Source organism: Apodemus sylvaticus, chromosome 6 (genome assembly GCF_947179515.1).
Source record: "Apodemus sylvaticus chromosome 6, mApoSyl1.1, whole genome shotgun sequence".
In the NCBI taxonomy this organism is placed as follows: Eukaryota; Metazoa; Chordata; class Mammalia; order Rodentia; family Muridae; genus Apodemus; species Apodemus sylvaticus.
The window spans coordinates 101,249,957-101,321,731 of record NC_067477.1 but is presented as its reverse complement, the minus strand read 5'-3'; the positions used below and the strand labels follow the sequence as shown (position 1 = coordinate 101,321,731).

General features: G+C 45.7%; 1 protein-coding gene and 1 long non-coding RNA gene across 5 annotated transcripts; one reads left to right on the top strand and one right to left on the bottom strand.

Moving 5' to 3' along the window:
• The first annotated feature begins 16,522 nt into the window (after positions 1-16,522).
• On the top strand, positions 16,523-31,785 carry E2f6 (E2F transcription factor 6). Of its 4 annotated transcripts, XM_052186082.1 has the most exons (9): positions 16,803-16,901; positions 19,277-19,375; positions 22,019-22,073; positions 22,154-22,207; positions 23,998-24,214; positions 25,376-25,532; positions 27,219-27,332; positions 29,643-29,790; positions 30,404-31,785. In XM_052186082.1, the coding sequence occupies exons 2-9, from the start codon at positions 19,373-19,375 to the stop codon at positions 30,448-30,450; spliced, it is 795 nt and encodes a 264-aa protein (XP_052042042.1). In that variant the 5' UTR covers positions 16,803-16,901; positions 19,277-19,372; the 3' UTR covers positions 30,451-31,785. The 4 variants fall into 4 exon arrangements, with proteins under 4 accessions (XP_052042040.1, XP_052042041.1, XP_052042042.1 ...); XM_052186080.1 differs by lacking the exon at positions 19,277-19,375 and having other exon boundaries at positions 16,523-16,901; XM_052186084.1 differs by lacking the exon at positions 22,154-22,207.
• A 19,365-nt stretch (positions 31,786-51,150) lies between these two features.
• Positions 51,151-56,597, bottom strand: LOC127686716 (uncharacterized). The gene is made up of 2 exons (XR_007978232.1): positions 56,501-56,597; positions 51,151-51,343 (listed from the first exon to the last, which is right to left on the bottom strand). It is a non-coding gene; the product is annotated as an uncharacterized LOC127686716 (long non-coding RNA).
• Positions 56,598-71,775: the final 15,178 nt, after the last annotated feature.

Below are 71,775 nucleotides of genomic sequence, written 5' to 3'. Positions count from 1 at the left end.
TTTTGAAACAACTTTTATTCCATGTTTACTCTATACAGTTTATAACCAAGTAGAGAATCAGATGGAGGATTGGGGTGACCCTTCAAGCTGCCTTGGTAGACAGGTCTATGTGATCAGAATCTCTGGAGCACCCCCCCATCCTACCCCCTGCCCTAGGCCACCACCTGGCACCAGTCCTTCTGGTGACACTGAGGTCTGCTTCGCTAAGGTGCCCTCAGCAGCTGCCTCCACTCTCCAGCCTGGGTTTCCCTCACCCGTGTGGTATATCTGCTCAAACTGATCCCCACCCCTAGAGACATCTGTTTCCTAGCTACTACTGCCCCCTCCCTGAGAGGCCACTCATTGGGACAGCCCTGGAGAGTCCAGATACTTCTGGAGTCACTTTCTCTCTGTAGTTGCCTTCCCAGGACAGGGACAGAAGTCACAAAGGCTGGACAGTGGCAATCTCCCATAGCAAACCATGATTTATTTATTTCTATTTTGTTTCTATTGCCTGTGTGTATGAGAGGGTTGAATTCCATGGAGCTGGAGTTGGAGTTGCAAACAGTTTTGAACCACCATGTGGATGCTGGGACCTGAACCCAAGAGCTCTGGAAGAGGAACCAGTGGTCTTGACTGTTGATCCATCTCCCTATCCTTGGAAACCATTTTTATCCAATCAAACTTCCCTTCCTTTTGCCTCTCTTATACTGACTCCAGGAAATACTTTCTTGAAAGCCGACCTGTTACCCCTGCCTTCACAAAGAACCCTCCTAAGACACTTCAGAGAGCCCAGCTCAGGATGGACTCTATCCTCTCAGTCAGAGTAAGCCTTTTTCTCACCCAGTCAGTTATCTAAAGACTCCCAATTTAGTAACAGAGGCTCACACAGAGGTGCAAGGCTGGGGCTTAGAAGAGGCACCTAGTTACTGCTGATGGGTGCTGGGTTCCTTTAAGGGTTATAAAAATGTTTTGGAAACAGAGAACAGAAAGTTGCACATCTCTGAATGCATTTTTCTTTTAAATTGAATTATGTACATTACATTATGAGGTGTGAAATATGATTTAAACTTTTTAAAAGCATTTACTGTGGAGCCAGCAATATGGTTCAGCGGGTACAGGTGCTTGCTGCCAAGTCTCATAACCAGGACCCACATGGCGGAAGGAGAGAACCGACTCCTCAAGTCGTACTCTGACCTCCACACATGTGCCAGATCAAGGGAGTTCATGCAAATAAATAAGTGTGAAATAAAATATTCAGGCCATACAAAAAGGAGCTGAATAATATAGCTGGCATATAAACATCTTGATACTGGTGGTCTTGGGATGAAGAACTAGCTTCTTCTCCTTGAAAGTTCCTTTATTGAGATACTATTTATCCCTAACAAGCCACCTAAGCTTGCTCACCTATAAAATACAAATAGCAATCCCAACTTTGCCGGGTGGTAAGGCCAATGGTGAGTCACCAAAACAGCCTTTCATACGGCCGGTGCTCAAGAAGAGGCGACTCATCAGCTTTGCGTCAGAAGGCCACACAGTGAAGCAGCCATGAGTAATTGAACTATTCTCGCAGAATAATGATCCTCTAACGATCTTCTCCTGCCATCCTATACTTCCTCTCAGGGTCCACAAAATTACAAAATACACACGAGATGCTTTCAGGTCTGGAGAGATGGCTCAGAAGAGTACTTACTGCTCTTTTTAAAGAACCCAGATTCATCTCCCAGAATCCACACTAGGCGGCTCCACTCACCTGTGACTCCAGCCGGGAAACCCACCATCCTCTTCTTGCCTCCATGGTACAAATCCCCGCACATGATACTAAACTGGGTGATATTTTTGGTTCATGTATAGGCAGGACCTCAGAGGTAAACCTTTCATTTCTAATTGTTGCCCCCAGTCTTCCAGAAGTTCCGATAAGAACAAACACCCATTCATTCAGCAAACATTTACTGAGCACCTACTAAGGGCCAGCCATTTTATAGGGTAATGGGTTTTCACAGTGAGCAAGAGAGACTCAATCTTCCAACTGTTCTCAACCTTTGGGTCACAACTCCTTTGGGAGCTAAATGGCCCTTTCACAGGAGTGGCAAAACACCACTGGAAATATCAGATATTTACACTGCAATTCATAACAGTAGCACAGTTACAGTTATGAAGTAGCAATGAAATAATGTATGGCTGTGGGTTATCATACCATGAGGAACTGTATTAAAGGGGTGCAGCATTAGGAAGGTTAAGGACCACTGTGTTAGAGGAAGTGGAATCCAAACAAACACCATTGCAGATAGAGGTGTCACTGCAGACTTTTAATTTGGAGTCAAATTCCCTGCATAGACTCCAGTCCTGTACCTCAGAGATTGCTTTCTCAAGTCCTTACAGTAAAGAATATGTCAATTTTCAGAGTTCCTGAATGATGACCTCACTGTCCCATCATTCCCAGTCAATAGTACTGGATGCACTCCCCTCATAGCCCACCATGCATGGAAGGGAGGAAAACACACACTGTTCAGGAGGGTCCAGGGATCGAACCCAGGTCCTCATGCTTGCAAGGCAAGCACTCTCCCAATGGAGCTATCTTCCCAGCCCTGATTTTATTATTTCAAGCTTATAGCTACCTTGGCTACAGTCATGGTTCTTAAACTGGACTGCCCATCAGAGACACTTGAAGTCACATTAAACCACAGAGTTTCAGGGTAGGTCTAGGTGGGGAGACCCAAGAACCCACATTTTTTAAATGCTGGCCTAAGCACTACAGTTCATCAGTTATCACAATAGTTCAAAAGGCGACGTTTACAAAAAGTTGTTAACAAAGTTAAAGTTGGAAGGAAGCTTGTAGGTGACCTAGGTCAGCTTCCTTAAGTGACAAATAGGAACAAGTGTCTTGAGAGGAGAACCGGGTCCTTCAAGGTCAAAGTGAACAGTAAAGCAAGTTTCCTGACTCTAGGACCTGGGTCATTCTTTTACACAGCCTCAAGCCCAGTTTGCCTCTGCCCATTCATCACGGCACACTGATCTAGCTTTGTCCACGTTTGTAATTTTCCACAATGAAGAGTCATGAGACTCAACGGTATCAAGATTTACACTGAGGAGCAAGGATATGGCCCAGAGGTTAGTAGGATGACTCTCTTGAAAAATTCCTGAGCTTTGTTCCCAGCATCCAGGCCAGACAGCTCACAACAGCCAGCTCACTCCAGATCCATGGAATACAGTGCCCCCCCATGGCCTCCACGGGTAACTGCACTTACAGTCACAGACACACAAGCATACCTCCTACATTTTTTTAAGTTTTAAAACATTTTACACTGTATGTTTCCAAGAGAGCTGTTTTCCCATACAAGCACTGAAATATATCTCTTTAACTCAAGAGAAAACAAGAAAAACATTGCACACATCTATGTCAGTCCAAATTTAGTAGATAAAATTAAAAGCACAAATTTCTGTCCCCAAAAACCCCTAATTAGACAATATAAATAAAATACAAATTGTATCCCACATGTCCTAGGGATGGATAAGTGACTACTGTGTCCTAGGAATAGATAAATAACCTAAAAGTTGGTTTAAAACCAATATTATTTCTACAGAGACCAAGAGCTGAAACTAGACTTCATCTATTTGACCTCTTGTCCCAGAAATCAAGTATCTTTTGCCACTCCTAAGAGAAGGCAAGTTTGAGACACATTTATTGCTATCAGTCAGGGGTGTTTTTTCATTGTAGAAAAAAATGGCAGAAGTATACATAGGAAAGATATTAGAAATTTCTATGAAAATGGTTACATTATAATTTGTCTTCATAACAAAATATACAATCATTATTTAAAACAGTAATATAAAAATAAGATAGGCAATACTCCTAATCATTATATAAAGAATTCAGATATAAAATGGCATAAATTTTCTATCTTATAATTTGACCTTCTGGGAGTGGTGGCATAGACCTTTAATTCCAGCACTCTGGGGCAGAGGCTGAAAGCTTAAAGCCAGCCTGGTCTACATCGTAGTTCCAAGGCAGTTAAGGATGCAGAGTGAGACCCTATTCCAAAAAAGAAATTTTTTTGTCCAACTTTTTAGTAGGACCAGAAGTTTATTTTTATGCCAAGAAAACGAGTTCAAAATGAGTTCAAGTAATTAAATGTGAATCATAATTCTAATTCTTGTTTGCTTTTTTAATTCCTTTGCATTTGGGGAGGACATTAATTTCCTTTTAATTTGGGGAGGACAGGTTTGAGACATGGTTTATCTGTGTAACCTTTAACGTCCTGGAACTCACTCTAGACCAGGCTGGCCTCCAACTCAGAGATTTGTCTGTCTCTTCCTCCAGAGTGCTGAGATTAATGGCATGTGCCACCATGCCCAGCCCCCATGCACAGTTAACGTTTTGGTCACAAATGTGTATTACTTCTGCCGTATTTTTGGAATAATTAGCTTTAAAGCATTACAGCTTAGCACTGTATCTAGACACTGAGCCCAAACCCAAAATTACCCATTAGTGACTGTACAAGTGACAGGATTGACTGCCTGGGACCGTTATGGCAGAATCATAAGTCCACAGACCCTCTAGAAGAGCTTGCAACTCCATCAAGCCCACAAAAGCTCTAAAGGCATCCTCATCACATCTGCTGAGAGAAGTTGGGAGGGAGAATGTGGGGCTTTTCAAAGCAAGCCCCCTTCTGCAGATGTGCGGGCACTGAGAAGGAGGCTTGCAGTCAGCCCCTGGTCCAGGTGGTTCGGATTATCCCATGGGCAAGGGACAGGGGGCTTACTTTCACCTTTGTCACACTCTCCTTTCTTCCCCTTTGGGTTTTCTGACCGTTATTGGCTCTGCTTGGAGGTTGCCTGAGAATCTGTAAGTAAACTGAAGCCGCAAACTGTATACAGTAAAAGGAACGGTAGGATCCAAGGTCGCGGCGCTCAGTGAGTGGTTTCCTGAACCAAGGGGCAATCAGTGCTGTATTAAGCACAGAAAGCTTAGCTGGGCTAGAAGATTACAACATCTGGTTAAAATTATTAAACAAAAGTACAACTACTAAGCCACACGAAGGATCATTTCAAATTGCCTACCAGTCAAAGACTGCAACTGCTGTCCCCACATTTGAAACATTTTAAGCTACAAACTGCTTTAGCCACCTTCAATAACAAGAAGGGCCAAGGTGGGGTGCCAGTTTCAAACCAAAATGACTTCTAACTCCATGAAGAATAATACTCTTATCAGAACGAGGAGGAACCGAAATCCTCAAGCAAATGTTGCGGGGTAACCAAATGTCACAGATCCTATTGTAAACTTTAAATGTGCCACAGTTCAGCATGGGGTGGGATGGGAAGAGGCAGATACCCATCCCCTCACACAGAAGGTGGTTCACACTTAAATCTAGTTTGCTTGCTGGCAAGCATCAGAACTGGCGCTTTGCAGAGCTCTGCAAAGCTGCCCTGCTGAGACTGAAGAAACTCCAAGAAAGCTGAGATGGATTCTAAATTAAAAATCCCAGCAACATCAGCCCACCAAGCAATGCAAACTTAGACCTGTGCACATCTTTTCGAGACTAAGTTCAGAATCCTCTTGGATGACACCCACTGTTAGAAGGCAAAAGATTGTCCTTTATGGGAATACACGGGTGTTTATTTGGTTAAATTTACACATCCATCCGTTTTAAAGGGCTAATAAAACAGCATTTCAAGCCCCGGGGCAACATTTGACTCTATAATAAAAGTAGATTCAAGAAAAACTTCAGTCTATAAAGTAGGTAATTTCTTTTGGTTGCTCCTCAGGACCAAGGATTAATGAAGTTTGACAGCAAAATGGCCTAGTGTCTCTCTGTGGAGCTTCTCCTAGCCTTCCCTCACAACCCCAACCCTGATCACTGGTGACCTGGCAGACATGCATGTGTACACACACACACACACATTTCTTGGACTTCAGCCAGTAGTCTTTGTTTGAGGCTCCCAACTGAGATTTAGTGACCAAAATTCAACCAATGATCACCACCACCGCCACCAGCCTTTCACAGTCTTTCCCTGGCCACTCTTGGGAAGAAGTCCCATTTCTCCCTTTTTCCCACGTGCTGCAGAAGACACGACTGCCACCCCCACCCCACCCCCGAGGAGGGGGAGGCAAACAGCCTCCCCAAAACGGGGCTGTGGTATACACAACCCGGAGCAGCGCTGTCTTTTTCCTAAAGTTCTTACCAACGCAGCCGGAGCCCTCACCATGTGCCAGGCGCGCTCTGGCTTTGGCTCTCCCTCTCGTTCTGGCTGTGGCTCTGGCTGGCTGTCTCACTCACACACTCGCAAGCACACACACGGACATGGACACCTCCCATAGCCCTTGGCGCGCGACCCCCCGCCCTGCGGCCACCCTCACCTCTCGCCCTTTGTCCTTGCCCCGCGTCCTCGGAGCCCGCGCTACCGGAGCCCCGGCGCTGCGCAAAGCCCGGAGCCGCGGAGCCTGAGAGTCCGTCCGTCCGGGTCTTGCGGACTGCCGTGCTTGGGGGGCGGAGGGGGGGACCTGAGATGGGGCTGCAGCTCTGTCCAGGTGTAGGCACTGGAGGGGACTGGCCAGCCCCGCGGGTGCTGAGCTCGCCCAGTCCCGCCCCCCGCGTGCAGGCACCCACCACCTCGCCGGGCTCTCACAGGGTTCCCAGCCTGGGAGGGGTCCGCGCGGAAGTCGGAAGCCTCTGGGGACAGAGGTCATTTGTTGCTTGGCCACAAATGCTCGAAGAGGAGGTGGGGTTGGGAGGACGTACCAGTGAGCGAGACCCCCCTCTCCGATTTCTCCACCCGGCGCAGGGCGTGTCCGTGGACCGCAGGACAACACCCTTGCTGTTCAAGCAGACAGAGAAGGGACTCGAGCCCTCAACAGTGGAGGTTAATGAACCCCACACAAACACACAATAATAAAGTTACCTAAGACCAGCAGAGGAAGAGCCTGGAACCCGGAATATTTGTGGAACTTTCCCCGGTGCGAGTGTGGGTCGCACCGGGGAAAGGGTGAGCACTGGAGGGAAGGAACGAACCTGCACTTGCCGGTGCAGTCCTTTCTGGCCCCTGAAACACAGAGGTGACCTCGAGCAGCCGGCAGAGAAAGTGGGGGAAATTAAAGCCAGACCACAGAAGAGAGCCATGGTCATCAATACCTCCTCCTTGCTTTTCTGGAAAGCCCTGTGTCTTTAGAACTTGCCAGAGACTGAACCCCTGTGTTAGATCCCAGTTACTCACGTGAGGAAAGGTAAGAAGCAACTGCTGCAAGCTGTCCTCTGTCCCCCAAACTGCAACACACAGCAATAAATAATAATAATAATAATAATAATAATAATAACAGCAGAAAGCTTGAGCCAGCCTCACAGCCAAAGGTCCTAGAAAAAGAGAGATTTTTTTACTAGGGGAAGGAGGCAATAGGAGAATAAGGGCCAATCTCCCACAAAAGTGGGCAAGTTGAGGAATGCTCCCCATCCCCATTTTCCTAATGGCAGAGGCATCAGCTTCCTATTCTAATTAGGAAATATTCCAAGCACAGGCAGAGACTAGGGACAGTAACATGATGATGAGCCTTGTCGTAAGACCCTGCCAAGCCTGACTGGCTGCAGAAATGATTTCAAGAAATTGTAGTCCTGTTGATAGCCGGACTGCCTAGGATAGGGAGCCCAGCACTGCCAACATATAAGCCAGGCATGGTGGCCCCTGCCTATAAAATCACTGTCACCACCACCACCACCACCCCAGGAAATGGGAACTGGAGGATCAGAAGTTCAAGGTCACCTTTGGCTATATCAAGTTTGAGACTAGCCTGTGCTACGTAAAAGTGCAGCTCAAGAAAACAAAACAAAACAAGTCTCATACAGTTAGTTGGAGCTCTCAACATGGCTGCAGCAGTTTCCTCCCAAGCTAACCTTCCATACTGTTCCAGAAGGTAGGTACTCACTTACTACGCACTTACTGCTGTTAGGTAGACACAGCTTGTGTCAGCACTGTAGCCCTCACTGTTCCATTTTGTAACCTGGTCCCTTTGTTCTGTTTTGCTCATGAGAATATTTGCAAGCTTTGCTCGATCTCACAGGCAGAGTCAGTTCCTTCATTGGAGCTGCTGACTAATACTCCCTGACGTGAGCCTGGGACAACTGATGTTTCTGTTAGACAGAAGAGTATGAAGAAGACTGAAGCCAACATTCTCAAATTACAGACGTACTGCTGCATTAATAGTAACCAACATATTTACTTCATGGTTTGGGTCAGAAACTGCAGCTACTTTTAATTTTTCATATATATGTATATATTAATTGTACTATATATATATAGCTTCATATGTATATGCATATATAATATACTTTAATCATATTCCCCCACCCCAATATTGTCTCATCTTCCTCCTATTGAAATCCTTTTTCCTAAGTTCTTCATGTCTGTGTGTTTGTGTGTCTATGTATGTGTATGTATGTATGTTTGTGTGTGTGTGTGTGTGTGTGTAGGTGTGAGTGTCTGTGGGGGTGTGTTCCTGGATTTAATCATCATTTCCTGCATGGTCTGTGTGTGGGAGAGTTACTCGCTTGAAGGCACCCTTACATTTTGACAGCTTATCTGGCAAATAAAATACAGAGGGAAAGTGAGCAAACTTTTTATAAAGGCAAGGAGCAGTTTAACTTTCCCCCTGGCAAGATTGAGGCAAAGTCCTTTTATAAGTATTTAAAATGTTACCTTTTAGACTTGAAAAGAGGCTGGGGTGCAACTCAGTGGGCAAATGCTTGCCTGGCGAGCACAGAGCCCCTGTGTTTACCCCCAGTGCACGCTAAATAAACGGATGAATCAATACATAGCACCAGACTTAGCTCATGGCTGCAAGAAACCAAGCCTAACAAAGCTGATCAGGCCCACCCACAGCAGTCAGCTTGCAGCAGAAGAAAGAGACTTCAAATGGCTCTCTCTCGTCACAAGGCCATCCGCAACACTTCCAACCAGCATTAAACTTAATATGACCACGGTGCTGCACCTAAGAGGAAAAAAGCCACTCCCTCACACATATGCCCCCCCCCCACTCATCCACATCCTCCTGTATGTGTCTTCCTCACGTGTCTCTGTCTAAATCCAACAGTCTCCTGAGCAGGTAAACAACGCTGCCTGCAAACCTTCACTGGTTATTATGATGACTTTGGGGAAAACACTGAATCCTAACTTTGAAAGTCTGTAATGAGTCTTAGAAAGGCACAGGCTCCTGCCAATTAAGAGTTAATTAGAAAACAAAGTGGGCCCACTAGAAAGGGCGTTGATTGTCTCCCAGCCTAATGAATCATTCCTAGTTCCTAGTTCATTACCTTGAAACACCAACACAGAGGGAGTGCTTTGTTTTCTCTTTCCTGGGGCTGAACCTGACCCAGTGATTTTATGTCTTTATTGAACTTGAACCAAAACTTGAAAATTTAAAAAAAAAAAAAGATTAATTTTAAAATATATCATTAAGTGAATGAAACTGACTTTTTTATTTCAAACGTTATTGACAAGAATGGGGCCAAATCCAAACTTGTGGTGGTCAGCCTCAAACTTACCGCAGACCTGTCAGTCTCCGAGCCCATTCAGTGAGCTGGGGCCTTTCCCCCAGAGGCCATGAGGTCAGCCAGGCATTAGACACGGCTCCTGGGCACCTTTGTCTCTTTGCCTAGCATTATGCATCCAACGCTCACACACGCATTCTCTCTCACACACACTTGCATTCCTCTCTGCCTGATTCATAATACCCATCTTCCTGTACATTTTCTTCTTCTTTGTCTATTCCTATGTGCTTCGATTCCCCACACATATCTACATCTGTAAATGCATACAGCACAACTGCTCTTTCCCCACACGCATCCACGGCTCTCCATAGTATTTCTTTCCACATACCCAGATGCTCTCCCGAAGACCTAGGGTCACAAACATTCCCCCACTGGATGACATAATCCCCTGCAGTTTGTGGTTTCTGGCCTCTCAGCTCCTCCCAGGCCTTTTGCTTTTTAACACACAAACACACACATACACATGTTTTTCGCACCACTTTGCCAGATACGATTTCATCTGCTAGTGTCTTTGTGTATTTGTATATCTGCACACACACAATAAATAAACATTTTAAAATCAATAATATAAATAGAGCCTTCCTCTGGTTCCAGTTGAGGCCTTTATTTAGGCAGTTGTACCTGGCACGAAAGTGGATGTGGCTTTTGAAACCTCTAATTACGTCTATCAGGGGTGTATGAGTCGCCTGCCACTTGTTTCTATACAAAGAAGGCTTTTAAATGGCTTGAGGGTCCTTGAAGTTTGTCCTCTGATGTCTGTAAATTGCATCCCATTTATGTAGTTAACGGGCACTGGGGCGGGGTGCTGCCCTCCCCATAGGGAGCCACTCACATCCAGCTTCCGTTAAATGATCCCAGGATGTAAGGAGGAATGTTTACCAAGGTGGCCCTAACAAAGGCCCCCAGACTTGCTGACTCACAGGTGGGGGACTAAAAAGATCCCAGATCAAAGTGTGGGCAGATTGGGCTCTTCCCCTGGCTTCCAGGAAAAATTGTTCAAGTCCCTCTTGTTGGCTCTCTTATGTTTCTTAACAATGTCTTTCCTCTAAGCTCCTCTGCGTCCCAATTCCTCCTTATAATAATACTAGACATGAAGGATTAGGTCTCACCCTAACGACCTCATTTGATGTTGACTCTTTTTAAATATCCCCTCTACAAATAAGGGCACGCTCTAAAGCACTGATATGGCTGCTGGGGTTTGGGGAAAGAGACCCTTGACCCATAACAGCAGGATTTTACTTGTTTCTGCATATAGTTTATTAGCAAGAGGCATTAACACTAAACTCCACCCTTATCAATAATAAGTCTGGGGCTGGGGTGCTTTAGTTGATAGGGTGCTTGTCCAGCATACACAGAGTGCTGAGCTCAGTCCCCAGCACTCTACTAAACCAGATGAAATGCTGCACACCATCCCTGGCTACACAGCAAGTTTTAAGGCCAGTCTGGGATACATGAGACTCCCTAGTACAAATCGGATATCAGAGGTCTGATATAACATTTCCTCATTTAAAATCTTAAGTCCAGATCTAACTGAATCCACTCCATTCCACTTCACAGCTATCTTTCACATTCAAAACAACCCCTCCCAGACACACACACACACACACACCACACACACACACACACACACACACACCACTGAAAGAGAGACAGTGAGGCTGGACTCCTAGGGTGAACTTGCTCCACCTGGTGGAGAGCCATGAAACTTGATGGTGCGATCTCTGAATAAGGCAGGCAGGCACTAGGCAATTCACAGAAAGGGAACATCAGATGGGGCAGGAAGGAATCAGAGGCAACGCCAAGACAGACCGCAGAGGTAGTGCACACAAGACTAACAGTTAAGCCGGGACCACTTGGCAATCAACAGAATAACACCAAACAAACTAAAGCACTACGTGGAACAACAACAACAACAAAAGATCGATGCAATTCATCTGACAAGACTTTCCTTCAAAATCCCAGTGCAGAATTGGGGACAATCATACTTCAGAACTGGACTTCCATAAAAGAAAAGTCACTCTAAGCTGAGTCATGGAGATTGCAAATTCCAGGGCAAACTGGACTTCGCAGGGAGCCTGAGTTAAGCAGTGAATTCAAGGCCCATCTGGGCTAGAAAGGTACATCCTTGTTTTAAAGAAGAGGAGGAGTGGGACTTGGGGCAAGTTGGCGGGCAGGGAGTGTGGAAGGGGGAAGAGGAGGGAGAGGAAGGAAGGGAACAGAAGAAGAACAGAAAGAAGGAGAGAAGGGCAAGCAGGAAGGGGAGAGGGAAGGAGAAGAGGGAGGGAAGAAGGAGGGAAGAGCAAGAAAAGGAGGAAGGGGGAGAGGAAAAGGAGAGGGACAGGAAGAAGGGGAGGGGAGCAGGAAGGGGAGTAGGTGAAGGATCGGGGGAGGAAGAAGTGAGGAAGCAAAGGAGGAGGAGAGATATAAAGGTCTGAATAAAACGATCCTCTGTGTGTGCAGACATTCTCTCTGTAGCACGAAGCTCTATTTAGGGACCTATCCACTCTCCGTGTGGACGACCACCGTGTCACTCTCAGCATCATCCATTTTCCCTGTCTCCAAAGTACATTATGTCCATCACAACATGCCTGCTTGCTGAATGCATCCCATTGTGTCTCAATTAGGGTTGCTCTCACTGTGGTGAAACAATGTGACCAAACCCAACTCAGAGAGGATAGGGTATGTTTGGCTTCTACTTCCAACTGTTCATCATCAAAGGAAGTCAAAACAGAGGGTTTGACTTGCAGGACCCTGGAGGCAGGAGATGAAGCAGACACCGCGGAGGGTGCTGCTCACTGGCAGCTCCTCGTGGCTTGCTCAGCCTGCTTTCTTATAAAACCCAGGACCAGCAGCATGGATGGCCCCACCCACCATGGGCTGGGCCCTCCCCCATCACTCACTAAGAAAATGCCCTACAGCTGGACCTTATGGAAGCATTTTCTCAGTTGAGGTTCCCTCCTATCCGATGTCTCTATCTTGTGTCAAATTGACATAAAATGAGCCAGGACACCATCCATGTTTGTTCTAGGTCTTCAATCCCCGAGTATCACATCAAAGTTAACCTGGTTTTGATTTAACAAAGTATCAATTTAGTGGATTGGGTACTTGCAGAACCAGGAGGAGCTAGTTACCTACCAGGACCCAGCCAGTGCCTTACAGAATACACTCAAACCTCTGAGCTTTCAATGTGGTAATTCTGGATAGAGCCATAGAACTGCATTTCTAGTAACACACACACACACACACACACACACACTTACTCAGGTAATGACATGCCGAGACTTATGACTCATTGTTGCATGGTAGAAGAAATAAGAGATCGCTCCTGTGTTCTCCCTCTGACCCCCTCTAGATTTCAGATACCCTAAGTTAGCCTCAAAGTCACTTACTCATGATTTAGCTGTAGATGTCCCTGAACTTCTGACCCTCCTACTTCCACTTCCCAAGAGCTTGGGATCAAAAGTGTGCTACCATATCTGGTTCGTATAGTGATGAAAATAAAATCAAGGCTTCACGCACACTAGGCAAGCACTCTACCTTGCTCTCCTTCATCCACGCTCCCTTCCGTGTCTGGTATGAAGGCATCCAGTTCTTGAGAGGTTTTGCCTAGTTGCCTCCCAAAGGCCATTTCTAACCCATTTCATTGGGCATTGATTTTGAGCACACTGCTCTCTGAAGGGAATAACAAACCTTCAGTTCCTAGTGAGTGGCACAAAGGATCCACTGGCTGAAGGCCTGTTGGGTCGCCACAAAGTTAACTGGGGACTCGGTACTTCACTCTACTGTTCCAGAGAGCTTTTCGGGGTGATGCAGGAACAAGCCACAAAGCCCATCATTATTTTCCCCTCCTCTTCTGCGTTGCCACGTTGTGTCAGACATGCTCGGTTCATTCTTACACTGTCTGGTCATACATCTTCACCAACCCGGGAATTCCTAGTACTCCAGGGTGTCCTTGTGAAAGCTCCTGACCTACAGCCCAGCACCAGAAAGATGCTCAAACAACGCAGAGATGATTTAGACCTCAGGCTACAGCCCCATGACTGGACTTTTGTGTGACTGAGGGAAGACCGAACAGCTGTTCTCCTTTTCCCCAGATGGGTGTGCTCGAGCTCTTTCGTGAGTCTGGCGTGCCTAGCGCCTGTCCTAAGTCACCCCCCTCCTTCACTGGCCTAACTCCTTTTGACAGTAGAAAATATGGTCAGTTTTCAACAAGCTGCTCTAGGGTCCAAATGCCAAAATGAATTATCCAGCTGTGAACTCAGACCATGTCTCTAGCACTCACTAGCTAGCCCCTTTGGGTAAATTTTGTAATCTTACTGGTTTTCGATTTTCTGATCTATAGACTGGGAAGAAAACTATTTTTCAGGACTTGTTGGCAGCAGAAGCTTGGTTTTTTGTTGTTGCTTTGATTGTTTAAAATATAGTCTCTCACTACGGAACCCCTGCTGACATCCAGCATCTGGTGGTCCTGCCTCGGTGTCCAGAGTGTTGTTATGCCAAGCAAACACCACCATGCTTGGCCACACCCTTTAGATTTGATATGAGATTTACATGAACAAAGAGGGTCTGACAGCCAACAGAGGATGGATAAAGGGGGTCTTAAAATTAGCCATGCCTCTCTCCAGCCCTGGAGTCTCTGCAAACTCTCCTAGTTGCTCTGAGAAACTCTCCACTCTGCATAAAATGTGCTCTTTCTCTTCTAGAGATGACCTCTCCATAGCTGTACTCTATTTCCACCAATCTTCCGCAAACATTTACTGAGCGCTTGCTGCCTGCCATGCTCCAAGCTAAACACTGCAGATCCCAAAAGGGCAAAAGACCTCTGACCCCAAGAAGGTATCTGACCCCTAGGAATGTATAATCTCGTGGGAGTCAACTTCCTCCAAAAGCCCCTCCTGCCTAGGTCTCAGGAGCTTCCCCCCAGCCTGGAATTTCCATGTTGTGCTACTCTTTCATTCAAACACATAGGGGCTGGAGACTTGGTAAGAGCACTTCTATAGTTAAGAGCACTTCTGCTTTTCCAAGAGAGCCAGGGCATCCATACTTAGAGGCTCACAGTCATTGGCAACTCCAACTCCCAGGGAGCTGGAAGCCTCAAGCCTCTGAAGGCATTGCACTCATGTGCACATACCCACATATTACACAAAGTGGGGCTGGAGAGATGGCTCAGCGGTTAAGAGCACTGACTGCTCTTCTGAAGGTCCTAAGTTCAAATCCCAGCAAGCACAAGGTGGCTCACAACCATCGGTAATGAGATCTGATGCCCTCTTCTGGTGTGTCTGAAGACAGATACAGTGTACTTACATATAATAAATAAATCTTTAAAAAACAAAAACAACATAAAAGCAAGTGAATGGAGGCTGGAGAGACGGCTCAGTGGCTAAGAGCAGCACTGACAGTTCCTTCCGGGGACCAAGGTTTAATTCCCAGCACCCACATGGTGGCTCACAATTGTCTGTAATTCCAGTGTCAGGACCTGGTGTCCACACACAGACATGCATTCAGGCAAAACACCAAATCACACTGTGAAGGAACGTTAATCCAGAAACAACAACAATCCAGAACGTTAATCCCTACTCTTGTTAGGGATCACATCCAAAGCCTTTCTAGGTTTATATGATCTGGCCAAATGCAGACACACTCTGGATTATAGTACAACCTGGCTGGAATACAGACCTTAGTACACATCTTTAATCCCTAACAATGAAGGTTGGTTTGTAGAAGAAAGCAGACACGTTTAAAATAACATCTAATTGAAGGCAGACAAAGTGAGGAATCAGAGAAAGAGTTGACAGAATGAGTGAGAGGAAATACCCAACTTACAAGAGAACAGGACAGGAAAGAAGCTACTTAAGAAAGTGGGTGGCAGTTTACTGGGACAATTTTACAGAGATAGGTTTTAGAGAGAACAAGCTAGTAATTACATTCAGTAAGAACTCCCCACAGTACAAATTTAGAAATTAAGACACAGAACAACTTTTAGAAACTGATTTCTTGCCGGGCGGTGGTGGCACATGCCTTTAATCCCAGCACTTGGGAGGCAGAGGCAGGCGGATTTCTGAGTTCGAGGCCAGCCTGGTCTACAGAGTGAGTTCCAGGACAGCCAGGGCTACACAGAGAAACCCTGTCTGGAAAAACAAACAAACAAACAAAAAGAAAGAAAAAAGAAAAGAAAAGAAACTGGCTTCTTAAGACCTTACAATTTGAAAAGATACCTATGGCTCCAGGTAACTTACTTCTCTTTTCTCTTTTTTAAATTTAGTTTAGGTGTTTTGCCTACATGTCTGTCTAACATGTTAATATGTCCGTGCCTGTGGAGAGCAGAAAAAGAGCATTAGATCCCCCCTGGGCCCAGAGTTGTGAGCCACCATGTGGTTGATGGGACTTGAACTTAGGTTCTCTGGAAGGGCAGCCAATGCTCCTAAACGCAGAACCATTTCTCCAAGCCACAGTTACAATGTTTTATCTATCTCCTCCATTGGATTCTGAGATCCAGTCTATTATATTCAAAACAGTATCTTCTTGAGCCAGCCCAATATCAGATACAATAAGTAATCAAAAACTGATATAGAAAATAAGAAGTTTGTGGTTTTGGAACAAAGTCTACTCTCACGGCGAACTTTAGCTGACTTCGAATTCGAATTTAGCTGATCTCCCTGCCTGGACCTCTATGGAGTTTGGTTTAGAAGCTTGTGCCTTCTGGTCTCTCCAAGATGGCTTGTTTATGAACATGTGCTAAGCACCATTAGATGCGTGAAGGGAGCTGGACTGGCACTCAGAACCTGCAGTCCTCCGGTCGGTCGGGACTTGGGAGCGGCCGCTCCGATTCCCGGGAATCCTTGCTCCATCTTTTTTCTTCCCTCACTGCCCCCACTCCTCCCCCCCCCCCCCCCCCCGCCCCGCCAGTCTCTCCGAGGATCCATCCTCCGGAACACACACCCGGGCGTCAGCAGCGGGCGAGGACCGGTGTGCGCGGGAGATCGCTAAGGAAGGCGGTGCGCATGTGCAAAGGCCGGCGCACTGCGCATGCGGAAAGATGGCGGGCTCGGGAACCTGAGCGCCTCTGCGGTCACCCTGGTCCTCTCTGCGCCTACCCTGATCCCCTCTGCGCCTGAGCTCAACGCTGGGCGAGTGGGACCGCGGCGCTTCGTGGGTGGAGCCGCAGTGCTCCGTGGGTGGAGCGGGCGGCCCGGACGGCTCTGAAGGGGCCGGGAACGCGCGCGCCAAGCCTCCCGGGAAGGCGGGAGGGCGCGTGGGGCGCGAGGGGCGCGGGACAGCATGAGTCAGCAGCGAACGGCGCGGAGACTGCCCAGCCTGCTGGTGGACCCGGCGCAGGAAACGGTGCGCCGGCGCTGCCGGGACCCCATCAACGTGGAGAACCTACTGGTGAGCGGGAACCGGGGCCACGGAGGGTGGCGAGCTGTGGGACGCGCTCCTTGCACCGGGCCCTCTACACAGTGTCACTTGGTGCCCCGGGGCTCTCCCTGCAGCTCCCAATTCTTGAACCGCCCTTTGCTTTCTAAGTGTTTCTATTGGATTTACTTATTTTGTGTTGGGGTGGGGGCCACGAGCGCGTGGATTCCACGAGGCACGTGTAGAGCTTAGAAAGCAACTTCGGGCAGTCTGTTCCATGCTTCCTCCCACCCTTGTGGTTCGCGGCATGGAACTCTGGTGGAGTTTGTAAAGCTTGGTGGCAAGTGCCTTAACTAACTGAGCGATCGAGCCTGTCCATCTTTGCTGTTTGACAGAGGAAATGAGAGAGCGAGAGAGTTCCCTCCGTTCTGTGCTTCCCACCTTTCTCAGGGTCCCTACTGGATCTGTGTCCTTTGTCCATTTCTCCCGATCGCTGTTTTCTCTGCAAGGCAAGCTATACTCAAGCCGTTCTGTCCGGTCCCGTGCCAGATAGTCCATGCATTGTCTTGTCTGACTCCTCAGAGCAACCTTGAGATTGTTATTCTTAGAGTTTGTCAGAACTGACTCAGATGTGTCAGAGATGTCTGGCCTTGTGGCTAGGTAATGAGGAAACTGGAAGGAACCTCAGAATGACTGCGGGTGACAGCCTTTCCCTAACTTCTCTCTCTCTCTCTCTCTCTCTCTCTCTCTCTCTCTCTCTCTCTCTCTCTCCCTCCCTCCCTCCCTCCCTCCCTCCCTCCCTTCCTCCCTCCCTCCCTCCCTCCCTCCCTCTCCCCCTCCTCCCTCTCCCCCCCCCCCCTCTCTTAAGTGATTTCTGCTCAGTTTCCACTTGATCTTGTATTACCACCCAGCACTGTGCTGGGGACTCGAGTCCTATGCACTCCGCAAGATTGTTGTAAACAAGATCACTAGATCACTGATGGTTTTGTCAATTACAGTATTAGTTTCACACCTTATCCCGTGTCACAACTAATCACTTACTCTTGGCTGAGAACTCTTTGTTGTATTTTTGACAGCCATGATGGGTCCCCCTGTCCCCTTCTCCTTCCTTTTCAGACATGTGGGTGGCCTCCAGGATTCTCTTCAGTTTGTTCATGTAGGTGACCACTCACTGTTGCTAACTTGTGGCTTGTGACCATGGTAGGATTTTTAAGGATTTGATAGACACTCTAAATGCTCACACTGGAAAAACCGCTTAACTCTTTTGAACTGTGTCAGAAGATAATGTCTTCTGAAGTCTTAGATATTCTTACCCAATCTGGTGTTTTCAGTTGCCTCAAGGTAACTCCCAAATCTGTACATCTTTCCTAGAACTCTCCAACTGTATATTAGATGCTCCTACTTAGATCTAGAACTTAAAAAAAAAAAGTTCTGCATATATGCCAAGTGTGTACTGGTGCCCACAGAGGCCGGAAAACTGTGGACCTCATAACAAGTGAGCTGGCATATGGATAAACTGAGCTCTCTGGAAAAGTAGCGAGCAGTTTGTAACTGCTGAGCCATCTCTCCAGCTGCAGATTTCAAACTCTTTACATCCAACACCAGATTCACAGACCCCTTGCCTAAGAAAGCAGCCAAAGGAATTAGTGATTCCTTAGTGCTCTCGGAACAAAGTAGAATCCTCTCAACATAATCTGGCTCCATGTTTACCTTCCCTAAATTATTTTTCTGAGGTTCCATACTCCATCCTTGGCCTCATTTCCATATTGTCCTCCAGATGTCTGAAGTCCTGATTCATAGGTAACTTGTCTTAAGGGCCGTCAGCCCTTCCTTAGCCTTAGGACTGTTAAGTCCTAAGCTATACTCTGTGCCCCAGAGCAATTCTGTATTTGACTGCTCAGTCCTCTGCAGGTCTTGTGTATTTCTGTCTATTTCATACTGTAGTGAAGATCTGGCCATGGACAACGGATTAAGCAAGAAGTTAATCAAGTGGGGACTCTTGTTTGTTTTCTTGCCTGTAAAATAGTGACTTAACATGTCAGTGGTTTTTTTAATTGACTAGCAAATGCAAAGAATTAATAAGCCATTGTGCAGAGCAGTTACATATCTTGCTAAGTGTTTGTTGCCAGGATAATTTAAATAACTTAAACCTGGTCTTGGCTTTGGAGCAGGCGAAACTAGTCCTGGGTGGAGGTGAGCTTGATTTGCACATTAGAAGATAAGGAAGATCTGAATGGCGACAAGAGTGCAGTCGCCTTAGAGAGATTAGTGTTCAGTGAGCTCTTATTGCTTCCACACGGGAGCTAACAGAGAAACCTATACATAGAGAGAATGAACTACTTAGGAGGCAGTGCCTGGGACATTAGTCTCTAAAAGTTACCTTTTATTTTTCTCTCTCACCTTTAAAGCTTCTAGCCAGGTGTGGTGGCCCAGTTCTGTAATGCCAGTCCTTGGGTGGTGGCCCAGTTCTGTAATGCCAGTCCTTGGGAGGCAGAGGCAGAAGGATGGTGAGTGGAAGGCCTACGTAGGCTATATAGCAAGTCCCAGGTCAGCCTGGGCTGCACAGTGAGATCCTGTCCTCATTGTTACCCCAACCCTCCAAACAGAAGATTCTAAAGCCACTTAAAGCTGTAAATACAAGGGATGGGGCCGGGGAATGGCGATACTCCACTCTGTGTATCTGTGTCCGGATCTGTGTCACAGAGGTTTCTAGATGTGAGAATTGAAGCAGTAAAAAAGTAAGTTGGAGCATGTCAAATGTGCAACTCACTTACCGGGGTCACTGCTGAGTGTTCTCTGAAAGTCCTGAGGTCTCTAATGGTGTCCGCTGGGGCTGGGGGTTGGGGCCAGGCCAGCCTTCTGCCTTTCCATGTGTCAACAAGATGGCGTTTAAACTTCATAGTGAGAGTGTTAGCCAATCATGGTGAGCACACTTTTGGGGTGCCTCCCAGCACTCAGAGGCTGAAGCAGGAGGATAGTACATTTAAAACCAGCCTGAACTACATAGGGAGATCTGGAATAGCCAGGACATTATAGCAAGAAGCTATCTCAGAAAGAGAAGAAAGGATTTTAGACACAGGGAAGACAACAAGTAATGGTTTGGAACCTGTTTCCTACGCCAGTACATCCGCTGTATAGTGATTCTGCATTTACTGCAGGGTACAGACTCATGTCTCATTGGAGTGCTGTCCTTGTACCAAACTGTAAGCAAAGGAGATGCCCCTCTAAAGCAAATGGGCAGCCAGTCAGCAATCTTCGTGCAGAGCTTGGCCCTCTGACTCTAGGTTAAAAGGGAGCATCTGCAGCAGGCAGCTATGAGTGCGCATTAACACTGCAGGATACTTGTTAACACGCTTTTCACATCAGTGTGAGACGCTGGGCTTATTCCTCAACTCAGGAACCTTGCTGTGAGGCAGGAGCTGTATGCTAAGCCGAGAGCGTTTACTTAGCATGCACAGAACCCCAGGTCCACTCCCCAGGACTAAATAAATGGGTGTCGAGGTGTGTGCTTGCCGTCCTGGCACTCAGGAGATGGAGACAGGAGGATCAGAAATTCAGTCATCCTTAGGAATGGGTTGAGTTTGAGGCTAGCCTGGGCTATATGAGATCTTTCTCAAAAAAAGCCTTGCTGGCCAGCCAGATAGCACAATAAGCTGTGGTACTTGCTGCCAAGCCATACAGCCTGAATTCAATCCCCAGGAACCATATGGTGGAGGGAGAGAACTGACTCCACAGGTTGTCCTCTGTCCTCAGCATGTACACCATTGCGCACTTGCGCACGTGTGCACACATACACACACACACACACACACATATATTTATATTTATATAAATATATACATGTAAGAAAAGAAGCCTTGCTTCGGTAGCTAGCCCAAAGTGTGTCTAGAGAAGGGTTACATGTAAAAATAGCACTAACAGTTGATCACACTTGTCTCCGGACGGCTTTCACAGGACTGCTTAGAATTCTGTTGTTGGCTGCCATCGCCAGCAGTGTTGAGAGCCAGTCCCTGCCTGTGGCAGGAGCATCCAGCTTCAGGGTCGCACACCCAGCATGTCACTTGGTCATTTCAATCCTAGACCATCCGACACTGGCTTTGTTGCAGGATGTCATCTTATGTTAACCTGCTACCAGATGTCCTTGTCAGAGGTGACAAGAATCATCTGCAAAGGTTCTGTGACTCTGGTGTGAGCAGCTTCTCTATTGGCCACCAGGCCACCAGCTGTCCCACCCCAGGCCACCAACTGTCCCACCCCTGGCCACCAGCTGTCCCGCTCCTGACCCTTTAGCCAATTCGCTGTCCCATTTGACCACTTTTATAGACCATGAATGAGACTGTGCCGTGGTCTTGTTCAGAAGTCTTTGGTGAGTCTCCAGTGCTTCAAACATAAACACTTCAGCATAGCCTTGATGTGGTTGGTCATCTTTCTAACTACAAAACTGGACCACCCCCACATGGCTGTAGTGTGCACCTATGCAGGGAGCAAAACAATTCCTAAATGTATTGCAGTTCGCTGCTGCAGTTTATGCGGCTTCTGCAGCCTCCATGCACCTGGCAGCATGGCAGGACTGGGGCTGCTGCCCTTTGCCCAGTCGTCCGAGTACCCTAACGGTATTTTTATTTCTCTATCCATTCATGTACTGCTTCCCATTAAGGTTTTTTTTTTTTTTTTTTTAAATAAGGCTTCCAGTTGTTTATTAATGGGAGTGCGTGGCTGACTGAGAGTTGGTAAGCAAAATTTTAGAGCCACTTAAATAGCCAGGGTTGAGCCTCCGCTGGTGTGCCGCAACTTCCACATATCTGAACCTTCCGAGCTTTAGGGTCATGCCCTCTCTTCTCCCCAGCTCCTACTGCGGCTGGTATAGGAGTGCCTGATGGGAATTGTTTCCCACTTCAGTATCCTGTCTCCCTCCAACCTTTCTTTATTTACACAGAAGTATGTGCACCTAGGGGTTCCTTAGCCAGCGGCTTACATCACAGACCAAGTGCAGTTTAGAAAGACTCCCTTTGCTCACTCCCTCGTTACTTCAGGATGTTGGGGGTGGGAGGCCTTAAAAAAAGAACTACCACAGAACAAAATTTGTTCTCGTTGTTATTATAAAATGCTGAGTCAATTCTTACATTTTCTTTTCTTTTTTTTTTTCCCAGCCTTCAAAAATAAGGATTAATCTAGAAGAAAATGTCCAATATGTGTCCATGAGAAGTAAGTTGATTCCTAAGTGGGTTTGGGTTTTCTAGTTTGAGCATCACATGGTTAATTTGTTCCGTTTTGCATGCATACAGGGTCATGGGAGCACGCAGAGGAAACCTTGCTGTGGTGGCTGAAACCGAGGCTAGGTGGGAGAAGTGGTGCCTCTGCCCTCTTAGTGCAGTGGCAGTACTGTACGCGGCAGCAGAGCCTCCCACCACAGAGTTTCCTGTGGTCCCTTTACTCCTCCCGGCTTGACTGTCTCGTGGGCTCATGTTTAGGATATTGGATGATCCTTTATGATCAATAGATGGCCCCTCCCTTGATTTCCTCTCCTTTGGTCCTTCTCCTGGGCAGGGTTGTTTTTTATCTCTAGATGCCCAGGTGTATATCTCAGAAACCATCTTTTGTTTCCCTGAGCATCTGCCACTGTCTCCCCTGTGGCTGGTTGACAAGTTGAGTCAGCTTAACCTTTTGAGGTGTTTCTTTCAACTGTCCCACGCCTGTGCATGAATGACACTGTGGATTGCTGTCCATCATAACTGAGTAGGCGGAGCCCAGAGAGGTGAAGCTGTGTGTGTGTGTGTGTGTGTGTGTGTGTGTGTGTGTGTGTACTGCTGTCTCTGTCTGCTGGCTCCACCTCCCAAGATCAGTCAGTTCCGCCGCCTCTTCCACCTCTACTCTGGACCCCAGTGTGCACTCAGTTCCCAGATACCACTTGGAGTGGCGAACGCCCCTCTTCATCCTCTCTTAGGAGCATCCCCAGTTCTCCACTCCAGCAAAGATTGCATTTCATGTTCTCAAGTAATTGAGTACCACTTGGCACACTGCTGTTTATAGCAGGATAAGTCATCCTTATCAGGCCCTTGCAGTTCTCTTGGTTAAAGAGCTGTCCCTGTAGCAGCCCTTGTTAGAGATGTTCCGTTAGATTTGTTCTTTATATAATGGCTGACATCCTAAGAATGTGCTTATAACCTAAGCTAATAAGACTAAATAAAGCTAATAAGCTAATAAACCCAACACAGTGAGTGAGTATAAAATGAGAAGGGTGAAGCCTGACTCGTCTGTGAGCATCATTTGAGTTTATGAACCCAAGGACTGGGGTAACTCACCAGGTACTCAATGCAGATAAGTGTGCAGCTTTTAAAAATAATGAAGTCTAGCCAGGCGTGCTGTGCAGACCTTTAATCCTAGCACTTGAGAGGCAGAGGCAGACAGATCTCTGAGTTCAAGGCCAGCCTGGTTTACACGTGGAATTTCAGGACAGCCAGAGCTGCACAGAGAAGCCCTATCTTGAAAAAGAAGGAGGAAGAAGTACATTTGTTCATACATCCAGATGTTCACAATATTAAAAGAGCATATTATAAAGTATTACCTTCCAACTCTTGCTTTTAAAACCTCTATGCGTGAGGGCCTAGAGAGATGGCTCAGTCGTAAAGAGCACTTGTTCCTCCTCCAGAAGACCCGGTTTGATTGCTCAGTGGTAAGGGCCTTGCTTGGTGAGTCAGGTTCACACCTCAACATGCCCCAGAGAAGAATGAGTCAAAACTACATATTGTGTTGGCAGATTGGTTACATGTATGCAGTGAAGGCCTTTAATTCCAAAACTATTTCTGAACCCATTCCTGAGTGGTGTGGAGATGATATTTCTCCTTTGATTAGAGATACGAGAATTGTAAAAATGAATATTAGTGGAAAACTCACACTAGCCTTTATTGAAACCTGATGCGTTTGCTTAGACCAGCTGAGGCCAAATTGCTTTTCACCCAGTTAGAGAGATGTTTCCATAGAAACTAGCAGTGATGGATTGGTGTATAGAGGGTGTGGGTGTGGAGGGGTGTCTGCCTCAGTCTGGTCTGATCCTGAGGGAATAAGCAGCCGACCAAGAGGGCTGCTCTCAGCCATGCCGCTTCACATGCTCCTCTGTCCTCATTCACAGAAGCTCTGAAAGTGAAGAGGCCCCGGTTTGATGTGTCGCTGGTATACTTAACTCGAAAGTTTATGGATCTTGTCAGATCTGCCCCTGGAGGCATTCTTGACTTAAACAAGGTTGCCACAAAACTGGGCGTCCGGAAGAGGCGAGTGTATGACATCACCAATGTCTTGGATGGCATCGAACTGGTGGAAAAGAAATCCAAGAACCACATTCGGTGGATGTGAGTAGATGCCCGTCATCCATTCCTTCCCCTTCTCTTTAAGTGAGTGGCAGCTCTGTCCAGCTGCAGCAATGTTTGGGAATAGAAAATGAAGGTTTCATGATTCTTCTTAGGCCAAGATTGATTCCTTAAGGTTGTCTTCTTGTCTCACAGTGTCCTTAAGACTACTTGGGTCTAAATGGGAACATTAGATACAGAATATCATTCACATGGTATGGAAAGCTTAAACGGAAAAAGAGTGGTTAATTAGTTAATTTCCCCTTTGAGGATCATAACAGTGAAACATCTGACAGTAGAGGGTTGGGTTGTTTTTAGACTATATTAAAGGCAGGTTTGCTGGGAAGCTGCTCTCAGAGAGTTCACTGGCCCTAAGGACTGAGGCCAGGGGAGTCACTGTGGGGAGTGGGAAAGAGGAAGAGAAAGGACGCACAGAGAGAAGAGAATAGAGGGGGTGTTGAAAATGTATTTCCTTAGTTAACAGTGGAAGGCATGATTCTCACAGAGTAGTATAGAACACAGCCAGAAGCCCAGCCCTGGGCTGCCATTGGGTCTCAGTGGGGAGAAGCAGGCATCTGCATCCTCAGCAGGCACACTGGTGATTGTGTTGCTACTGGGCTGGCACACTGCCCTGAGTGTAAAAAAGATTTAATGTCCACAAGGCTGTGCTAAATAGTTGACATGATTGGAAAGGATCTTATGGAGAAAAGGCCTAAAGATAAGACATGGACAGAGCTCTGTGTGTATGTATGTGTAAAAAAACTGTATACTTAGGTTTCCAGCATTTGGGCACTTAGGGATACCACGGGCAGGTGTAAAACCCAAAGATCATCACAAACGTTAGAGGAAAAGGGTTTGTGAAGGACACTGTTTTAGGACAAAACACAGACAGCTCTGATGGGAATGTACTCCTTTAGGGTACTGTGTTATTTAAATCCCAGCAATTGGGAGGCAGAGGCAAGTGGCTCTCTGTAAGTTCAAGGCCAGCCAAGGCTAATTAGAGAAACCCTGCCCCAAGAAAAGAAGGGGCACAACCCACACAGATGGTGTCAGAGGACATGCAGACATGGAGTTCTAGCAGGCCCTCTCACGTGGCCAGCTCTACCATCCCAGAGAGCCTTGCTCCCCTCTGGCAGCTGCTGACCCTGTGCTTGTCTCCTGTAGAGGATCGGACCTGAACAACTTTGGGGCTGCACCCCAGCAGAAGAAGCTGCAGGCTGAGCTCTCTGACCTGTCGGCAATGGAAGATGCCTTGGACGAGTTGATTAAAGACTGTGCTCAGCAGTTGTTGGAGTTAACAGATGACAAAGAAAATGAAAGATATCCTTCCATCTGTACCTGAGTAGAGTTTCTGCTTCCAGAGCTTAGGAATTTAACGAACATATTCATGATATAAAATTAGGCCCTTGACAGTTGGAGTAAGTAAGTTCAGTGCTGTAGCCTCAGTCCTGCACAAGCAATCCTGTGAGCTGTCGCTTCATTGTGCACCTTGGTCAAACCTGTGTGACAACAGCTGGCGGTGACAAGCCCAGCTTGCCTTTGCTACCTAAGTTAAGGAGGTGTTTGTGTTTTTGTGTTTTAATTACTGTAGTCTTTATCCTCGTTAAAATGTTTGTCAGCTTTTGTGAAAATCAGATTTTTCCTAGTTTGTGAGGTAGTTTATTTCTGAAGCAGAATGTGCTGTCACCGTAGTGTCTGTACTCACCACTCTGCAGAAGCTTCATGGAGCAGGAGCCAAAGGAGGCTGGCCCTCGGTGGCGCTTCTCCCCGGCCCCCAGACTGTCCTGCTATCTGTAACATTCAGTGTTCTCTGTGAGTGCCAGCAATTCTGAGTTGGCCCTGAATTCCTGCTGCCCCGGCTGTCCACGGCAGTCAAATCCTGTTACCACAGGACAGATCTTAGAAAATCTAAGCCAAGGCTTGCAGTGCTGCAGCCAGCCAGAGAGTCTGTGGTCTAAAAGAAAGGAAAGGCAGAGGGACCGCACTGAGTGACCGCTGTATCTCACAACACAGGAGCAGCTGAAAGGCATTCGGTAATTCAGTCAGTGTTCTTAAAAGGAGATGTCGGATGCCTGGCAGCACTGAGAGCTTCCTGGGAGCGCTTCCTGTTTGCAGACTTGGTTTTCCCTGCCTTCTAGAGGATGGTTACCCAAGCTGAGAATGCTTTTTTCTCAAGTTCTCATAGAGCTAACTCTAACAGTGAGAGTTTACACCGAATGTACCGTAGGTGGGGACTTAATCACAGTGGAGTCCCCTTGCCTGTGGCTTTGCTTCTGTCATCTCTGCTGCCCACAATCAGCTGTGATCTAAAAACGTTAAGGAAAAATTCTAGAAGTAACTTGTTTTTTAAATAACTTGCAGTATGCTGTAATTACACTCTTATTATTGATTTCTTACCGTGCCTGATTCAACATTTAGCCTTACTGTGGTACTGTATGCACGTGGAAATGCACACTGTATGTAGGTAGGGTTTGGTATTAGCCAGTGGCTTTAGGCATCTGCTGGGGATTTGTAACATCCACCCCGACCCTAGCCCAAGGACAAGAGAATAACTACCTTCATGAGTAGTGTTTATGTTCAGGATTCAGGCTTTATTAATATTTTTCTCCAGAAATTGCTATAATCAATATTTGGTTTAAAGGAGTTCTTTGAATTACAAATATATAAAACACCATAAAATCTTAAGAATTCTTTTTGAAATAATTATTATGAAGCTTTTTATTCTGGTTTCCCTTCATTGTAAGGTTATTTTCCATAAAAGCTAAGCTATTGTACCTGCGTTTATGTAAGAGACGCCGATGTGTGCACTGGCACGTGCCTTCATTCCCAGCACTCAGGAGGCAGAGAAAGGCAGGTCTCTAAGTTCAAAACTAGACTCGTCTATGTAGCAAGTTCCATGCCACCCAGTGCTAAATAGTAAGACTTTTAACTCCAAAAACAAAACCAGAAGGATGGTGTTGGGGGCTAGTGATCTGCCCATCTTGTCAATCCTTGACCAGGTTTCACACTAGCGTATGTAACCTATCAGGATATCCACGGCATTCAAGCTTTCCACGAACAGATTGTCATTGCGGTGAAGGCTCCAGAGGAAACCAGACTGGATGTTCCGGCTCCCAGAGAAGTAGGTAGCACTGCGCTGCGGGGAGGATTTTAAAAAGGGAGGGGTGTGTTAGCTGCCACGGCAGTGACCACTAGGTCACTCCTTACTGTGCGCTTGTCAAGCTCTGCACCTGTTAGCTTCCCTGTGAGTGAGGTAATCCTTGTTACCTCTGAGATGAGAAGGCCAGCCCAGAGAGGCAGGAGTGCTTCTTCAGGAGCACACACAGTGACCAGCAGGACCAGCATTGGACCAAAGTTTGCTCTCAGCGATGCTGCTGCTGTCGGGCTGTGGAAGAAATCACCCCAATGGCCTTGGGGTTCAAATTCCAAAAGTAATAGCTGGTATAGCCAGAGCTTTGGTGGACTCCCCAAAGACTAAGAATGAGCTAGAACACTGAGTCACAGATATGCAGCCTTTGTGTTGGCTGCCACCTGCTCCAGGAAAGTTTGCATTGAGTGTGATTGTCACCAGAGGACCACTTGGTGAGGATAGGGTTAAAACCAAGGGGGGGGGCTTCTTGGCACAGACCATGGAGTTCTAACAGCCAGGTGACCCCCAGCTGCTCATGCCTAGCTCTTCATGGAGGTCATGAGGGATATTCACATCACCCTCCTTTCTTTTGTCCCCAGCAGAAGTAAGACCCTGTTACCTGACAGAGGATCATTAGTCATGAAGGAGCACTAGCTTTTCCCTCAGCCACATTCAGATTGTGACTTGGAGATGTTCCTTAGTTTGATTTGGATTTAGACAAGAATCCCAGTAACATATTGAGGATGAGTTATTCCACAGATGCTGAAACCCTTTAAAAGGAAATAGCCACTAACCTTGCAGCCCAGCTTTCCTTTGGGGCATGGGTAATCCGTTTTATGGGAATTAATGGGGTTTGGTTTCCCAGTGCTCTGCGCTGCTCGACTGTAATTGCTAAATCGCTCTGAGCCTTTGAGCTCACTCAGAGCCTCTTTTGGTCCCATTAGAACTGTGTGACTGAGGTCCTCCAGGCCGGCTGTTCTCAGCAGTGTCCTGGGTCAGTATACTCTGACTGCAGAAGGCTCTAGTGGGGACTGTGTGCCTAGTATAGGGCTGGCACAGTGGCTTTCAAAGGATCTGTTTAGATATCACCCATCTGCGTTTATACTACCGCGGCAGAGTTATGTAGTTATGACAGGGACAGCGTGGCCTAAAGAGTCAGAAATAGATACCATCTCCTCCATCCCCCTTTTAAATGTTTTTACATGTATGTGCGGGTATGTGCGCCTCCGTGCAAATGCCCAAGGAGAACTTGGCACTGGCTCCCCCGGAACTGGAGTTACAGGTGGTTGTGATCATCCTGATATGGGTGCGAGGATCCAAACTGGGTCCCTAAGAGGAGTACACAGTCTGAACAGTGAGCGACCTCTGAGTTACCCAGGAATCCCTTTACGGAATGATTCAGTGGCTGGTGGACTTTGAAGCCCTTTCCTCTGACTGCTCTGACAGTTGGGAGCAGCATTATTTAATGATGAAAGGTTTCCATTTAAACCAGACCTGCCCCGACACTCAAGCCACACAGTACAAAGGTGGTCAGTCTGTCTCACCTGTCTGGTACCCGGAAGGACATAAGAGGTTTAGAGCTCTCTAAGAAGCAAATCATACCCAGCTTGCTTGGATGAGATCCCAGAGAGGAAAGGAGCTGGAGCGACAGTGACGTCTAGACTGGCCTCTCCTGTGGATGCGGAAATGGTGGACTCGAGGAGAGCCAGGCCAGCTCCCAATGGGAAAGACAAGGAATCACAACTGAAAATGCCCCATACACATTTAACCTCTAAACACAAACAACCACGTTGTTGATTTCATAGGAATTTGCTCCTGGGTTAATAAGACTGAGGTTAAAGGATAACCTTCATTTAATGTAGTTCCCTGTGTGTGATGTTTCAGATTACATGAGGCTTGTTTTGATTTCTTTTCCTCGTACATTTTTTGACTGGACAAAGACTGGCCTTCCTGTTTCCTCAAATAACCTCTATACTGGTTTGGAAACCCAAACACCTTATTGTATAATACAGTTGGTACTCCAGAGCTCGCGGTGCAGGAGAAGGAGAACGTCTCCTTCCTTGGAGGACTTTGGCGCTCTGGACTCAGCTCTCCGTGTGGTAGCTGCGAGACCATTGTTGCTCACTTGATTAAGCAGACGTCTTCACTGTGATTGGCCAGTGGTTTTAAATGCAGTGACAGTTGAAAGCGTGCTTTTCTCAAATGCACAGTAGAAAGGTAACTATGGGAATTAAAGTTAACTGAGAAGCTGTGCTCAGTGGATGCAGTGCTCACCTTGGCCGTTTCTGTGTCCCTTGCTAGGATTCTATCACAGTACATATCAGGAGCACCAAGGGACCCATTGATGTGTATTTGTGTGAAGTAGAACAGAACCACTCAAATGGTAAGACAGCTGATGGAACAGGAGCCTCTCCGTGTAAAAGCAGCCATCCACAGTGCCCAGAGAAAGGTGAGCGTGCCAGTTTGGTGGTTAGAGAAGTACTGAGGTGCTTAAAGGATATGTAACCTGAATGCATACCTTTTAAGGATTTTTTACGATTTATGTTTCTTTTTCATCGTGAGTATGTTTGTGTGGGGTGTGCACATGAGCGCAGGTGCCCTTGGAAGTCCAAGGCGTCGAATGCCCTGGAGCTGGAATTATAGGCACTTGGGAGGGATAGGTGCTAGACTCGGGGAGGGCAGGGGCAGCTCTTCACTGCCAGGCCATCTCTCTAGCCTCTGTTTGATATTTTTGTGCATTTCTGAAATCCCAGCCCTGGGGAAGCTAATGCAGGAAGATCCAAATTACAATCCAGCCTCAGCTTCATAGAGAGCCCGTCTCCACACACACTCCACGATCACTGTGGTACGGTTTTGAGGGCACCCGCTGGTGGGCTCTGGGCAGAGGGCTCTCTGGGCTGTCAGGTAGGTGCTCTCTAACCACAGGCTCCAGATAAGATCATTTCTGCCATTGGTGTGAGAGTAGGTTCTGGAACAAAGGACTTCCTTTGTTTAAATTGTTGAATTGTGTGCTCAGCTGTGATTACAGCCTTCCCTCAGTGTTTCTTTGTGTCTTATTTCAGAAGACAAGCCTCCTCAGCGAGTAAAGAACTTCTCAGTGAGCGGCTGATAGCAATGCAGAGTAACAAAGGTCTTTGGAGCATCCCGAGTGGGTGAATCATGTGCTCCGTCCCGCGTGGATGAATCCTTTGCCCCACCGTTCGATCCTCAGCAATAAGTCTCCTCGGAGTGTTCCCATGCTCCTATTCTAGACTTGTAGCAGCACTGAAGGCCAGTGGTGTTCTCCCGAGTAGCCACCAGCGTAGGTCCTTGGATGGGTTGGTTCCCCATTCAGAATCAGCTCTTTCGATAATTCCTCACTGCCTTTTGTCAGTGAAATAGGCCTCTGGCCTCCTGAAATCGTTCTATCACAAAGGCCAGCACAAGGACAGACAGCTGGTCGAGGACTGTGCCCTGCCCCAATGGATAGCGTTTGCTTCACAGAAGAATTGCCTTACACTGGTTCACATTTGCAGTTAGGTGTTGTACACTGGTGAGGTGTACACACAGGGCCAAATGTGACGCCTTTGTATATATTTGTATCATGTTTAGATTGCTTATGAAGTATGTCTGAGTGACACTTATACTCTAAAACGCCCAAAATAATGTATGTAGGGAAAATGACAGAACTCTAGTTCCTCAGTTCCCGTAACTTATTAGAACCCTCTGGGTGGGGATAAGAGGAGTTTTCTAAAGTTTTACATGTAGAAGTTTCACAGATGCCTGTACATTTAGGTTCATATACTTAAAGTATTTTAATACGGTCCCCAGTGCTACAATTGAAGCCACATACTTCTTGATTATAAGCTACCTACAGAGTCATCATATCCCAGTAGATTGGTGGCATGCCTCAAAGCATTGTGGGAAAGTACAGAATTCCATCTGGCAACAGATCAGTTCACTACAATGTGAATTTGGTCCTGGTGAAATTGAAAGCATTATTACGCTTTTCGTGAGCAGGTTTTATAATGTGTTTCTGTGTGTAGCCTTGCTCCTCAGTCAGAGGGCCTTACCTCCCGTGCATTGTACCTGCTCTGGCTCCCAGCCTGCCTTCCCAATCACCTAGCGCTCTCTACCTCAGTGGGTAAGTCATTTACCTCTCTGTGCCTCAATCGACTCAGTAATTTACCACTAGACTGTGAGCTCCACGAGAGACATGTGTCCATAGTCACTCTCAGCGCCTTGCACCACGCCTAGTCCAAAACAAGTGCCCAGTGAATGCCTAGCAAACTCGTGAGTGGGTAAGTGCCCCGTGGGGCCGATGGAACCCAGATTGTTGTTGTACAGGAGTCTGGGAAGCATCATTAGTGCGTTAAACCTCCTTGCTTTTCAAAAGATTTGAAGCAGCTTGAAATAACAATCATGTATACAAAGTAGGGATCCAAAATTAAAGTATTAAAAAATAGTGCTGCGTGCCTGGTGTTTCTTAATCACACAGTCAGTCTGAGCCTGGCCATATCTGCTGCTGTTTATAAGATTCCTGGAAACTGCCTCCAGAGGTTCCTTCTTTCCTATGTATAAAACACTGTTTGAAATTAGCCAAGGAAAGGCTTAGAGCAGTGCTTCGCAAGCTTCCTAATGCCACAAGCCTTCAGTACGGTTCCTCAGGCTGGGTGGCCCCCGGCCATAAGATTAAGTTTGTTTCTACCTCATAACCAATGTTGCTACTGTTATGAATTATTATGAAAATATCTGTGTCTTCTGATGGTTTTAGGTGATCCCTGGAAGGTTATTGGATAACCCCCTCCTCCCCCAAAGGGGTTGTGACTCACAGGTTGAGACCTGCTGGCTTAGAGATGTTCCATTTCCTCATCGGACTGGTGGGATGATTTGATAAGACAGGGAATAATGCAAAAGAAATAGCAAATGGGTAGCATTTATACTTCAGGCACGTTGGACGGAAGGGAGAGCTGTAGAATTAAGTATTAATTTATATCTGACTGCGGGGTTGCTTCCTGCCTCCATGGCTTATGCTCCCAAATGAAAGACACACTACAGCCTTTATATTTTTTTTCTTTTTTTTCCCCCGAGACAGGGTTTCTCTGTATAGTCCTGGCTGTCCTGGAACTCACTCTGTAGACCAGGCTGGACTCGAACTCAGAAATCCACCTGTCTCTGCCTCCCAAGTGCTGGGATCAAAGATGTGCGACACCACCGCCCGGCTCAGCCTTTATATTTTAATATGCCTTATGTAGCATAATAGCTGGGCAACTGCCCAGCCTCCATGACGAGAATCCCGAATTACTACTTACTAAATGCTATGCTCTGTCTTGGCTGCTCTAGACCCAGTTGGCGCCCTCTGGGCCGCACTCCTGGCTCCTTCACATGGTGGCCATGCCTCTGTCATACACTCTTCTCAGGCATGGCGTCTCTTCTCCACATTCTCCCAGCAGGGAGGATCTCTCCTTCCTCCTCCTCCTCCTCCTCCTCCTCCTCCTGGTCCCAAGCCCAGGAATCCTAAAATCCCACCTCTGTCTGTCCTCCCACCTGTTGGCTGTTGGTATCTTTATTTACCAATCAGAACCAACTGGGGGCAGGTTCCCAGAAGAATACATGCAGATCTTCTCATGTAAACAATTTTGGGGGAAACAATTAGCATTCGTAATACAAGCAGCTACAGAAAGTTCTCCCATCTGTGTGTAGAGGACTCCCTCCAGGAAGAGCTGAGCTTTGTAGAATGCGCCAGCAGATTAGAACCAGGAGAGGAGAGGATTTCATCTGATGAGAGTATCAGCAAATTCGGGGATTCTAGGAGCAGGCAGGTCTGGAGAACACAGAAGAAAGAATGATAAAAGGAGGGCAGCGTGTAAGTATCCCTTGGAAATGCTAGCACTGACTGTGGTCCTCTTAGGAACATGACAGATCCTGACCCATCAGAGACTTGAGCACCAACTAGAGGAAGGAGTCCAAATCCAGCAGAAGCCCAAGGTCTTATATGGCTTCTGTTCCCAGCTGTACAAGACTGATAAGAAGCTGGGACGGGGAAGAGAGCTCTACCTCATGCCATCCATTCCACTGCTTCCAGCTAGTAACCCAGTCTGCAGCCAACAAGGGAAGGCTGGGGGTATGGTTTGCAGAGCCTCAGTCCAGGGCCACAGATGAGGAAGTGAAAGGGTGAACTCAGACAGAAGGAAATACTCAGCATTCCTTTCCCACTCAAGATGGCTCCATGGGGTGGCAGTCTCAGCTCTGTCCCAGGCTCACTGCTGCGGATACATCTTACAAGTAGAAATGGCTGATTTAAATGATAAAATGCCTTTGCGGTTCTCATTCTGGAATCCTAAGTTGATTTCTGAATCCAAATTGATGAGGACATGAATTGTTTCTCAGAGATTTTTTTTCTCTCTGTGTCATGCATCCACCAAGACACAAGAGCCACGGTTGGCCTTGAGGCCGGAGGGGCTGACTACATGGAACGGATCCTCTGCCAGTCCCCATGAAGCATGAACTGTGTCAGGTTTTTGGCTGCAATATCACCTACCCATCTTACCTAATGTATGTGGGGACAGCAGTCTTCTGCAGCCCAGAGATAAGGAATAATCTAGTCAGAACATTCTCATTAAGCCAGAGTTTAAATAAATCCCTTGGCAAACTTGAGACTGTTGTCAGTTGCTTCTAGTCAGCAGTGTTGGAATAGTGGTCTCTCAGGAAAATGTGGCTGCATCCAGTTGTCCACGCATAGTATGAATGGAGTCCAATGCTCTGGTAGTGGCTGCATTCTAGTGAGGAGTTAATTATTCAGACTCTGCATAGATGCCACTAGAGAATAGCATGCCACGGATTTACCTTTTGGTTTTTGAGACCGTTTCTCTGTGTGGCCCTGTCTGTCTGTCCTAGAATTGACTCGATCAGGCTGGCCTCAAACTCAGACACATGCCTGCCTCTGCCTAAGGCATACACTACTGCTCCCAGCTTCACAGGAATTTTCAACAGGTGTTTTCAGATACCATTTTGGTTAAAGAAATGCCTTGTAAGCATAGGACCTATTTTATTTGATTCTCAACACGCACACACACACACAAAAGCATGCCCAGTAGTGAGATCCTTAGGACACACTGAGCAGCCAGTATAGCCAGTCAGTGAGCCCCTAGCCAATGAGAGGCTTACAAAACAAGGTGGGCAACTCCTGAGGTGTTACACCAATGAGTGTCCTGTGATGTACACACACACATGAGGACAAGAATATACATGAGTACCAGACACTAAGTTGATGAGATAGCTCAGCTTCTTGCAAGCATGAAGATTTGAGTTTGGTTCCCAGTACCCATATAAAAAAGGTCAGATATGGTGAGCATTTGTGATCCTATTGGTGAGGAGGCAGAGACAGGAGGACCCCCCAGGGCTTGCTGCCTAGCAAGCTTTGATGGCCCAGCAGGTTCCAAGCCAACTAAAGGCCCGATTTCGAAAATAAGGTGGACAACACTGAGACATGACATCCAAAGCTGACCTCTACCTTCCACAGCGCACATGCGTATGTACCTGCAGAGACACATGCACCTCTACACATATGAAGACACACACACACACAAGCAAATAGTATTCTGTTTTTGTGGTTCGACTGCTTCCCATAGGCTCTCGGGTTTGAACGCCTCCTCCATCTGGTGGTGCTGTTTGGGAGGGCTGTGGAACCTGGGAGGTGTAGCTTTGATGAAAGATGTTCTTTAACCACTGGGGATTTAGCCTCACTATGACAGCAATGACAAAGTAACTTAAGACTCCTGCCTATGAGCAAGTTTCTGTCTTCCAGAACCTACTATGCAGAGACTTCAGTTATCACATTGGTCTTTGAACAGGAAGTAGCATCTAACTTAGAAGCCTTAGTAAGACAAATATGGGCAACACAAATATGGTTATAGATAAACCCATCCTTGATACCAAGTACAGTATCCTTCCAGGGAAAACCACAGAGGCAAGTTGATACAAGGAATGAATTACTCAGAAGCTAGAAGGCTGTGCTAGCCAAAAGGGACGTTGAGATAACACAGTCATAAATCCAGAAGTGGCTACAGAAAGGATACCCTAACCCAGGAGTCAGAGAAGACTCTCCACACTGCTGGCTCTGAAACTCCAGGAATAGAAGCCATGTAAGACCTTGGACCTCTGCTGGACTTGGACTCCTTCGTCTGGGGGATGCTCAGGTCTGATGGGTCATGATTTGTTTAGTGTGCCTGTCACTAAGAGGACACAGTCGGTGCTGGCATTCCACAGGATACCATAGCTACTATTTACTGCGGCTGCTGGGAGAATCTGGAAAGGAGCTGTTGTTAATTTGTGTTGCCATAGGAAGACTGATAGAAGCTGGGACTGGGAAGAGAGAGAGCTCTACCTCATCATGCCTTCCATTCCACTGCTCCCAGCTAGTAACCCAACGTGCAGCCAGCAGGGAAGGCTGGGGGTGTGGTTTGCAGAGCCTCAGTCCAGGGCCACAGATGAGGAAGTGAAAGGGTGAACTCAGACAGAAGGAAATACTCAGCATTCCTTTATCTAACTCAAGATGGCTCCATGGGGTGGCAGTCTCAGCTCTGTCCCGGGCTCACTGCCGCAGACACATCTTACAAGTAGAAATGGCTGATTTAAATGATAAAATGCCTTTGCGGTTCTCATTCTGGAATCCTGAGTTGATTTCTGAGTCCAAATTGATGCGGACATGAATTGTTTCTCAGAGATTGTTTTTCCATAGCATGTTTTGTCCCACGATCCATACCCTGCTCTCTGGGACACAGCCACCTGCCTCATCTCATTCTTCTCTGTGATGATTGGGGATAAGACCTGGCAATAACATCGTAAGGGTCCTTCACCTCCAGGATCACTGTTCTCTGAATTTTTCTCAGCGCGCATGCCCATATGCCCTCAAACCACATCCCCTACCCTACACACTGGGCTGCCTGGCGGTGGTGTCTGCGAAGGTGGCAGCCTCAGACGTTCACACTGTTCCAAAGCTCTATGCCAAGAACACAAGCCCACCAGCATTTGAGCTGGACGTGTCTCAACACAGAACCACAGTGCTCACAAATGCAGCGGCCATGCGGTTAGGGCTGGGAAGTGTGCCCGGTCGTTTTTTGTAGCATACCAGTCAGGAAGCTCAGCAACTATCTCTCCGTAGGTGGAAGCAAAACAACCCCGCATCAGAGGAGTGCCCTCTCTGCACATTTGTGAGAGGTGGCTAGCGCCTGGAGGCAGCTGGAGGGCCCAACAAATAGGCAGAAATACAAACACAACAAAATTAATTAGGTGGGGGGCGGGTTTCAGATTTTCCCCAGAGGTATGTGGGATTGGTTCTTCTGCCAGTTGTTGCTTATGGGTAATTCATTCATAAAGACAAGGACTGAGTTTGAAGCCCTAAGGTTTTTCCATTCATCTTTTTCTTGGGTTTTAGTCTCCCCAAGAGTTAACAAGTTGCCTTTCAATGTGTCTCTGCTCTTCTCATGCTAAAATGTGCATAGACTTCTGAACTGTGCTCTAGGTCGAATCCTTGATTCCACAATGGCAATAGGAGAAGGAGATAGGAAGCTGGTTGGTGTGTTGCAGTGTTCACTTCACGCATAATAGCTAGAGCACATGTAAGTTGTCTTCAAGTCATTTCAAGAGTTAGTGACCCAGCAGTGATATTGTTTCTTTTGCTTGCTCTTGATTTCTTTATTATTTTGGGGGTGGTTCTGGATGCATGTGTATGGCAGTGACAGCTTTGAGGACAATAGGTTTCAGGGATTGAATGCAGGTCACCAGGTTGCAAGTACTTGCCGAGTCTTCACGCCAGTCTTGAGTTTTTCTTGAAACAGGCTCTAAGTAGCCCAGGCTGGTCCTAAACTCAGAGTCAGTTCTTCCACCTGAACCTCCCAAATACTGAGATTACAGGCATGAGGTTCTATGCTCAGCTATATAACTTTCTTAAAAGGCCAGAGTTATGGAGTCAGAATGTAGACTGTTCTGCTGTGGCCACTGCACAGGGACAGGAGGAGGGAGCACAGGAAACTCTGCTGCTTTTGAAGGAACAGCATCAGAGCTTCATGATAATGGGGAGCATCCTGCTGCCAAACCTGATGACCTGACTTCCATACCCAGCACCCACATTGTAGAAAGAGAAAACTGATTCTTTGATATAATTTTTACTTTTTTAAAAAAGATTCATTTATTTTATGTATATGAGTGTTCTATCTGCTTGTACACCTGCAGGCCAGAAGAGGGCATCAGGTCACATTACAGATGGTTGTGAGCCACCATATTGTTGCTGAGAATTGAACTCGGGACCTGCTGAGCCATCTCCAGCCTGAGAACTGCTTCTTATAAGTTGTTCTCTGATCTCCACAAATGCACCATGGAGTGCACATGTGTTTCAAGGATGGACAAAAATAAATAAGCAAGTAAATAAGTTAGATAAATTTACTACACAATAACAATAATTTTATTTTTCAATAATTATATAATTAAATATTTTAAGCAATTATTTAACAAATAAATATGTTTGTTGGTAGTGTGGATTCTAAAGTAAAAGCATAAAATGGCTCAAGAAAAACGGTGTAAAAAGTCTTTTTCAGGAGTCTACGGTTGTAGCACAACTGAGTTCTTATACAATGCCCTAGGTTTGATCCTTGGTACCACATAAATGGCATGGTAGATCATGCCTGTAATCCCAGCATGTAGGAGGTCAAGACAAGAGGATCAAAATGGATGGTTGAGCTGGGAGATGGCTGAGTAGAAAAAGCACTTACCTCACAAGTGTGAAGGCCAGATCTCAGCTCTCCAGAACCCACGTCATAAAGAGGATAAAGCCATGTTGTGAACATCTGTAACCCCAGTGCAAGAAGGGAGACAGAGCCAGGAGAATCCCCTGAAGCCAGCAAGCCTGGCATGCATGGTGGGGAACAGCAGAAGACCATGCACCAAACGAGGGGGAGGGTAAAGACCAACCTACAGCCAGGGTTGACCTCTGACCCCCACCTTGTGACTCTGTGCATACACCTGCACTTAGACTATACACACCTACTATACAGTTCAAGGTCATCCTGGGCTGCATGGTTCGTTCAAGCCCAACCTAAGATGTACGAGACCCTATCAGAGAAGGAGGAGGAGAAATAGTCAATAGTGAAAGTCTATGCATACATATAAATGCAATCATTTTCTCTGCCAAGCTCATGACCTCTCTCCACTGCACATGGCCACCTCACTGATGAAGGTAACATTTCCAGAGAAGAAACGTGTTCACCATTCAGAGGCAGCATCCCTCACCTACATCCCTCCGTTTCTAGGCCTGGCCCACTCGTCCTCGTCACGATCGGTTAGCTGCTGACTACGGTATAGGACCACGAGGATGTGATGACCGGAGACCGCTTGATAAGCTTTCAGATTCCTTTTTGTAAATGGGGCTTTGCTTCTGACTTCTCCCTAACCACAGCCCACGAGCTGAGAAAGCTGAGGAGCCAGGACCTGAGCCCTGGAGAGCAGCTGGGGCAAGCAGCACTCATAGTGCTTAGAGTCAGACAGTCAATTTCCCTATCTTAGCAAGCATCACATGTCCTGGCTATTTCCTAAGTAACTCTGGTTGATAGGTGATAATATTAGAATAAATGAAAAGTTGTTTGTCTCTGGTGGGGAAAAAAATCAGTCTTCAAAGAAATAATAAAATGCTGCTCTGCTAAGCATCCTTAAATGTGTTTCCATTGAACCATGCAGTGACTTATTCGATCAGCCTGATGAATGAAAAGACAGGCTGTGACTCTGACTTGATGTCAAACCAAGGCAAGACACCACTTGCCAGTTTCCTGAAGGAGCCAAACATCCAGTCCAGGACATGCATGACAAAGGTCTTTTGGATATTCTACTAATAGCATTAGCCAGAAAGACCCTTACCCCTCAGCTGTCTGAAGACAGGCTCCATTTCACAGCCGGCTTTGGAATTCTGTTTGTCAGTCTTCAAGACATATTTTAAAATCATTTAGAGTCAGTCTAATTGCACTGCTTCTCTGAGGCACAGCCGGACTTTGATGGAGAGAGTTAAACAAGAGCTGGGGGTGTAGCTTCCTGGGACAGTGCTTGTCCAGCATGCGTGAGGCTACGGGTACCATGTTCTGAACCAGGAACAAAAAAAAAAAAAAAAAAAAAAAAGCTGGCTTAAGGTAAATATATCCTGTTTAGACAGGTACTTGACGCAGTTTCAGGCTACAGTGCAACCGTGCATTCCACAGCTGTTAAAGCCATATCTAATTACAATCACCGCCCGCACTGATCGGTGCCTTGTCCTACAGCAGCCACCAAGAGAACCGATCCCATCCTCTCAGTCTGTCAGGTAAGTACCACCGTCCTCTGTAGAAGGGAGGAGGCTGGGGCTCTGGAGTGTGAATGAGGTGTTGCCGAGGGCTTCATGGCTGAGGAAGACAGAGCCACAGCGTGCACTCCCAAGCAGGCAGTGTAATCCACAAGCCCGCGAGGGTAATCCACTCATGCCCTTTGAAAACTGACCTCTAGTCAGGTTTGAGGGTGTAACGCCACGGAGTGAGTCTTAATTTTCCTACATGTGCTTCATGAGTTGGGATGAGTATTATCTCTCTAACTGGGACTGACACCTGTGCTACCCAGCCCATTTCTCTGACCACTGACCTCTTTTCCATCCTTTAAGGATGGTGAGGGTAGGTGACAAGAAGGGATGCATCAATGGCCTTAGGAACCCCCGACCATGAATTTATTTTTGTTGCAACTTTATAACCGTAATTTTGCTGCTGAACGGGAGCAGTGTCTCAGTTCCTAAGACCATTTTCCGATGGTTGTGACCCACAGTTGGCAACCACTGATTGACAACTTGACTTCAGGGGTCTGAAATGCTCATGTATTAGCATTAATACCAAACAAGGACATTTGATTTGACATATTTTAAGTGACTCACAGAAAGTAATCTCCCACAGCTCAGGGGCAGACAGCTCACTGGTAGAGCACTTGTCTCCTCTATATGAGGTCTTAGGTCGGATTCTCAGGATCACAAAGAAAGACTGCTACCAAGAATGTACAAAGTCATCGGTAATGCTTTAAATATGGTATCTTTATGTCTTAATACTTAACAGCATCTCAGAAGGTAGGATTCTCAGGACCTTGTGAAAATATACAATACAGTTTTGTTTTGTTTTTAAAAGTTAAAGAAAGGAGGGATGGAATGGGGGTTTGCAGAGGAGAGACAAGGAAGGGGACAACATTTGAAATATAAATAAAATAACCAAAAAAAAAAAAAGTAATTGGGGCAAAGGCTAAAGAAGGACAGAAATTACCATGAGGGGAGGTGGGGGGAGGGGGTGCCTCCCAGAGGGCATTCTGGACATAGGTCATTCATTGCATTTTGGTCTAAAAATAACCACACTGCCACTGTTTTATGAGAGACATCATCTCTTTGTCATCGATGGACCCTCTCGTCCCTTTTGCACTTGAATATTTCTGGCCAGCATTAGGAAAAGTTCTTGATACCATTCTTTGTCTTTCTGCGGGGGAGGGGAGCTGGGGGCTGTCTTTGTTTTTTGTTTTCCTCTGAGAAGCTACCTAACACAGCAGCTGGGACAATGAAGAGTCACTTGAGCTTTTTAAAACAAATGACCGTGAGGAACATTTGAGGATTCGTTTGTCAGGCCAAGTTGGAACGTCTTCTGTGGGCAAGCTCATGTTTCCAATTTGGGACTCGTAGCAATCAGCTGTGGCGCAGCTCATATCCGCTTGACGTCAGCACTGAGCCCTGTGGTATCTTTAGTAGCTTGCTGTGCACAGTGACACCAAGGGATGAGCTGTCTCCTGGAAAACAGCTTGTTTGACATATGTTTATGCAGCTACAACTTGGCAGTGATATCAGAACTCTCCTCTCAAAATCTCCATCACCGAAACACACAATGGACAAATCTAAAAGGGAGAGTTTCTGTTTCCTAATGACCCTCCCTTTCCTGTGAGGGTCATGAGCTACACCCTCATGTAACTGCAACCTGGGCTATACAAACATTGACAGCATTCCTTCCATCAGCATCAAATAGATGAGCTGAATATACAGAAGAAAAAATAAAATGCTCCAGTGCAGAGCTGAATTCTGTTTTACACAAAATGTCTGCTATTTTCATTTTGTTTTGCTGTACAAATGAAAACACCAAATACACCAGACACAAAATTTTAAAATCAATGCTATTTTGCCTTTAATGACGTTGGGGTCTATGTGTGTATATTTGTATCTGTGTTTGTGTGTGTGTGTATAAACAAATACACAGAGATTATATATATATATATAATGTGTATGCATATATATATATAGATTTTACATATTTACACATATACATATATACATATTTACATATATTGTGTGTGATGTGTATATATGTGTTTGTATATATGTACATATATAGAAATTTTGCATATATATGCACATAAATACTATATATATACATATTTACATATATTGTATGATGTGTGTGTGTGTGCACATGCACAAGTATATGGGACAGTTAAATGAGTGCAAATGCATGTGTGTGGGCATTCTCTTGAAACTACAGGAGGACCTCAGGTATCCCACTGATCTGGGGCTATAAGGTACAGCTATGATATCTGGCTTGCAAGCCCCCAGGATCTGCTCTGTCTGTCCCCACCTCCTCGGCACTGGGATCATAAGTAGATTGTACCTGGCTTTTGCATGGGTGTTGGGGATTGAACTCAACTCCTCATACCCATGTTGCAAGCACTTCATCTACTGAGCTATTCCCCAACCTCACCACTTTAAAAAAAAATCTGTTTTATGTGACTGGAGGGATAACCCTGTATTGTACTTGCTTTGTGTCTCATGGTCTCTGTTCCTTCAGCTCTGTGGAGATAAGGTCTGCCTTGGTCTCTTGGCCTTATCTAGAAAGCCTAAAACAATATCTATCATGTAGAGACTGTAATGCGTCACTGTGTCTATTATGATATTCACTGAATGGATGAATGAATTCGTTAACAAACTAGCAGATAAAACTCAGGGCAAGCCAGGTCGGTAAGATGGCTCAGCAGTTAAAGCTGTTTGCTGCCAAGCCTGACAAACTGAATTTGATTCCCAGACCTACATCACAGAAGGGGAAAACCCCAAGTTGTTCTCTGACCTTAATATGTGCAACATGGTACTAGCACACACACACACACACACACACACTAAATAGATGTAAGAAAAACAAAAAAATAAAAATTGGGACAGTGCAAAATTTGTTAGACTGACCACAGCAAGGACACACATGTTTTTGGCACAGGGCTTGGGTCAGGCAATTTCAGCTGCAATGAATTTAGCAAAGAGCTACATTGTTCATAATGGTTTTTAATGTTTTCATGCTGAGAATGCACTGTGTCTTAGTTTCCTTTACTATTGCTGTGATAAAGCAATTCAAGGGAGAAAAGAGTTATTGTAGACTGCAGCCAAAGCAGCAGGAGCTAAAGAATCTTGTCACATTAAATCCACAATCAGAAAACAAGGGACAAGGACTGGGTATGGTAGCACACATTTTGTTGTTGTTGTTGTTGTTGTTGTTTATTTTTATTGGATATTTTCTTTATTTACATTTCAAATGTTATCTCCTTCCCTGTCCCCACCCCCAAAGCCCCCATCCCATTCCCCCTCCCCCTGCTTCTATGAGGGTACTCCCCCACCCATCCCCACCTCCCTGTCCTGGCATTCCCCTACACTGGGACATCAAGTGGCACACATGTTTAATCCCAGAACTTAGAAGGCAGAGGCAGGCAGATCTTTATGAGTTCAAAACCAGCCAGGTCTGCATGGTAAGTTCTAGGACAGCCATAAAGAGACCCTGTCTCAAAAGAAAATGAAGGGAAGGAGGAGGGGAGAAGGGGAGAAAAGAGGGGGCATGTAAAAGTACCTGTATTTGCCTGATGTAATTGTCTTCTCTGAGGGTTACTGCCTCTGTCTGCTAACCTAGGCCTAGTCTTGGACGCTTCTAGCCTCCAAGACTAGCCACTCAAATAGCCTTCTGCCGCTCAATTAAATTAGACATCACTTTCTAACATGGCTGCTTCCTTCTACAGTCTAATTTTACTTTCATTGTTTGGTATTAAAGTGTGTAGTAAGAGCGTGTATATATTCCAACCAGAGGGATTAAAGATATTGCTAAGGCTGGTCCACACCACAACTAGAAACAGGTTTTCCAGCATACAGTTTTATCTAGACCTAGAATGTTTTCTGTCTCTGAGGCTTATTGCTGAATAAGCTCACCCTTCCTAGCTCTTTCTGAACTCTAGCTGTCTGGTTCAACTCAGCTATCTGGCTCAAAACTCTTCTCCAGGCTGACTGATTCAATCTGGCTTTGCTCAGCTTCTGCCTGAATTGCTCTGCTTGGCCTAATACTAACTTTGGCAATGTATTCTATTCTTCTGGGTCCTTTCCATTCTCTAAATCATCTTATCTTCACCTGTGTCTAGCTTGTTCTCTCTCTGCAACCTGTCTTTCTATTACTGTTCCAGTAAAACTACTTCTTCTTTCTCTGTGCTGCTCTCTTAAGTAGCCTCTTTTTCCTCTCTCTTCTCATGAGAATTGGGCGTATCCTATTCTGTCAAATCTTTCTCTGATTCATCACTTTGTCTGCCACTCAATTAGACATCACTTTCAAACATGGCCTCTTCCTTCTACAATCTAATTTTACTTTCATTGTTTGGTAAAATGTGTACTAAGAGCTTGTATATATTTCAGCCAGAGGGATTAAGGTCTGTGCTACGGCTGGGCCACACCACAACTAGAAACAGGTTTTCCAGCAAACAATACAATCTCAGGGTTCACATTGGGATCCAATGCTCAGCTCACTTTCCCCTTTTTTATACAGACCAGGACCCCCTACACAGGGAACAGTCCTAGCCACAATTAAGATGAGTCTTCCCATATAAATAAACATAATCAAAATAGCCACCTACAGGTATGTCCAGAGACACACTTTCCAGGTCCTTCTAGATCATCCTGTCAAGTTGACAATCAACACTAACCAGTACACCAGCTGTGTAGCCTTGGTTGACTGTTTCCTTGGTCTATTGGAATAAACATATGAGATGTATAGCTTCAGAACTTGCAGAATGGTGGATCACTTTTAAGCAGTTTATCTGCAAATTGCCATTTAGAGTCTCTCCAGAATCCATTCCACAGTGGATCTCCAGGAATGCTCAGGAAGGAGAGAGCACTGATGGCAAACATCCATTCTGAATCTCTCCAGTTAACCCAAGGGAAATGGCTATTTCTTCAGATGGAGTGGATTAAATAGGTCATTGAATTTTATAGTCAGCCAAGATGCTTTCTTACTCCTAAGAAATTCAAAGATCCTTAAAACCCAAAACCTCAAGTGATAGAATTGGGTTTATACAGTTTTTATAAGACAGAACTTTATCTAACTCTGGGACCAGTTTTTCTTCACATACATATTTGGACATCCCTTTCAACCTAAGGGCATGGCCAAGGTGGTGGCTCTGACATTTACCTCATCTATGAACTGCTAGAGCACATGAAAGGGTGAGTCCTACAGCCCCAAAGCTGTGTGATCTCCAAGACACAGGCAACAACAGAATATCTGAGAGGATCCAGTATTGGTGGTATAGCAGAAGCTAGAGGCCTTGAATCAGACCACAGACTTATTGTAGTAAACATTTGCAAGTTAAGATGTTTGAACAAGCTGGAACATGGTGGCACACACTTTTAGTCCCAGCACTTGGAGGGCAGAGGCAGGCAGAGTTCTGAGTCCAAGGCCAGCCTGGTCTACAGAGTGAGTTCCAGGACAGCCAGGGCTATACAGAGAAATCCTGTCTCAAAAAACACAAAACAAAACAAAAGGCAAAGGGTCTATATACTAGGGGACACACTGAGACACACTACAGCTTCTACAATGAGATTTTGTTTTGTTTATTTTATTTATTTTACTTAATGTTTTTATTTTACTTTAAGCAGATTGGAAGGTATGGGGAAATGAATGGGATTGAGGTACAATGATGTGAAACTCACAAAGAATCAATAAAAAACGGGAAAAAAAAATCTCCGTAAGATGTAGGCAAGTCTGTAGGGCAATTTCTTAATTAACAATTGATGGGGAAGGGCAAGGCCTAGTGTGGGTGGTGCCATCCCTGGGCACATGGTCCTGGGTTCTATAAGAAAGCTGACTGAGGAAGCCATGGAAAGCAAGCCGAACCCCTCCATGGCGTCAGCTTCAGCTCCCGCCCTAAGCTCTTGCCCTGGCTTCCCTCAAAGATGGGCTGGAACCTATAAACTGACATGAACCCCCTCCTCCACAAGTTGTTTTTTGGTCATGGTGTTTTAACACAGCAACAGAGGAGCGAACAAGAAGAACTCGTGTTGTTACGGCAGTGTAGATAGCTCAAAGGAAGGAATGACTGGATGAGTTTACCCTGCGCATCCCTGCCCTGAGGCTGCTTTACATCTGTGGAGGGCCTAAACCAAGGTTAATACAGTAGACTAAACCGAGAATGGCCACCTCTCAAAACGTGGACTTAACAGGGCTTATAGGAGCCCAGAGAGACTGAAGCAGCAACTGTGGAGCCTGCATGGGTCTGCACTGGGTCTTCTGCATATATGTTATGGTTGTTAGCTAGGTATTTCTGTAGAACTCCTAACAGTGGGAGTAGGGATGTCTCTGACTCTTTTAACTGCTCTTCTGGTATGCCTGAGGACAGCTACAGTGTACTCATAGACAATAAATAAATAAATAAATAAATAAATAAATAAATAAATAAATAAATGAATAAATAAATGAATAAATAAATAAATAAAAGCATTCCAAAAATAGTTGTAAATGTCTTTAGTCTTGACATGCCAATGAAATGGAAACATTGGCTGATTGGGCTAAAAACAAGAGTCAATGTCCAACTACTGGGGCTGGAGAGTTGTCTCTGAAGTTAGGTGTGTTGCTGCTCTTTCAAAGGACCCCAGGTTCTCAACATCACAGCAGACCCTGTAACTCTGGATCTGGAGGGTCTAATGACATCTACTGACCTCTATGGGTATGTACACACTGATAAACATAGGTAAAAATAGTAAAAACAAATCTTTGTTTTAATCTAACTATTAAGTAGTTTCCTTGAAATTCAACCACCAGGAATACACATACAACAGTAGTCACAAACGTACTATGACTTGGCCTTGGAGGAAGACAGTAGATTTGGTTTCTAGAATCTTAAAATGTCTTGGAGAGGTAGCCCAGTTGGTAGTGTGACTGGCTGGCTGGCACCCGGAGTCAATGCCCAAGCTCTACCTAAACCAGGTCTGGTGAGATATGCCTGTCATCCTAGCTCTGGAGAGGTAGAGGTGGGGGATCAGAATCTCAAGGTTATCCATAGCTACATGGTGAGACAGATGTTAGCCTAGGCTAAAAGCCTATCTCAAATAGAAATCCTGTCCCAACACGGTTCAGGCTTTTGAGCTGCAAAACTGGATTTGCACCTCGGGAACAATCTGTGGTGACTCATCTGAAAGGCTCTCTCCTGGGCTCTTATCAGCAGCTGAGTCACTAATTTGCTTAGACTGACAAATTGGACGTGTCCCTTCCCTGGCTTTTCTCCTCATGTGCCCCACCACTGCCAGACCATTGCTCACCCGAGAAACAAATGCCCAGAATTTGTTTTTGTCACACTTGTCTCCTTTTGGCTCGACTCTTTTTCCCTACGCGATACTGCTAAAAATAGTCGAAAGCAAAATGTGTAAATTCAGAGGTATATCTCAGGGCTCCGACTTACTGGGCAGCCAGTTTCTCTATTGGCTCCGACTTGGCTTTCTTAACTAGCCAGGAACTAAGGCGGTTTGCTGAATTTGCATGCTATCTTTAATGTTTTTCCTTCTAAGCCAACAAAAGAGTAAGGAAGCATGAGGTGGCTATTTAAGAATGCATGCCTGCCTCAGCTCTGGCCCATCCCTCCAGAGCAGCTAGCTTCTCTTTGCTTTAACCCAGCAGTTCTTAACCTGTGGCTCACAACCCAAGAAGCCCATCAGAAAACACAGAGATTTGCATTACAATTCCCAATGGTAACAAAATTACAGATATGAAGTAGCAACAAAACTAATTTTATGGTTGGGGTCCCAACACAGGAGGAACTGTTGTCAAGGGTCAAAGCATTAGGAAGGTTGAGAACCACTTCTTTTAACCTGTATCTTCATAGAGAAGCAATCCTGTCTCTCTTCTCCATCCCTTGCCTTCCTCGCTTTCAAAGGCTTGCCATGTCAAGTGCCAAGTTCAAGGCCCAGAGTCAAAGGAGAAACTTTTAGCAAGTACTTCTTTCAAAGTCCTCTGCACTCTATTCTAATAACTATTCTAATTATTAGGAGGGCAAGTCTCAGAGCTGTGGAGATGATAGCCTAGTTGGTAAATATAGAGCAGCACACATTTGTAAACCCAGGCTTGAAGAAACAGAGAGACAGAAGGAGCCATGGAGCACATTGGGCCAGCCAGTCTAGTCAGTTGGGAAGTCCCAGAGATCCAGTCTCAAAAAAATAAGATAGAGGGGGGATGGAGAAATGGTTCAGCAGATAAGAGCACTGGATGCTCTTTCAGAGGAGCTTGGTTTAATTACCATGTGATGGACCATAATCATCTGTGACTCTAGTCACAGGGATCTTATGCCCGTCTGTTTCTCTCCTCTCTCTCTCTATCTCTTTCCCTCCCCGCCTCTCGTGCAAGCACATGTGCAGTGTGTGTTTTTCAAGACAGAGTTTCTCTGTGTAGCCCTGGCTGTCCTGGAACTCCTGGGATTCACTCTGTAGACCAAGCTAGCCTAGAATTCAGAGATCTGCCAGACTCTGCCTCCCTAGTGCTGGGATCCAAGGTGTGCGCCACCACTGCCCGGCTCTGATGCTCCCTTTTGGTCTCCTCAGGCACCAGACAGATATGTGGCACTCAGATATACATACAGGTAGAGCATCTATGCATATAAAGTAATATTAAGATTAAAAGGTAGGAGAGACTGAGGAAGAACCCCAACATTAACCTCTGGTCTCCATACAATGTGCACACACGTGTGCAAACACTCAGACACACACAAAATAGGGCAGGGCTGTATGTGGTTTGTATGTAGAATGAGCGTCTATGAACCAGTATCTACCCAAGGCCTCAGTGGGAGACTGGTATGATTGTAGAGTCGTTAGCTTTGTTCCCCCCCCCCAGTGTTTTGGGGTGCTACTCAAGGCCTCCCACATGCCAGGCAAGTGTGCTTCTACTGTGCTACAGCCTCGGCCCTTTCAAAATTTTATTTTGAGACAGAATCTCACTATATCGTCCAGGCTAACCTGGCACACTCAATCTTCTGGCCTCAGCCCTCAGAGTGCTGAGAGAGAAGCTAGCCTTGCTCATACTAAGACTTCCCACTTCTGGTTCCCACAAGTGGGAGGGAAATAAGATAAATGCTTGTTTTAAGCCAACTACTGTGTGGTAACTTATTATGACAGTCCCCAGACACTAACTTAATTCTCACCTGGACCCCCTGGCTTTGTCTCACCGTGAGCTACAGCTTGACCCACAGACTTCTAAATAGCAAATACACACAGAATGAACTCCTGAGACCTGAGAAAGGTTATCTGTGGCAAAAGGATCAACACCCAGCATGCTCCACAGATACCTACTCAGTACTACCTCCCCCGGGCGTGTCCTCCACTACTCAGCCTGACCAGACCCAACCCAATCTTCCCAGAGCTACCTGAGCTAGAATAAGATTCAGCCCACATGCAGCCCCAGGGAAAACCCTGCCACAGGGACATCCCCATCCATATTTTGCTGGCCAACAGTCAACTCATCTTCGAGATCTAGGTTCCATGGCACCGGCTGCAGGACATGTCCTTGCCTTCCTCCAGTATCACTGCATTGGTTATCTTTCTCTTTGATGCTACAATATCCCTGACCAAAGCAACTTAAGCTGGGAACAGTTTACTTTGGCCTGTAATTGGAGGGTACAGCTAGCCCATCATGGCCGGGGGGGAAAAGCATGGAGGAAGGAACATGAAGCACAGGTCACACTGTGTCCACAGTCAGGAAGCAGAGAGAGATGAGTGCTGCTGTTTAGCTGTGTGGGGTCCAAAAGAAAGTGCAGACAAAGGGTCACTACAGTGACTACGGAGGGTGCCGCAGTGACTGCCGGGCTCCAGACTCACGTGCTGACCTGTGGCTCCATTCAGTTCCTCTCACTCAGTCCCCTCTCCTAAACTCCAGCTCGTGGGCTTCCTGTCCCACAACTTCTCATCCCTATATAACAACGCTGCCCTTTGGCTATGCACTGTCTTTGCTGTTGGCCCCCTCTTTAAGCCCTCTCTCCTCTTTGCTGTCTCATTTTTTCCTCTTTCACCTGCCCTCCCCCCAACTCCTCTCATGGCCCAGTTCTGTCTTCTGGCCACGTTTAATCTACTTTTTTTCTCTCCCTGCTCTGGACTCTTCCGGGTGGCTCTGGCTGCATCTCCCTCACATCTACAAGAAAAATCTTCTTAGCTATGTCTTGGGACAACCATGTCTTCGTTTCGTTCAAGCTGCCCTTCTTATTATGCAGTCTGTGACCCCAGCCCGTGGAAAGGTAATGCCCATATTTAGGATGGGTGTCCCATCGCAAGTAACCGAATCTAGAAATTACCTCCCAAACACACCCAGAGGCGTCTAGATCCCACCAAGTTAATAATGTTACCAGGCACTAGTGGTGCATGTCTTTAATCACAGCACCCAGGGAGGCAGAGGCAGATAGATCTCTAAGTTCAAGTCTGGCCTGGTCTACAGAGTGAGTTCCAGGACAGTCAGGGCTACACAGAGAAAGCCTATCTCAAAAAAAAAAAAAAAAAAAAAAAAAAAGCATCAACATAAGCAAAGATGTTTTAGGTGGATTTCTTGACTAGTGGCCAAAGAAGGATAAGAAATGTTAGGTAGAAATTGTCTGAGATTCATGGACGAGTTTCGGTGTCTCCATTCGCACTCTGCAGTTTGCAAACCGAGCGTTGTGAAGCTGTCGCCTTATTAACAAACAGCTCTCCTAAGTTTCAGCGCCTTCTTCCCCGCCCACAACTCCAAGACCTTGATCTTTACCCTGATTAGTCCTACTTGGAGGGTACAGTCACTTCTGAATCCATCAACTGTGCTCAGAAGGGACAGAGTGCTCTGAACACTCAAGCCACCTACTTCTCTAGAACCATGTGGTCCCTGAATAGAACCAGGCACAAGTGGATAGAATCGATGCTGGGATGCAGCAACAGAACATCCATCTTGCCCGCTCCCTCTTCCATGTGCTGAATGCATTGGCCAGCTCCTCCGCTAAGACCCTGACCACCCTTGTCAGGAATGTTATTTCTGTATCTGTGCCTTGCTCAGGAGACTGTCCGTCCCTTGGGAGCAGAGCTTTGTGTCGTTGTATTTAGGCTTCAAATGTACCTTCTATGTGAGTGTTGTTCAGTCAAGTTTTTGTTGGAGTAAATGACATTGTGTGTGTGTGTTCTTTTGTGTTAATGCAGGTATATGATGTGTCAGAATAAGGTCAAGTGCATATGTATGTCTATGCAAGTGGAGGCCAGAGGTCAACTCCTAAAATTGTTCTTCAACTACTACTCACCTTGATTTTTCAAGAAAGGGTTTCTCACTGGTCTGGAGCTTGCTGGTTGGACTAGTCTGGCTAGCCAGTGAACCCTAGGGATCCTCCTATCTGTCTCTCCAGTCCTGAGATTACAAGTGTGCACTCTGTCTCATCTTTATAGGTGTTTCTGGGGATTGAACCTGGGTCTTCACAATTGTATCACAAGCCCTTTACCAAGTGAGGCATCTCTCTGGCCCTAACAGACTTTTAAAAAAAAGATTTATTTATTTTATTATTATATGTAAGTACACTGTAGCTGTCTTCAGACGCCTCAGAAGGGGGCATCAGATCTCATTACAGATGGTTGTGAGCCACCATGTGGTTGCTGGGATTTGAACTCAGGACCTCTGGAAGAGCAGTCAGTGCTCTCAACTGCTGAGCCATCTCTCCGGCCCCTGTGACAGACATTTTTTAAAAGAAAATAAAGAAAAGTTGTTTATACACTTCCAAATTCCCAAAGGATCCTATTACTCCACCCCCATGATTAATCCCTTCTCCAGTAAATGAGGCTAATCACAGACAACAACAACAAAAAAAGGCTCCCACGTGCCGCAACCTAATACATTCAGAACATTCTAATCATTTTAAAGTCAAGTCCAAAGTCCCCTGCATTTTTTGTGTATGAATGTGTACAGAATTATAAATAGAAGTGGAAAACAGTAAGACCATGTGAACTCAGTTGGCTGGGGGCCTGGATCTAGACCCCCAAATATAGCTGGTTGACAATTCACCATGAGCAACTTAAAAAAAAAAAAAAGTCTAACTCAGCTCATCATCTTATATATTCTGAGCAACCATCCTTAATATTTATTCAATAGTACATTTTTTTCACTTTATTTTTCCCCCCAAGTGTGTGGCTTTTTCTTTAAAAAGAGATGAGAATCTCAGGCACCGATAAATATATACCGGGGCACTTGGCTATAATACAATTCTCTATAGGCACATTTGTCTCATGTCTGTGGGGTTGGTTTAAATTTGGAAGCTTCCGGAAGGCCTTAGTCTCATGCTCCTTTTCCCATAACTGAAGCTGGTAGCAGGAGTCCTGAGAAGGGAGTGAGACAGACAGAAAGTGAAGCTGGGGGTTGGGGGGGGAGGAAGGGGGGTCTCCCCTTGGGGATGCTTTCATTTATGACCGGTCTGGTGACCACCACAGCCGAGCAGTTCCAGAGTGTTCCCAGCATTCTCACAAAGTCGTTCCACCTACGTTTCTTTCCTTTGCTCAACTGGCTCCAAACCCCGCACAGCTTCCAAGAGCCAGCCCCACCACCGGATGTGACGGGTCTGATTAGAGTCAGTTCAGGCATTTCCCAGTGTGCCGTTGGCCCGTGTTTAAAACGTCAGCCACAGCTCCAGCCTTTCCCGTACGTATCGTGTCATTAATGAGGGGTTAGATTTCTAAGCTAGACCATACATGTTTGTCTTAGTTTTTCTTCCACTGTGATAAAATACTCTGACAAACCAACTTCAGAGAGAAAGATTTTTTTTCTGACTCATAATCTGAGGTACAGTCCATCATGGAGGGAAGTTTATAAAAACAGGATCTTCAAGTAGCTCGTCACATCCACAACAGGAAGCAGAGAGTTAAATGCCTGCCTCTGCTCGTTCCTTTTCTCTTATTAATTAATTTATTTATGTATTTAATATGCATTGGTGCTTTGCTGGGATGTGTCTGTGTGAGGCTGTCAGATCCCCTGGAACTGGAGTTACAGTTTTGAGCTGCCATGTAGGTGCAGGGAATTGAACCCCAGTCCTCTGGAAGAGCTTAACCTCTGAGCTATCTCTCCAGCTCCCTTTTTCCGTCATCTTTCTCCATTTATACAGACCAGGATCCCACAGGGAATGGTGACCCCACAGAGATCTTCCAACCTCATTAGCATAATCAGGCTAATCCCTAACAGATCTTTCCAGAGACCTGTTGCCCAAGTAATTCTAGATCCTGTCCAATTGACAATTAAATAATGACCACCATAGTATCCATGTTACCCAGATGTGCTAGTGGTGCCCTGTAGGACCCTGGGAAAAGAAACTGACATGGCTAATTTCATGTAGCCCTTCTTCCTCTGTGGTTCTTTCTTCCCATCATTGATGCTTGGCAGATCCCAGGGATGAGCCACTGAGAAATCAAAGCTCACATATTCCAAGTAGCTGCAACACTCTGTGATGGTGATGTCTTAGCTCTCCTCATAAGTAAAAATGGGAGGGTTGAAGAGATGGCTCAGTGATTAAGAGTACTGGCTGCTCTTCCAGAAGACCCAAGTTTAATTCCCAGCACACATATGGCAGTTCATGGCTGTCTGCACCACCAGTTCCAGGAGATTTGACATTCTGAACACAAAATAAAATTAAATAAATTAAAAAACTAATGTAGAAAAGGAAAGAGAAACTTGAAAAGAAGAATGTCATTTAAATAACCCACCATTTGCTTCCTACTTGACACAGCAAAGCACAGCCAAGTGAACTGGCTCATGACATCATCCCTATGACTGGGGGTTTAAAATACCTTGGTCATAAGAAAGCCATTGATTGACCTTACTAATCATGGTGTTCTTTCATGGTCACGCTTGGTCGGGAATAGGACACTGCAAAATCTCCATGGATCAAGGTGGAGAGGCATTCAGAGGACATCCCTGTGTTTTGAAATAGGCATGGGAAACTAAAAATGTCAAATGCCTCCCTTTTCAATCTGGTGTCATCCCAACCCCTCCCCCACACCCCTCCTCTAATCCTGCCATAAATAATCCATTAACAATTCTCATTATTGTTCCGGAAGGTAAAGCACTTGAGTCTCTGTAACAACTGATACTAAGCTAAGCCCCACCCACCTGCCCCTCAGGTGCTTCCACGATGAAGTCCTAGTTTCATTTCTTCAACACCATGACCAAAACTAATACAAAGAAGGGAAGACTCATTTGACTTACAATGCTTGGTTACAGGTTCATCACTGATGGTACGTCAAAATAGGAATTCAAGCCACCAGTTGCATGACATCCAAAGTCAAGAGCACAGAAAAATAAGTGGACCCTTGCTTATTTGCTAGGTTAGTTGCCTATGCTCAGCTATATTTCTTCACCTATAGAGCTCAGGACCACCTGCCCAGGAAATGGTGCCATCCACAACAGGTTGGGTCTTCCCATATCAATTAACAATCATAACAATCTCTTTCAGACATACTCACAAGTCAACCTGACCTAGGCAATTCCTCAGTGAAACCTCTCTTTCTAGATGACTTCAAGTTTGATGAGTTGACACTTAAAATTAATTAAGGAGTGTGTGAGATGTCTCAGCAATTAAGAATATGTACTGCTCTTGCAGAGGACCCAAGTTCAGTTCCAGCATCTACCTGTTCAGTTCAGAGGACCAAGTTTAGTCACCAGCCTGTAACTCCAGCTCCAGGGGGATCTAATTCCCTCTTCTGGATGCCTCGGGCATTTGCACTCATACATGTGCTTGCTGTCATGCAGACACACTGTGCTAGCTAGTTTCATATCAAGTTGGCATAATCTGGCATCATCACTGAAGAGAGAGCCTCAATTGAAAAAATGCTCCCATAAGATTGGGCTGTATGCAGGCCTGTAAGGCATCTCTCTTAATTAGTGATTGATGGGAGGGTCCAGCCCATTGTGGGTGGTCCCAGTTTCTATAGGAAAGCTGAACAAGTCATGGGGAGCAAGTCAGTAAGCAGCACTCCTCCATGGCTCTGCATCAGCTCCTAACTCCAGGTTCTGCCTTACATAATAAGTTACTGTCCTCACTGCTTTTGATGATGAACAGTATTGTGGCAGTGTAAGCTAAATAAATCCTTTCCTCCCCAAGTTGCTTTTGGTCATAGTGTTTCACTGCAGCAATAGTAACCCTAAGACATACACATAAATTAAAAGTAAAATAAATCGGGGTGGAGAGACGGCTCAGCAGTTAAGAGCACTGACTGCTCTTCCAGAGATCCTGAGTTCAATTCCCAGCAACAACATGGTGGCTCACAACCATCTATAATGAGATCTGATGCCCTCTTCTGGTGTGTCTGAAGACAGCTACAGTGTACTCATATACATAAAATAAATAAGTCTTTAAAATATATAAATAAAATAAACATTTTTAAGATTTATTTATTAGTATATCTAAGTATACTCTGCAGCTGTGTATAGCTACAGTGTACTCATATACATAAAATAAACAAGTCTTTAAAATATATAAATAAAATAAACATTTTAAAAGATTTATTTATTAGTATATCTAAGTATACTCTGTAGCTGTGTTCAGACACACCAGAAGAGGGCATCAGATCTCATCACAGATGGTTGTGAGCCACCATGTGGTTGCTGGGATTTAAACTCTGGACCTTTGGAAGAGCAATCAGTGCTCTTAACCACTGAGCCATATCTCCAGCCCTAAAATAAACAATTTTTTAAAAAGCATATGGTTACAGGCTGGTTCTCAACTGTCCCCAGTGCTACAAACAGTACAGTAATCCCCAAAATGAGACAAGGGCTGCTCTGAGGGACTGCAGCACAGACTTGTGCTCTCTGTAGCATTTATTAAACTGTGGTAGCAGTACCTCTGAGGATTTTGTGCTGTATCTGACCAAAGAATACACACACACACACAAAAAGCAAACCACACAGTGGTTTTGCCAATGAGCAATCATAGCAGTGATGTTGCTAGGAGGAGGAGAGGGGGACCTGAGGGATCTGTGGGTCTGGACAATCATATTGTTGTTTTTAATAATACTAGTAGTGGATTCAGTATTGTGTGGTTTTCCCAAAGTGTTATATATATCCACTCATCTGATTTTACATTATCCTCCTGATATAGGACAGCCTTGAGCATTCAATGAATTCTAATGAAATTGGGGCTCAGAAAAGAAGTGCTGGCTACATAGGAGTCCACAGGAAAATCAGGCTTGATTTTCAAACTAAGTGATACTAGGAATGATTACATCATGAGCATCATCCTAGTAGGCACCACGGTGCCCTCTAAAGAGGAGACTCAACACCACATCCATCACCACAGTCATCATACCCACACCAAAACCACCCATACCAACACCACCCCCATCACAATCATCACCTCCCAGAGTGATGAAAGGACTTTACAAAAGTGTGGCTAGAGTTAAGGGAACCCATGTTGGGACAGTGATGGATCAGCCAGAAGAAAGGGAGAACAGCCTTTGCCACCCATGTGCCTGGAGGAGCCAAAAGAGAGGGGCACAAGGTCTGGACCCACAGTAAGACTTCTGCCTGTAGGAAAGGGACACTAGAAGAGAGTTGGGAGAAGGGCAGGAAACAGCTTCCTTCCTCCCACTCCTCGCACTCCTCCCACTCCTCCCACTTCCTGTTGGCCCTTTCTCCCACTCCTCCCACTTCCTGTTGGCCCTTCCTCCTACTCTTCCCACTTCCTGTTGGACCTTCCTCCCACTCCTCTCACTTCCTGTTGGTGCCTTTCATTGGCCAAAAGCAACTGGACGCATCGAGTCGGTGAGATCAGTTTCCCACAGCCACAGCCTGTGGATAAGAGTGCAGAGCAGAGGAAATGGAAGCTATCCAACAATGACTTACCATGCGCTCATTCCATGGCAGCTACTGCACCAGGGAATTTACATGGTGGCTTCCTGTCACCTTAGTGGTCATCCTATGCCGTAGCTATGGACTCTCAGCTGCTCAAGTCTGGCATATGAAAAAAAAAATGAAGCCTTATTTTTCTTGAATTTTATTTAATTTTTAAATAGAGAACCTCGACTCTGATGGGTGGCAGAAGAAACCTTATTTCCAGGAGAAGAGAGTCAACATTCCCATGTCAACAGAAGCATCTTTCAAGGTGTCTTTGTTCTCATCTAGATTCCTGTCACTGGCTCAAGGTCCTGCCAACCTGCCTTACTTATATGACCTCTCTAGGCTCTGTTCTCCTGCAGTCCTCTAGAGAATCCGTTGTAATGAAGGTGGTAACAGTCCATATGATGGCGGAGGTGGATGTGGTAGAGGAGACGCAGGAATAGGGCAATGACTCAGGCTCCAGAAAATAAAGGAGTGCAGAAGAAGAGAGGTGCCTAATAACATGACTGACCTCGAAGAAACTCCCACATGGGTGAGGGCCTGTGAGATAAAAGCAATCAGAGTAGGAAAGAAGCAAAAATCATGAAATCCTTTGATCCGGTGAGCATCAGCCAAGGGAGTAAATTAAAAGCAGCACACGTCCCAGGCATGGGGTAAGAATGTTCCATTTGTGCCCTTAAGTAACTCAAGGGTGATTTATTGTATCTTCATTTAATTGTCTGATCTGGTCCCTGCAGAAGCCAGAAGGAACTACAAACTCAGCCAAATATGGTCCCATAGTGGCTTTGCAAGGGCCAATATCACCACTCAGGCATGTGGCCTTTGATTTAATGAGTACATTCTTTTTCATGCCAATCAGAAAGGATCGGAAACATTTCACAGACACATGGAATAGACCGTAATCCACATTTACAGTTTTATCTTGGTGCTATTTGGCTTACTTAATTTCCATCATAATAGAGTGAGACAATCTGGATCAGAGGGGCCACAGAGCATCATAGGGACCCGATTCATCTACTGCTTTGTCTTCGAGATGGGGTCTTTCACTATGCAGCTCAGGGTGGCCTGGAATTCCCTACATAGCCCTGAATGACCTCAAACACAGACAAGTCCTCCTGCCCACCCTCTCAAGTACTGGGATTGCAGGAGTGTGCCCCCAAAATGTCACCAATCCATTGCACTGGTGGATCTTCTGACATAGGAGGATGAGAAAAGGGTGGGTAGCCTGTGGAAGAGTGCATAATGTACATGTGCTCTTGGAGATTTAGAAACCAGCACATCAGATCTCCACAGGCCTCCTGGGCTCTAGGATTCAAGGGAACATGGAAGGCTGCTAACTGAGTGGTCCAGAGCAAAACAGGATCTGTACCAGATTCAGACTATGATGCAGCCCTCCTGCTTGGACCATGTAAATGAGCCAAACCTGCAGTGATGGAGGTGTTAGCGGTAGGGAGAATACATACATGCCTTTTGCCTAATAGCTCCTGCTGTGTTTTTTGGGCTCCTGTAGGAAGGGAAAAGCTATCCATGGAATATCCCAGGAACTGGGTATGTTGTCAGGTGATAGAAAGGCACAAGGACAAGCCTGAGCCAAAAAATGCATCAGGTAAGTTATTTGAACAGACATCCAAAAACCTGTATGCGATGGCTAATACTGTCAACTTGAATGGGTCTAGAATCACCTGAAATATAAACCTCTGGGCATGTGCGTGAAGGAATTTTGAGACTGGGTTAACTGTAGTGAGAAGACCTACCTTAAGTATAGGCAGAAGCATTTCATGGTCTAAAGCCCCAGACTACATAGAATGAGGAGAGTGAGCTGGCACAGAGTTCATCTCTCTCTGTTTCCTGACTGTGGATGCAGTGTGACCAGCTGTCTTCCCCACCATGATGGACTACATCCTCGAACTATGAGTCAAAATAAACACTTCCTTCCTGAAGTTGCTTTTCTTGGGTACTTCATTGCCCCAATGATAAAAGCAACTAGGATGACATGACACACCCACAGTTGTGCCAGCAAGCTTCCCTTCACCACAGCATTTAGGTGAGAGAGAAGGGGGAGTCACAGAAGACTGGCTGAGAGATGGGGAAGGGCCTGAATTTGATTTGCAAATGGGTTGGCTTTGCTTATGGATGCAAGCTGAAGCTGGAGGGCAGTTGCCTTAGAATAACACCGCGGGGTGGACCGTTAATGACCCTGGTGAGAAGTTCTTGCAATGGTGGACATTCAAGCATTCAAACAGTATCCCTGTGTATTCATTCTGTGTGTGTGTGTGTGTGTGTGTGTAGGGGGAGTCATTTACCAGAGGGGAGAAGAATTTGACCTCATGGTAGTCCCAAAAGTCCTGGCATGCTGGCCAGCCTAGAAGGTAGAAGGATGGAGACAGCAGGTCTGTGAACGGGACCTATGCATAGCCAGAGTGCATGCAAATGGGTGCAGAGAACCTAGGTCTTTGCATTCTGTTAATAACCAGGAAGCATTAATCACGCTATTAAATAACCAAGTAGGTAAAAGAACTCCCCCGTTGCGGCATGAGCCTGGAAACTGGCATCCCAAACACACAGACAGATGGCCGCAGAGGCAGAAGCTCAGGAGGAGTTAACCACGTGGCTCCCACTCACCAAGCTCAAGCTACCTTTGCGGACTGTGCTGTTCAGAGCTCCCTTCAGGAAAGAGCTTGCTGTTCTGTCACAAGGAACACAGTCGTGAGACAGACTGCAGACTCTGTGGTTCCTTGCAGCAGTAAATGTCCTAAGCCGTCCTGCAGGCAGTGACTGAGCCCCGAGTGACATTTTCTGATCCTGCAGGAGTGTTCAGACAGGGAGTCTGTGCTCTGCAACTGCCTTCTGGGCTGACCGTTACTTCACAGAACCCTCATGGCAACAGGGAGCTGCCACACCCATCTTTGCTCTCTGCCTTCCACCCTTGGCAGGTGTCACACCAGCTTGTCTGTCTGGAGACTTCTTCTGACCTCTCAACCCTGCACAAATATTACTCCCCAGTGACCCTCCCCCACTCTGCTTCTCAGAGGTTATGACACTCTGCCCTGGGCCATGTGACCTGGGATTCTTTAGCAATGACATCAAGAGGGCCAGCTGTTAACAGGTTCCACAGAGGTCATTGCTCAACGTTGTTCCAGAGACTAGCCCACATTCTGGTGTGCAAACGCCTTGGCCTGCCAATGGGCCAGAGAGTTCCTTTGCAGGGGAACTGTAATTAGATCTCAGACCCAGATTCGATGAGGCCCCTTGCGGGAGCAAATGTGATGTCTGGTTCAGGAGAAGAAGGCAGCAGTGAGCCTCCCTGAGCAGCCAGCTTTCTCATTTGACACATCTTCACAGGAAATTCTGAGGATTCCGAGAATTCTAAATTTGAATCTGGCCTTTCAGGGTGTCAAGGTAGGTGGATGGAACATTATGTAAGAGTGTGTTCACTTGGCTGATAATGCTCAAGTATTTAGTTAAACATTGAAGCATCTGAAAATGTTAGGAGTCAGCCTCGAGATTAGTTTCATTTGGGTCAGTGGGATGTAATGACTGGTGTTAAAATCACTTCGGTTATCACGAGTCATCCTGCAGAAGGAAGAAGGGCTTTTGTCAGTCTTCCTGGGATTTGCCATGCCCTCTTACCAGGCATAGAGACAGTGTAGGACCAAAATGTCACACTGAAATGACCAAAGTGGGGTTTAAACTAAAACAAGTCAGACATTCGTGGAAAAGTCATTCAATAATGAAGACATTGGAATTAAGCAGGGCATTTGCTCCTCATACATGTAATCAAAGCTCGCAGACCTGGGGGTGGGGAGCTCAATCAATGGCTGGGTGTCCCACACCTGCAGGTCTCAAGGTCCCAGCTCCAGCAACACCAAACAGAAAACAAACAACCCCCACCTCCCCCCAACTTTCCAAGACAACCAAGGCTAGATAGCAAGATCCTATCTCAAAAACAAAAAGAAATGAAGGAGACCCCTAGGTCTGGGGTGTAGCTCGGTTGCCTAGCAAACATGGAGCCCTGGGTTCAATTCCTAGTTCCCTGTGATCTGAGCATGGTGTTGCATGCCTACTGTCTTACCATGTAAGGTATAGTCAGAAATTTCATAGCTATAGGGTTTGAGGCTAGTACATGAGATCCTGCCTCTAAATGTGTAAATAAACAAACAAGTAAGCCCAAACTTCATAATTATTGTTATTAAAAGCAAAATTTTACCAGCCATCCTGATTAAGAGATGGAATTAATTTAATAACCTACATGAATTTCACTTTATCATTGTCATATGAAGAGGCTATCAGTTATAAGCATTCAGTAATATAGTCCAATAACATAGGCAAAAATAAGGATGCTGGAGGGATGGCTCAGTGGTTGAATGCACTCACTACATTTTCAGAGGACCCAGTTTCAATTCCCAGCACCCACATAGGGTAATTCACAACTGCCTGTAATGCTAGAAATGCTAGGGGAATCCAATGTCCTTTTCTGACCTCCGTAGACACTAAAACACAAGTGACCACACACACACATTAAAAATAATAGTCTGATATTGGCACACACCTGTAATTCCAAAACTCAGGAGGCAATAGCAGGGGGATCTCTGGAAGACTGAGGCTGTTTTACATAGCAAATTCTAGACCAGTCAGTTATTTAGTGACATCTTGTCTTAATAACAGCAATAATAATTATCATCATTATCTAAAAGTACTTTTAAAAATAGTCATGTAAGATGGTTATAAACGTGGTTGCCTATCTTGGATTTGTTTTTATCACTTTTGCATTTACTATTGTGTGAGAGAGGCTAGCTTAAGAGTCTGTGTGCAGCTGGGCGGTGGTGGCACATGCCTATAATCCCAGCACTCTGAGAGGCAGAGGCAGGCAGATTTCTGAGTTCGAGGCCAGCCTGGTCTACAGAGTAAGTTCTGGGACAGCCAGGGCTATACAGAGAAACCCTGTCTCGAAAAAACCAAATCAAAAAAAAAAAAAAAAAAAAAGAGTCCGTGTGCCCCATGTGTGCATGCAGAGATTCGAGAGCAATCTTCTGGAGTCTGTAGTCACCTCCCACCTTGGTTCAGAGGGAGGATCTCATATTCTAGAATTCTGCTGCTCTGAGTGCTCCAGGCAAGCAGACCTAAAAGCTTCCAGGAGACTCTCCTGCCTCCCTCCTCCACTCTCACAGTAGGAGTGAGGGGTTATGGACATGACCTACCACACGGGACTTTTTGTAGGTTCCAGGGATCGAACTTAGGTCCTCAGGCTTGCTCCTGTTGAGCCATCTCATTGATGCTGGATTTTCTCTTTATGCTGTAACTGTAATCTGTTGTGATGTCCCCAAAGAAAATACTCGTTTCGTGGTAGAGTCCTTGCCTAACAGGACTTGCCCTTCCCCAACCAAATCCCTTTAATGTTGTATTACAAATGTGCCTCTTCTTTCTAGTAAAGTTCCCTCCACAGTGACTAAACTTCAAGCCTCACTAAACCTGGAAACTTTTCTGAAAATCTTGTGATTTTGGAAGGCAGAACGATTGCCTCTGGCTCACAGAAGTAGTCAAGTGCAGTTGCTTACTTGATCTGAGTCTGGGTGGTTTTCTGCTAGATTCCAGTATCTCCAGGATCAGGACTGTCAGTCTGTGCGTGGACCCTCCCTTTACTCCTACTCTACAAGTTCCCACAGGGAAAGCCAAAAGGGATCTTGCAAGGAGTCCTCTATGAGAGAGCCTCTGCCAAGAGGGGGCTGGAGCACACAGCTCCGCCACAGCCCACACAGGGAGGCAGGGGTAGGGAGGCAGAAACCAGAATCAAGTGACTCAGACAGCTTCTTCTCTTCAGGAGCACATGACAGGTGCGGCCAGGAGTTCTGCATCCCAGAGAAGGACCTCAGTGAAACACTGGTGTGGCTCCCACATGATCAAGATGAGCAACGGCAGACAGGGGAAGGATTTCATATCTGTACTTCCAGGCTCCTGAATCAGCTCAGCTTTGCAAAGAAATGGCTTGGCTGTATTGAGCCAAGGCCACACCCTGTTCAGAATTGTTGCCAAGGGCCCTAATGGACCACTCATCTTTGGCATTGGGCCTGTGGACACTCCTTTTGTTGATCAGGGCTCTTGAGAATTACAAAGCATTGCCTATCTTGTGTAAGCCCACAGATTTCAATCCCTAGTATAGCAAATGAAATTCATTTCGAAAGTAGTAAAGTAAAATCATAAAAGCATTGTCTCTGGGCTTAAAGAGGACCTAAATGTCACTGGAGGGTATGGTTCTTAAAGGGGTGACTCTGACGAAGTACTGACCAGGGTAATGTAGATGAAAATGGGACAAGGGGATAGAGCCATGGCTCAACAGTTAAGTACACATACCACTCTTGTAGAAGACCTAAGCTCTGGTCCCAGCATCTGCATCAGGTGGCTCATAATCACCTATAACTCTGTCCAGGGACCTGATGCCCTTTGCTGGCCTCCAATGGTCCTAAAACACACTTGTATATACCCATATATACACATATATACACATACATATACATATATACACACACATATTAGAAATATAACCAGGGGCTGGAGAGATGATTCAGCAGTTAAGAGTACTTAATGCTCTTCCAGATGACCAACGTTTGATTCCTAGAACTCATTTGGGAACTCAAAATCATTCCTCTGACATCTATAACATGCACAAGGTGTATGGACATGTATACAAGCAAAGCACCCATACACATGAAATAAACTACAAATAATCAAATATAAACACACATTAAATAAAAAGAAATTACTTTAAAAGCACATCAATGAGGATATTAAGGTAACTTTTTTCAAAAAGTGAAGTGGATACAGTTTGAGAATTGCCTAAGACTTGGCCTAAGTCGTATATTGTTTCCGGTTTGTGAAATGAAGACGACTGGGATACTCCTGGCCGGCAGTTGTTGGGTGTTGCCATGCACTGGGTGGACACTGGGCAGTATCTCATTCAATCACTGTAAGACTCTTAAGAGACACACACTATTGTCAACCCAACTTTGCTTCTGAAGGAACTGAATTAGGGAGAGCCAGTTTGCCCCGTCTCCATAGCAGCATGTCCTGAGTCAGGACTTGAACCCAGACAGTCTGATTTTATCAGGCATAACCTTAACTCCCATCATTCTGTTGTAGTAGACCACAGGTAGTCTTAGAATTCTTGTCAGTATCTCTCAGAATAAAGGTCTAGGGGATGGAGATGTAGTATTAAGAGTATTTGTCTTACATGGTATAAGGCTCTGGATTCCACCAAAAACCAGGCATGGTGGCACACACTGTAATACCAGCACTCAGGAAAGAAAGGTAGGGAGATCAGAAGTTAGTTCAAGGCCATCCTTGACTACATGGAAAATTCAAGGCCAACTTGGGTTACAAGAGGCCCTGTCTAAAATAAGAAGAAATAGACAGATTGAACATAATTTTTTTTCACAAACTTCAGTAGCTGGGACATCTGGAGGCTTGAAAGCCACTAATGCAGCCCATTCAAAGTACAGGATGCCTAAGGAGGCGAGGCAGCGCTAATCCTTTGTCATCCTGACCAGATGGACACAGTGTTAGATAAAAAAGAAGACCTGCCTGGTGCACCTTTAGCATTTGTGAGACACAGGCATCTGGGGATTTCCCTTGGTGTAGACAATAGCTGACTTTAGGAATGAATTCTGAAAATAATTCCAACCTGCATTCCCGGGGACATCCTGCCTTTGACAATGCACTTCTGTGCAGCCCCCAGAACAGGGCTACATTCCTCTGCTCAGTGGGAATTTCCAGCACCAAGGTCTAGAAGCTCCACCTCCTCCCACTCAAGGACTGGCTTCCAGGTTGGCTGTTTCCATGGTGAAGGTGAGAAGAAGAGAGAGGTTGGATCATTTCCATGGCAACTACACAGGAATGGTGGTTCCCTTGGCAACAGCAGGAAGGTAGAAGCAGCTGGGCTCCCTCCCCCATCTCGGCTCTTTCACCACAAAGACCACAAGGCAATAAAGACACATGCTCCTGAGATAGAAATGTTCTGTCTGCGCTCTGGAATCAGAAAGACTTATTTGGAACACATTATTTCATTATTTAGTTTCTCATCTATACAATGGGCCTCATCATGGAAGCAGTTGAATTGGATAATAAGAAGCATCAACATGCACTTGGGTATATGTGAGCCAAGGTCAGACCCTGTTATTGTACAGGACCTAGGACTATCACATAGCAATTACTGGTTTTGCTCAAATGCAGAAGGGAGCAAATCAGATTTTATGAAGCCACCCAAGAAACAAGGGTGTTGGGAATCAGGAACCAAGTGGGTCTTCCTGAGTCTTGCTGGTCAAGAGCTGGTATTGGGGCTGGAAGCCAAGTACTAGGACTAAATATCCAATGTTGCAGTTGTTCTCCTCCTCCTCCTCCTCCTCCTCCTCCTCCTCCTCCTCCTCCTCCTCCTCCTCCTTCTCCCTCCTCTTTCTCCTCCTCTTCTTTTTTCTTTTTACATTTTAATTTAATTTTGTGTGTATGAACGTTTTGCCTCCATGTATGTCTGTATACCACATGCATGCCTAGTCTGTACATAAAGATGCCAAAAGAGGGTGTAAGACACTTCTGGAACTGGAGTCAAAGAAAGTTGTGAGCCACCATGTAGGTGCTGGGAATCTAACTTGAGACCTCTAGAAGAGCAGCCAGGGCTCCTAACCACTGGACCGGCTCTCCTGACTCCCATTGTTCTTGCAACCTATGATCTTCACAATGAGGTCTCTCTGACCTGAATGGGGTGCCTTTGTTTCTGTACCTTAACTAGAAACCCCAAAGCAGAGCTTCTACACCTGATCCTTCCCACATACACCCATGGTTTGCGCCCTAAGCCTCAAGTTCACAGTGGAGGCTATGCGGTAAGTACAATTATGGGAGGAGCAAATTTATCCAGTGATATCTTCCAACCAATCAACAGCTGGTTATCAGTTCAGACTACAGTTGGGGTCAGAAGATTATCAGATACTCTGTTGTGTTCCTGAATGTCTTGGTCGCTATGGGCCTTCCTGAATCATGCAATATATGACTTACTGTAGCTTTGTTAATGGCATCTATGTTGCTTAAAAGGTAAGGCATCACCCTGGAAAGACAAGCAGCTTTAAAACCAACCTGATGCATTGAATCCAATCTTAAATTCTGATACATCCTAGCAGTGTGGCTTTGGGTAAGTCAACCTCCTGAGTATCATTTTTCAGACATATAAATTTCTTATGATATAATATCTTCACAGATTTGTGCAGTTAAGAGACTCTCACCATATATATACATATATATGTATATATATGTAATCTTTAGTTCCAGCACACCTTTAGTCCTGGAAATCTAGAGGCAGAGGCAGGAAAACCTCTATGAGCTTGAAACCAGCCCATGGGCATGTCTGTGAGGGATTATCTTGATTATTAATTGATGTAGAAGGGTCCAAGCAGAACCAGTCTTAAAAGCAGATGATCCTAGGCTGCACTTTAAAAGATAGCTACCTAAGCAGCCTGAGAGTGAGTGAGTGAGCTAGTAAGTATCTTTTCTCCATGATTTCTGCTTCAAGTTTCTGCCTGAGTTTCTGGCCTAACTCTCTTTCTTCAATGATGGACTGTGACCCAGAGTTGTAAGCTGAAATAAACCATTTCCTTCCCAGATGGTTTTTGGTGATGGTGTTTGTCATGGCAACAGAATAAAACTGAGCACACATACATGCTAACTGATATACTGATGCAGAATTCCAAGACAGAGTAACTAGGCATGTAGCTCAGTTGGTAGAATGTTCCAGTAGCATGTACAAACCCTGGTTTTGGTCCCCAGTACCAATAAATCAAGAGAGGTGCTTCATACCTATAATCTCAGCACCTGGGAAGTAAAAGAAGCAGGACCATAAATGCAAGGTCATCCTTGGCTACATAGTGAGTTCAAAGCCAGCCTGGGCTACTTGAGACCAGGTATTAAATAAATAAATAAATAATAGGTCTGAGACCCATTAAGGTCCTAACAGATGTACTTTCTTTTAGCACAGAGGCAGAACAAGGTCAGGAAAAATGCTGTGCTCCCTTGAACTGAAATTTAGAGAGCCATCCCCACATCTGAGCAAAAACATCAATGGACCCTTCCATCATCTCAGATCTCGTAGGCAGAAGCACTCTGCTAAAGCAGACAAGACCAGTTTTCAGGAACTCCAACAACTACATTTAGTTTATTTGGAGTTTTCTTTGATGCCAGAGAAGCTTATACCTCTTGGGGACTGTGTGGGGAGCAGATGAGGTCCTGAGTGAGTGAACATGTATTGTTCACATGGGTATGGCCATGTCAAGGACTCCAATTTCTCAGATCCAAGGAAATGGCGAATCCCTCCCCTGGCCCACATGTGGATACTTATAGTGTATACAAAAACTAGCAACCGAGGCAGAGGCAGGCAGATTTCTGAGTTCGAGGCCAGCCTGGTCTACAGAGTGAGTTCCAGGTTAGCCAGAGCTACATAGAGAAACCCTGTCTCGAAAAAACAAAACCAAAACAAAACCAAACAAAAAAAACCTAGCAACCACAGTTCCCTCCTGCTGGATGACTATATATAACCTGACTCTGCTCCCCAACAAAGACACCCCCAACACACACATACACACACACACACACACACACACATGAGATTAGCTAGCCAGGCCTCCTCATTCAGTGTATACACTATCCCCCTCCTCCTCAGTTCAGATTTAAATGTGTAAAAAACATGTAGTGGTTCCTCAGTTTCTAGGCTACTGATGGTATGTCTCCATCACAGGCCACAGGCTTGCGCAATCGCAACTTTTCTATATCCATGCCTTTCATTTCTAATTAGCTCTATCCCTAAGACTTGTCAACAATACACACTTACTTCGGACTCCATCCACTCCCTTCAGGTGTGAGCAAGACTTGGAAAGCCAGAGCCATGAACTCATGCTGCCTGCGTGGTGAGGTCTTTAGATTAAAGAAGTTTCTATGCTTCCTTAAGTGCTGAGACCTGCTTAATGAACAGTCTGCATCATCAACAATAAGGTCTTGGAGTCTTTGGAGTGTCCCAGAATACCAACCATCCATCAACACTAGACACCCATCCTTACCAGGGCCCCAGGGTTGTGATTCGGAAGTCATAGGGAGGAGGGCAAGATGGCAGCACACTCAGAAGCCAGAGCCATGCCAAGGGTGGAGTGGCTTAGAGATGAGGGAGCCTATGAGTTCAAGGATACCTTTCCAGGCTTTCAAGGATGGTGGGCTGGGGAAGGAGGAGATGAGAATCCCTACTGTATGTTCAGGGCCAGGGAACTGCCTTGGGAGGAGCTTGGAAACAGGGCAAAGCACTTGAGAAGGTGAGGCTCAACCATTCCGCAGGAACTGACATGGCCTTCCCAGTGCCTAGCAAGCTGGCCACACCAGTTTACCTTCCCCATGGGTGAAGGTCACCACAAAACATCATGACCTTGGACTAGCACTATCTGTTGCTAAGACAAATCCTGAAAGGGCCAACAGCCCTTCCAGCAGCTTGGGAAGCAAGTACACCCAGGAGAAAGAAAGAAAGAAAGAAAGAAAGAAAGAAAGAGAGAGAGAGAGAGAGAGAGAGAGAGAGAGAGAGAGAGAGAGAGAGAGAGAGAGAAAAGAAAGAAAGAAAGAAAGAAAGAGGAAAAAAAGAAAGTAGTAGTCAATGCTGGAACTCAGCCATTTATCTATCCTCTTGTTAAAATCATAGATGGGAGGACATCAGGCTGAGGTGGCTGCAGGGCCTTGTTCCTATGGAAACGAAGTAGAAACCCAGCTCAAAGCAAAGTAAACGTGTCTCTGAAGTGCCACCAATCAGAAAGTACCAGCCAACCTCCACTACTCAGTTCGACCAATCAAATCTTCTCTTTGTCTTGCTTTTGCAAATGCCTTATAAAAGTTTTGCCTACACCCTTGGGCGGAGCACCTGCAGCTGGGCACTGCCCTGTGTGCAGATTACTGAAGGCTTTCAAAAACCCTTTAAACTTTGAATGTGCCCACATCTGACTCTTAATGCTCTGAGCCCACTTGTAGTAGTGAGCCCTTCACCCAACTATCATGCCCAGCCTCCATGCCATCTGTCCTGTACCCACAAGTGATATACATTTGAACACAGGGCAGGTCCTGCTCCTTTGTGCAAGGGCTATCTAGCATTCAGAGCTCAGGGTAAGGCAGTTTCTGAAATCACCTAGGTGACACTGAGACAATAAAAAAATAAACCAAAACAGAAACTCAAGCAAGAATGTTAGTCTACTAATCAAAAAGCTTACACTTGCCTTTGTGCTTCCTGGCTGTGTGACCTTGGTAAAGTCTCCAAGCCTCTCTGGGATAAATCTGAAAAACGATCATCATACTATTACAGGGTAGATATGAGATTCAAAATTAATGCATGTTGCCAGGTGTAGGAATGCACACCTTTAATCCCAGTACTCAGGAGACAGAGGCAGGTAGATCTCTGTGACTTTGTGGTCAGCCTGGTCTATATGGTGAGTTCCAGGACAACCAGGGCTATATTGTGAGACCCAGAAAGTTAATATATGTGACTGGCACTGTCCTTGGCAGAGAAGCAGGATGCAAAGAGTGCTAGCTGAAAGCTTTTCCCACATGATAATCACTCAGTCACCATGGGTTCTGTAGAAGTTATTGTTCTGACCCGAGAACCATTGACTCTCTTATAGCCTAATGAAAGCCAGATTTCCAGGGCTCCATGTGCAATGGTTCTCACTCTCTGGATAGGAAGGCCAGGATATACTATGCTGGGCTCTGACTCACAACTTGCCAAGGTCTGTCTAGACTCAGTCATTATGAGTGACCCTAGCTGCATATGCATGCTCTCTCTCTCTCTCTCTCTCTCTCTCTCTCTCTCTCTCTCTCTCACACACACACACACACATACACACACACACACACACACACACACACACACACACACACGGTGAGGGGAGGAGTGCAGGGGGGAACAGGACAAGAAAAAAAAGCAATCAAAGCCATCTTAAGGGTGAGACCAGCTATTAGCAGCTCTCATAATTGGGAGAATTGAAGTTGTCTTTGCCACCCAAGTTTGTTGAAAGTGGGAGGAAGAAGAATATTTCTATTCCTGGCAATCTAAAACACACTGTTATAAACAGAATCACTGGAAGATTCCAAGCCATAGTCCTTGTTCTTCAGCTCAGGAAACTGAAGGCCAGAGAGAGTCTCTAGCTTGTCAAGGCTGCACAGACAGCCTTGGGGCAACTGAAGATTCTGCCCCCACCCCACCTCTTTCCTTTACTAAGGTTTTTGTTCCTTTCTTTGTTTTGGGAAGAGGACAGTTTTTGCTTTCTTTTTTTCTGGTGTGTGTGTGGTTTGTGTGTTCTTCTAGCTCACACTTAAAAAAAGAGTTTGGAACAGTGAAGCTGGACATGGTGGCTTTTGTCTGTAATCTCAATCCTAAGGAGGCAAGTACAGGATAATTGCATCCATGGTTAGAGGATAACTTCCACCGTGGAGGATTCAGTAATCAAGTTCAGGCCATCAGGCTTGGCAGCAAGTGCCTTTATCTGATGAGCCATTTCCTTGGTCCGGTTATTTTGTGAGAGACAGAGTCTTACAGCCTATTCTGGCCTGGAACTTACTACGTAGCCCAAGACCTCCAACTTGTGTTGATTCTGCATTTGTCTCCTCAAGGCTGGGGTCACAGGAAAGGGCCAACACTTCCAGCTTCACTGTGCTGAACTCCTGTGTAACTGTGAGCTGAAGAACACAGTTGGCTGTGCTAAAAGGCAGCGTCAGCCCAGACTACAAGCACGTGTCTTAACTCACCGACTCTTATAGATTAGCACATGAGAAGGAGAGATGGGAATGGAGAAATTAAAAGTGAAAAAGCAGAGGCTGGATTAGCAGTTAAGAGCACATACCGCCTTTCCAAAGAACCTTGGTTTGGTACCCAGTACGTATTCAGGTTTGGTTGCCAGCACTGACACTAAAGTCAGATGTCTTATAATTGCCTGCAACTCCAACTCCAAAATATCAGGTACCCTCTTTTGACCTCCATAGGTGCTTACACTCATGTGCACCTACACCACACAGACAGACAGACAGACAGACAGACCGACCGACACACACACACACACACACACACACACACTTATAAAATAAATTTGGGAGCCTGGAGAGATAGCTCATTGTTAGAGAGCATGGACTTCTCTTTCAGAGGGCCCAAGTTCAGTTCCTAGCAGCCATGTCAATCAGCAGCTGACAATGACTCCAGCTTTATGGGATCCCACATCCTATTTCCATCAAGGGCAACTGCACACACATGCCAGATACATTGAATACACACAAATGTAGAATAAATCTTAAAGATTTAAGTGAAAAGGCAAAGGGGAGGTCATGCAGTCTGCTTTTACTCAAAACCCCACAAACAGGGTGTTTTCATGACAGAAAGTGTATTGGCTGTGGCTGTAGCTCATTGGTAGAATGCTTGCCTAGCATGAATGAAACTCTGGGATTTGGGGGCTGGAGAGATGGCTCAGTGGTTAGGAACACAGACTATTCTTCCAGAGGTCCTGAGTTCAATTCCCAGCAACCATTTGGTGGCTTACAACCATCTGTAAAATGATCAGTTGCCCTCTTCTGGTGTGTCTGAAGACAGCTACACTGTACTTATATACATAAAATAAATAAGTAATTCTTTTTTTTTGTTTTTGTTTTTTGTTTTGTTTTGTTTTGTTTTGTTTTGTTTTGTTTTGAGACAGAGTTTCTCTGTATAGCCCTGGCTGTCCTGAAACTCACTATGTAGACCAGGCTGGCCTCGAACTCAGAAATCCGCTACCTCTGCCTCCCAGAGTGCTAGGATTATAGGTGTGCGCCACCACCACCCGGCAAATAACTAATTCTTAAAACAAACAAACAAACAAACAAACTCTGGGCTTAATGATCAATACCTTCTAACTGAATGCAGTGGTATACACCTGCCATGTCCTCCCTCAGGAGCTACAGGCAGGAGAATCAGATGGTCGGGAGCATTCTCAGCTATAACATGTTCAAAGCCAACCTAGGATGCATGAGAACCTCCTCCCAGAAAGTCAAAACCTAAACACACACACACACACACACACACACACAAACCCCAAAATTGTCCTTCCTTACTATCTGAGGGCTAAAAGTCTAAAGTCTTTACACTCAGCATCAGCAGAGTGGTTTTACTGAGGGTTAGGAGAAAGGACCTGTATTAGCACCCTTCCTTGGCTTGTATGGGTGGTTGCCTTCATATCTACTGGGAATACTCAATGTTCTGCATC

Excerpts from the sequence above, each read along its gene's own strand:
- E2f6 (XM_052186080.1), top strand. The coding sequence starts at position 16,794 with ATGAGTCAGCAGCGAACGGCGCGGAGACTGCCCAGCCTGCTGGTGGAC. Across the intron at positions 22,074-22,153 it reads CCAATATGTGTCCATGAGAA|GGTCATGGGAGCACGCAGAG; the intron begins GTAAGTTGATTC and ends GCATGCATACAG. Across the intron at positions 29,791-30,403 it reads TCCACAGTGCCCAGAGAAAG|AAGACAAGCCTCCTCAGCGA; the intron begins GTGAGCGTGCCA and ends GTCTTATTTCAG.